We start from the raw sequence: 72,089 nt of genomic DNA, 5'->3' as shown, positions 1-72,089 counted from the left end.
CATTGTAAAAAATGGGAAACTCCACCGGCGGTGGATTCCCATGTCACCCGTTTAACTCGGGGCGCCACCTTACCATTACCGTCGATATCCTCGCTGAAGGATCCCACGGACAGGAAAGTTGAGACTTGCTTAAAGTCTATTTACTCCCTCTCCGGGGCGGTGGCCCGACCGTCCATGGCCATCTCCTGGGTGGCCAAGGCCATTGAGGGGTGGGCCAATGCATTGGAAGATACCTTCCCAGACGACGCTCCGGATGTCCAGCGGGCGTTGTTGGGACAAATGAGGGACGCTGCTTCTTACATTGGTGAAGCTTCTTTAGATGCTAGTCTGCTGACCTCGCGGGTATCAAAAGAAGGGTCTGGAGGCCTTACCTTTCAATGGGGAATTACTATTTGGTCCGGACTTGGACAAAATAGTGGACACCCTGGCTAAATCCAAGTCGGCCTTCCTCCCTTCGGCGGCACTGCCTGCTAAGGTTCGGAGTTCGGCTTTTCGTTCCTTTCGGGTTCAGGGTAAGGCGAAAGGTCAGTCCTTCCCGAGACAGTCTGCGAGTAAGACTGCCTCTAAACCCAAGAAGCAAGCCTGGAGTGCTCGGCGCCCTTCTTCCAAGCAGGAAGATAAACCTGCGGCCTGATGGGACGGGCCTCCCTCTGGGGGACCTCAGAGTGGGAGGCCGACTTCTTCTATTTGCCCAGTGCTGGCACAATACCACCACGGATGCCTGGGTTCGAGAAGTGGTCTCCCAGGGGTACGCCCTGTCTTTTCGGCACAGACCACCCCACCAGTTTTTCTGCACAAGTCCTTCTCAGGACAAGACCAAGGCGTTACAGGTTCAGGAGGCTATAGAGTCCTTGCTGAAAGCAGGGGTCATTGTTCCCGTTCCTCTATCACAACGAGGGACGGGGTATTATTCGTCTCTGTTTCTGGTGCAGAAACCCAATGGTTCTCATCGCCCTATCCTCAACTTGAAGTCTCTGAACAAATTCCTCAGAGTTCCCAAGTTCAGGATGGAAACGTTACGTTCCATCATTCTGGCGATGGAACCGGGGGATTACATGGTGTCCCTGGACATCCAGGACGCCTACCTCCATGTTCCGATAGCATCTTCACACCAGCGGTATCTGAGGTTCGCTATCCTTCAACACCACTATCAGTTCCGGGCGCTACCCTTTGGTCTCTCCACGGCACCGAGGGTGTTCACGAAGATTATGGCGGTCATGGCCGCACATCTTCGGAACCAGAATGTACGGCTGCTGCCGTATCTGGACGACCTCCTGTTGCTGGCGAGCTCCCCGGAGGTACTGCTTCAACATCTCCACGTGACGATCGCTTGCCTGCACGCACACGGGTGGTTGATAAATTGGAAAAAGTCCTCCCTGATTCCATCACAGCGGATGGTTCATTTGGGAGCCCTGCTGGATTCGCGTCAGCAAAGGATCTTTCTGACTCCGGAGAAGGTCGCCTCCCTACAGCTGCGGATACACAGTTGCCTGAGCCGTTGCCGCCTGTCGGTCCATTCGGCTATGAGAGTTCTGGGGTCCGTGGTGTCGACATTCAACATGGTGGAATTTGCCCAGTTCCATTCCCGGCCCCTGCAGGGGCTGATTCTATCAGAATGGAACGGGTTACCTCACCGGATCCGCTCTCAGGTGCTGGTGTTGTCTCCGGACGTTCGGCAATCTTTGGCTTGGTGGCTTCAGACAGCTCATCTGGTCGAGGGGCGCCCATTTTGGATCCCGGACTGGGTCCTGCTCACGATGGATGCCAGTCTCCGGGGTTGGGGGGCAGTGACCGGCTCTTTGTCGCTTCAGGGTCGTTGGTCAGCGGAAGAAGCACTTCTCTCCATCAACATCCTGGAACTGCGGGCAGTATACAGGGCCCTGCAGTCGTCCGGCCCCACTCTTCACGGAAGGGCGGTACAGGTGCAGTCTGACAACGCCACCACGGTGGCGTATATCAACCACCAAGGCGGAACTCGCAGTCAGGCAGCGATGTCGGAGGTGTCTCGTATCCTGACTTGGGCGGAGGGTCACATTCCGGCGATCTCGGCGGTCTTCATCCCCGGAGTCCTCAATTGGAAGGCGGACTTCCTCAGCCGTCACGACGTGCATCCCGGGGAATGGTCGCTTCACCCAGAGGTGTTTCAGCTACTCGTGGACAGGTGGGGACTGCCGGAGCTGGACTTGATGGCCTCCCGTCACAATCACAAGTTGCCCGTTTACGGGTCAAGGACAAGAAACGCAGGCGCAAGTCTGGTGGACGCGCTGTCGGTGAAATGGACGTTTCACCTGGCGTATCTGTTTCCTCCGCTATCCCTGCTTCCTCGGGTTCTGCGGAAATTCTTGCAGGACGGCGGCATGCTCGTGCTGGTAGCTCCGGCGTGGCCCAGACGTCCTTGGTACTCCAATCTCAGGAGCCTCTCTATCAACGCTCCGTACCTTCTTCCTCAGCGTCGGGACCTGTTGTCTCAGGGGCCCTGCCTTTACCCGGATCTGGGTCGGCTGTCTTTGACGGCGTGGCTCTTGAGACAGCCGTCTTGAGGTCTCGGGGCTTCTCCAGTTCGGTTATTGGTACCATGCTCAGGGCACGCAAGCCTGCTTCAGCACGGATTTATCACACAGTGTGGCACACTTACTTTCAGTGGTGTGAGTCCAGACATTATGATCCTCAGGTGTTCCGAGTTTCTAGGATCTTGGAATTTCTTCAGTCAGGATTGGATCTCGGCTTACGCCTTGCATCTCTGAAGGTTCATGTGTCCGCCTTGTCCGTGTGGTTTCAACGGCGGTTTGCAATACTACCAGACGTTCACACCTTTTTCCAGGGTGTTCTCAGGATCCAGCCTCCCTTTGTGCCTCCTGTGGCTCCTTGGGACCTGGCGGTGGTGCTACGGGTCCTGCAGGGTCCTCCGTTTGAGCCTCTTGAGGCGGTGGAGCTCAAGTGGCTGACATTTAAGACGTTTTTTTCTCCTGGCAATTGCTTCGGCCAGGAGGGTGTCTGAATTGGGGGCGCTTTCCTGTCGCCCTCCTTTCCTGATTTTTCACCAGGACAGAGCGGTGCTCCGCACTCGTCCTGAGTTTTTGCCCAAAGTGGTCTCGAAGTTCCACATTAATCAGGAACTTGTTGTGCCAGCTTTTCAGTCCCCTGATCTTTCAGCTGGTGAGACTTCCTTAGATGTGGTCCGGGCGCTTAGAATTTATGTAGACCGGACGGCTTCGGTTAGGAAGTCTGATTCCTTGTTTATCCTCTTTGGTTTTCACAAGAGGGGTTGGCCTGCCAACAAACAAACGTTAGCCCGTTGGCTTCGTTCCGTTATTTGTGAGGCTTATGCACAAGAGGGTTTACCTGTGCCAGCCTCTGTTAAGGCTCATTCCACTCGTTCTGTGGGTCCCTCTTGGGCTACTAGACGTGGCGCTTCTGCTGTTCAGCTGTGTAAGGCAGCCACTTGGTCTTCTATTCAAACGTTTTTGAGGTTCTAAGCGTATGACACCTTCGCCTCTCAGGATGCTTCCTTTGGGCGCCGGGTGCTCCTTTCAGCACAGGAGCGTCCCCGCCCTTAGTTGAACTGCTTTGGGACATCCCCAAGGTCAACCCTGTGGACCCCCTATGGACCCTGAAGTAGAAAACAAGAGATATGGTAAGAACTTACCTTTGTTATCTCTGTTTCTACGAAGTCCATAGGGTCCACAGGGCGCCCGCCCTGACGCACCTGGCTTCAAATGGGCTGTGTGGCTGGTCACCGGTTTTCCGTCTCCTATTGCTGTGAGTATGGTTTCTTGTGTGTTCCAGTCTTCCTTCTCTCTGTTCCATATTCTCCTCCGGCCTAGGCTGCTTACCAACTGAGGTGCCTGTGGCTCGGGGGCGGGGTATAGAGGAGGACCCAAGTGCATCCTGGGAGCTAAAAGCTTAACTGTGTGGTGCCCATGGATCCTGTTCCAGCTATAACCCCAAGGTCAACCCTGTGGACCCTATGGACTTCGTAGAAACAGAGATAACAAAGGTAAGTTCTTACCATATCTCTTGTTATTTCTAAATTTGTATTAGATTCTTATGAGAGCTGTCAGTTTGCCTACACAATTTAATTAAGCAATGCCACCCCTGTGACCATGGAATCACAAAAAGAATGAGATGCATGACGTTACTGTGAAAAGCACTACATTTGACAACGGTAAAGAATCAATGTCAAGAAGATCTCCACAGGTTCTGTATATTATGTCTATATTCATGTCGACACTGATGTTATGTCCACATGGCTGGAATTTCAACAGTTTCTTTTTTAATCATGGCAACATCATGAATGTCGACATTCTGGTGTTCACATTATGAATGTCGCCACCATGAATGCATCCCAATCTCCCAATTACAAATGTGGTACTACTTGAAGACTTTGTGCTAAAGAACACTCTACTTTGCCAGACTCCCTTAGTTTATTTAGAGAACCTGAAATACAAGGGGAAAAAAATGTCTTCTCTCATGACCATAGCTTTAATTCAAAGGAATACAGTCCAGTCAGTCCTTGAAACATTTACTTATTTGCTAATTTATTATACTACACAGTTCTGACGAAATAAAAATAGCTTATATGACTGTTGGAGAAAATCTCCCCACAGTTTTATTAACTTATTTTTGTGAGCTGCAAAACAATTTATTTTTTTTAAACTAAAAAAAATTGATAAAAACCAGCATAGAAGTAAATAATACAAAAAAAAAAAATCTGTGTATTTAGGTCAAAAGCATACAAGTAAAAGGACTAAGAAAACAAAAACTATCCTCTTCTAGAATACTTTTCAACAGTTCTTGAGCTGCAGACCATGTTGAGCACCGGTTTAGAAAACACTCATGGCAGGAATGGTGTTAACATTCAGTAACAAAGCCATTTTTGCCTAGATGGCATAACACTAGTCACAACCATTTGCTTACGCATTCGGCTTGCAGTACTGGGAAAAAAACATTGCTTTGCGCAAGTTCTTATTGCTTACTTAAAAAAAATAATAATAAATAAAGCCGTCTAGATGCCGTAGTGCAGGGGTTCCCAACCACGGTCCTCAAGGCACACTAACAGTCCAGGTTTTAAGGATAACCATAGTTGAGCACAGGTGACTTAATTAGTACCTTAGTTATTTTGATTTAACCATCTGTGCTTAAGCATGGATATCACTAAAACCAGGACTGTTTAGGGGGGTATCCACTAGATGATTAAAGTTGAACGATAACGATCGTTCGTTCAATCGTTTGCAAAAGTGTCTAAAACGACCAGCGATGTGTGTGCCTGCTGGTCGTTTAGACATCTATCATCTTTCAAACATGCTGGTCAACCTGACTATATCGTCAGGTTCAGCATGTTTCCAGATGATTGATGACCCTGCACTGAACGACTGCTCGTTCAGTGCAGGCTCATCACACGACTGACAAACGACTGAACGAATACAATGTCGTAATCGTGCAGTCATTTTAAGATCTTGTAGTGGATACCCCCCTTTAGTGTGCCTAGAGGACTGAGGTTGGGAATCACTGCCGTACTGGATGTAATGGTTGATCAAAACAATATGAGATATGGTAAGAACTTACCCTTGTTATCTCTATTTCTACGAAGTCCATAGGGTATCCACAGGATACCTTGGGTATAGGTGATGACGTCAGGCACGGACACCACAGAGTTAAATTTTCAGCCTCCCAGGATGCACCAGGGTCCCTCTCCTATACCCCACCCCCAAGCCAAGGCAATTCAGTTTCGTAACAAGCCATAGGCCGGAGGAGGAGAACAAAGAGAGAAGAAAGTCTGGAACACACAAGAATCATTCTCACCAGAAGGAGACAGAGAAACCGGTGACCAGATCAAAGCCCATCTGCAGTACAGGTGCGACAGGGCGGGAGTCCTGTGGAACCCTATGGACTTCGTAGAAATAGAGATAACAAGAGTAAGTTCTTACCATATCTCATATTTTCTACTTCAGGGTCCATAGGGTATCCACAGGATACCTTGGGGATGTCCCAAAGCAGTATCCTTTAAGGGTGGGGACGCTCATGTGCTGTAAGGAGAATCCGCCGCCCGCATCCTGAGAGGCGAAGGTATCAAAAGCATAATACCTTACAAAAATATGGACAGATGACCACGTGACTGCCAATCACAGCTGAACCGCTGAGGTGCCACGTCGAGCTGTCCACGAAGGACCCACAGACCTAGTGGAAGAGCTTTAATAGAGGATGGAACAGGAAGACCTGTGAATCCATCCTGCCAAAGTTAGCGTAGTGGCAGGCCAACCCTTTTATGGAAACCAGAAAGGACAAAACCGAGAGTCTGATTTCCTAAATGGACTGGTACGGTCAACTTAAATTCATAGAGCCCGTACCACATCCAAGGAGGCCTCACCAGCAGACAGGACTGGGGAAGTAAAGGCCGGTACTATAATTTCCTCATTGATGTGGAAACTAGACACCACTGTAGGTAAAAAACCAGGGCAAGTGCGAAGCACAGCCCTGTTCCTAGGAAAGATGAGAAAAAGGAAGGTCTACATGACAGAGCCCCCCATTCTGCAATCCTACTGGCCAAATCAATGGCCAGAAGGAATACAGTCCTAGCCATAAGTCATTTGAAATCCACTGAGCCCAGTGGATCAAATGGCGGTCCTCGGAGAGCCCTAAGGACAACAGCCAAATCCCAAGGAGCCACAGGTGAAACAAAGGGATGCTGAATATAATGTACACCTTGCACAAAGGTGCGGACCTCAGGAAGAGTAGCAATCCTACGATGAAGCCATACTAACAGGGCAGAAACCTGCACCTTCAGGTAAGCAAGGCGAAGACCGTTATCTAAGCCCAACTGTAGGAAAGCCAACACTCTGGATATCCGGTATACCCGAGGAGCATAGCCTCTAGGGCGACACAACTGAAAGAAAGTATGCCATACGTGATGGTAAATTCTTGCAGATAAAAGCTTCCGAGCTCATAGCATGGACAGAACCCCTGTTAACTATAGAGCTGGAAAACCCCTAGACCTTAAGAGGGCAGTCTCCACCGCCACACCGTCAAGGACAGACAACCCAGGTCTGGGTATCAGCCAGGATCCTGAGACAACAGGTCCGGGCGTAGAGGCAACAGCTTCGGAGTGTTAACTGAGAGGCTCTGAAGATCTGTGTAATAGTGCCGTTTGGCCCACGCTGGAGCTATCAGCAGGAGCGTGCCTTCTTCTTGCTATTACTGGAGGAAGAAGGGATAATGGAGGGACGAGGTACACAACTTGGAAGGTCCACAGGACCTACATACGTCTACCAGAAGAGTCTCATCTCTGAAAGGCTCCACTTGTTCACCAGAAGATTGAACACCTCCTGATGAAGCGGACATTTCCCTGAATGCACGTCTTGACGGCTTAGAAAGCCTGCTTTCCATCTGAGGATTCCTGAATGAACACTGCCGATGATGGCAGGGATATAGTCTTCCACCCAAGCCAGAATTCGGGACACCACTGTTAGTGTCGCCCGACTTCGGGAACCTCCTAGGTGGTTTACATAAGCCATCATGATGGCGTTGTCAGCCTGTACCTGCACGGTATTTCCGTGGAGGACCTGTCCTGCATGCTGGAGAACCTTGAATACAGCTCAGAGTTCTTAGATGTTTATGGGAAGTGCATAATCTGCTGGTGTCCACCTGCCCTGGAACAAGTGTGGACCCATCACTGCTTCCCAGCCACGGATACTGGCGTCCGTTGTCAGAAGGACCCTGTCCGCAATTCCAAAGGGGGTGCCCCTTGTTTAGGTGAGCTTTCCGCAGCCACCAGGCCAGAGAGAGACAAACCTCCGGGGAAAGCACTATTGACTTTATCCTATGGGGCAACCCATCCCATCCGGAGAGGATCAATTTTTTCTAGAGGTTCAGAGTGAAACTGGGTACTCTCCACCATGTCGAACAGTGACACCCTGGAACCACATTGCCGAATGAATAGACACTCGGCGACTCTGCAGGCAACTGCGTACCTTTGCCTGTAATGCAGAGATCTTTTCCTCAATCACAAAGATCCTCAGATGTTGGGATATGGAGCATCCTCTGTGAGGAATCAGAGAGTACTATTTCCAGTTTATCAGTCAGCCGTAACGAAGCAACACAGATATTGTCCGTTGCAGATGGCACTGAAGTATCTCTGGAGACCCTGGTAACAACAGGAGGTCACCCGGATAGGGTAACAAGCGGACCCCCTGCATCCGCAGGTGGGCTGCCATAACTCTGGTAAACCGTGAGGCACGGAAGCCAGACCAAGGGGCAATGCCAGAAACTGAAATGCTTATCGACCACTGCAAACCTGAGGAAAACACTGGTGTGCTAAGAAAATAGGGATATTCAGGTAGTCACCCTGAATATATCCAACGACACCACAAAATTCCCAGGCTCCATTGAATGATGGAATGCAGGGTCCCCCTCCTGAACCGAGGAACCCTTAAGAATTTGTTGAATGAGTCGAGGTTGAGGATGTCCTGGTAAGACCCATTGGGTTTCTGTACCAGAAAGGGGATGGAGTAATACCCTGTTCCCCTTTGGGGCAACGGAATAGGTACTATAACTCCTGCCTGGAGCATAGAGTGTAACACCCTCAAAAATTACAGGGCCTTGTCTTGAATTGACAGAAGACATGTAACGAAAAACCGTCTGGGAGGCCTTTACCGGGAGGAGAGGACATACCTTCAAGAAAATACTTCTCTTACCCCAGTGTCCATGGTGGTCAGACACTGGAGAAGCCGGCCTCCAACTCTGGGGTCCCCCGAGAGGAGGCCCGTCCCGTGAGGCTGAAGGCTTATAGTCCAACTTGGGAGTAGGACGTCTTGTACTCCAAGCCTGTTCTTATGGCTGAGCAGATTTCCTGGCTACTGACTGTCTTGGAAAGCTGTATTTTAGACTTACCCTGGCCTCACAGGGCCGAAAAGACGAAGCCCCAGACCCCGATGGGACTGTATCCGATGGCAGACACGCAGACGTAGCTGTTGCCTGTGGGGCCACAATTGTGTCCAGATGAGGGCCAAACAGGACCTGTCCCGTAAAAGGCAAAGCATTCCAAATGGAATCTGCGTCCGCTTTCCAAGAGTGCAACCACAGGGAGCGGCGAGCCGCTACTGCTGCCGAGGAGATTCTGGAAAGGAGCAGGCTATATGAAAGACTGTCTCATTATGAACGTGGCTAAGTCTCTGAGAATTGGCACTATCCACCTGCTCTGCTGAGATCCAGTTACCTACCCAGCGCTCCATGGCTCTGGCCCCCCAGTTACCTACCAAGCGCGCTCCATGGCTCTGGCCCCCCAGCTCACGGCCATAGCCGGCCTGGACGCCCCTCCAGCAAGGGAATAATTGGATTTTAGATATATTTGCACCTTGCAATCTGTAACCTCCTTCAAGGAGGACCTGGAGGGCATGGGCAACGTAGCACTCCTCACTAGGCATGTAACATGAGAATCTACCCGTAAAGGTAACTCCCATTCGAAAAAGTAATTATCCGCAAAGGGGTATGCAAAAGGTCAACCGTTTTTGAGGCTGGAACCGCTCACCCGGATTTTCCACGCCTCCTGTAAATGATACACCCTACCAGATAGAGGAATTACAGTGGCAACACCCTTATCCTTAAAGAAGGCATTTTGGATTTAGCCACGGGGGATATGTAATAACCAAAGCCGCACGGACTGCCCGTATAAGGCCAGGTATATAGACTTTAGACCCAGACTACGCCTCCTCTGCACTAAGGGGCTCGTGTCTGAAAAAGTCAATAATGTCACCGTCATCAGACGTCATGTCCTTATTATCCTTAGCCGTTTGAGACCCGAAAGGCCGTTTAGAAGGCCGAAATGGTGTCTCCCCCTGTAAAACGTCAATCAGGTGCTACACTGGGGTACCATCAACTGCCCAGGGACCCCTGCATGTGATCAGACCACCACTCGCTGCGACAATCCCTATGGGGAAACACAGGGAGCGTTGCTCACAAGGACTGTAAGCATCTTAGCTAGCCGAGGGCGGTCCCATTCTGTGCAGGCACAGTGACAGAAATGGGGCGTGATATATAATACAACATGCCCTCCTTAAACCCTCAGCGTCTACATATCCCTCCGCTAACTGCACATTATATCAGTACATTATAGCTGGAGGAGGATATCCTCGTTCACTTTCCGACATGAGGAGTGTGAACGGAGCGTATGTGACTTCCCACACAGAAAAACCACGTTTACTGTGAGGTAATAAACACCCTGCAACACCGCACCGCAAGGGCTGTAGCAGAAGAAGAACAGGGATAGGAAAATGGCTGACAGTCAGAAATGAAAGTACAGGCAAACAGCGCTAGCATTTAAGTCACATACAATGCAAAGATAACATCCTGCATTACAAGCACTGCAATCAACTACACAGACCAGAGCCTGGTAGGAAACAGTGCTGCATACACTGACCTTAATTGAAGGAGAGGTATGCAGGGGACCCGGACCGCAATGGCACCTCTATCAGCTTCCAGCAGCGTTTGCCATCCCCCAGCACATGCAGAGAGAAAATGGCCAGCGAGTAGCAGAGGAGGCGGGCTCGGGGGAGGAGCGCTGACACAGCCCGCTCAGACCGCTGTGGAATGGCACTGTGCAGCGGGGAGACGCCGGCTGTGAGACAGGGAAGGCGTTCTCCCCTGGCCTGCTATTAAACTCTGGGATGCCGCGCTGTACCCCACATGCTGCGGTTCGCTGTCCCTGGTGGTCTAGTGGCAGGCGCAGGATCAGTACCTGGTCCCCCTGGGAGCCCCCCTGCCTGGGGACCAAAAAGGACTGTTACCGGCGGGTGCCCATCGCGGGACCCCGTCGCTTACCTTGTCCCCCCCGTACATCCGGCCACAGTCCAGGTAGCCGGGGTCACCGCTAGCTGTGACCCCAGCTACATGCCAGCATCCCCGGATCGGTACCGGCGTTCTGGTACCGGCGGGTGTAGGAGCGACAGCATGGACGTCAGTACTGACTGTCCATGCTGTAAGGCTCATCTTGTGCAGCCACAGCTGCACTCTGAAGAAATCTTCTGGGGCTATTACAGCCCCCTCTGTGAATGTGATCCGAACTCTGGTCGGACATCCACGAAACTGAATTTCCTTGGCTTGGGGGTGGGGTATAGGAGAGGGACCCTGGTGCATCCTGGGAGGCTGAACATTTAACTCTGTGGTGTCCGTGCCTGACGTCATCACCTATACCCAAGGTATCCTGTGGATACCCTATGGACCCTGAAGTAGAAAAAAATTATATTTAATGATTAGGTGTGTTCCTGGATACGTAAGCTTTCACTGTCACAGTTTGGCAGGATTCTTTCATTCTTTTTTTACTTAATCTCCCAAATATTATTTTGACTCATGTATTTAATATAGACACATAATCCAAAAGCTGGCATAAACAGGATCAGCCCAAACTGAATGTACCAAGTATTATAGAACATAATATAGAGCATAAAATAATTAGAAGTTGCTTCTGGTATACAGTCACTTTTTAATGCCACGTATAAGAGCACAAACTCCAAAAAAATGAAGAAAAATAGAAGCCCTATACACTGACACTTTTCATTCAACACTTTTTAACAAAACTCTCAGGATACCTAAAATGCATTATAAGCTTGCTAACCCCATAAATCTTTCTGCCGTCATTTGATAATGGTATACAAGTTTATTAGCCAACTTTAATATATGTAATAATTGTGGTAAACTTACATTAAAGTGCACCCATTGCCTACACACAGTGGAGACATCCATTTAGTGGGCTAAGCTAATATTCATAAGAATGCTGCATATCAATTCCTTAGGAACTTGAGACATTACTGAGGCACAAAGTAGGCAGCCATTTTGTATGCCAAACCAATATTTATCCACTCTTGGCAGCACTGAGGCAAATTGTTGATGGTTCCCAAGTGAAAACACAGGCTGAATTCTCAGACAGTTTGGTTCAATCCACAAAATGGATGCCCCCCACAGGCCACAAAACAACTGCTTCTATGTGTAGGCGACAGCTGCCCTTTTAATAAAAATAAGCAAGCAAGCTAAAATTAAAAGAAAAACACAAAACACTATAAATGTAAAAAACAAAACACCACAGTCATCCAAGTCCAGCATAAACATTTGATGGGTTACAAAACTATAAGACAGATTTTAGGGTTCTTGCATGGACACTGGCAGGGAGAACACACATTTCATGTTTTACTCTTCGTCTCTCTGTAAAGGAAAATCGCAGTGCAATTTACAACTTGCTCTCACTAGGAATACACTTGGTATACTCAGAAATACTTGGGATATTTTTATATTTCGATAGAATGCAATAGTTTACCTCCCCTCCCTAACTTTCTTCAGCAGCAGTTTCCTTTGCACTCATTCTCCAGAAAGGAAGTTTTACAAAATCAATAGGGAAGGGAGACACGCAATAGAAAATGGTTTCCCCATACCTACACATGTAACATTAAACATTTAATGGTCTGTCAGAGTCAGAAATTTACATATTTATATTTGTGAATGGTGCAATATACTGCTGAAGAAGTAGCTAAACCTGTAGAAACCCATTCTAGACCACAGGGATTTTTTCATAAAACAAACAAAGAACTCTGGTCTATAAACTGGGAGCCTGACCTCGGGAAGGGAGGTTGTGAAACATGGGTCTTTGCATATTAAGCTTAGGAGGTGCTCTTCTCTTTCATCTTCATGTGTCTGTTTTCCTGAAAAGAGCAAGATCACATGATGAGTTTACACAATTAAGACATTCTTTCCTAAGTAAAACAATATATAAGAGATCATTAAGCAATGGGGAACTTCCATGTTCAGCTCAAATGTGGCCAACACTATGGAAGATCACAGTACATTTACATCTGGCTGGAGGCCCCAAGTCTCTGACCAAACATTTATGGACTTGGACTGTTAACAGCAGCTGCGCCCTGCCACCGTTGAACCTGAGCTACCAGTGAAAGACAGCAGTCCCTAGAAGGGACAGGAACAGAGTGATTACGTTCCTTCCACACCCATAGAGAGCACTTTGCATTTGAAAACAAATGCAGAACTTCCATATAAAGCAGTAGAGCATTCCAAGTAATACTCTGTGCGCTCAGGAGCCTGGAAATAATAGTCAGGTCTCCACTGCCACTAGCACTATTAGAGCCAGCATAACTTGGACCTAACAGAACACTACATGTAAGATGTATATGTAAATAAGGAATAATCTGACAGGGTAAGTGTGCATGTGAGAGACATTAGAGCTTCTCACAATTCAGTCTCCCCAGAGTGTGACATATATTATTATTAATAAATAAATTAGAGATGAGCAGCTTGGATTATACTCTGTTCTTCCCCCCAAGTTTGCAACTGAGAAGATTAAACCTAATTTTCCTGAGAGAAGCTTATGTACACAATCCAGTATACGCAAATTTGAGCTTTCTGGGAATGAAGAAACTCTGTGCTAAAAGGTAACAAAACCACACAACTGCACACAAACTAGGTTGTACTGTGCACAAATCCCACTATACTTGCCCCAGCTTTCTGGACAGATGGTTAGTTCACCATGCATTCACACACACAGGTCATTTGAGACACATTATAAAAAGGAAAAATGTACCCACTTACTGTAAAGAGAATATTAGAAGATACCATGGTGTTCCATGACCTGTGTAAAAGCAGGTGGCCTGCAGTTTCAGACATTTATATTGTTTGACTGCTAAAATCCTTGCATCTCACAGATGGGGTATATTACTACCAATATACACTGATCAGCCATAACATTAAAACCAATGACAGGTGACGTGAATAACATTGATTATCTTGTTACAATGGCTGCTCTCAAGGGGTGGGATATATTAGGCAGCAAGTGAACAGTCAGTTCTGTTGGAAGACGGAAAAATGGGCAAGTATAAGGATCTGAGCGACTTGCCAAATTGTGATAGCTAGATGACTGGGTGAAAGCATTTCCAAAACAGCAGGTCTTGTGAGGTGTTCCCAGTATGCAGTGGTGAGTACCAACAAAAAGTGGTCCAAGGAAGGACAACCGGTGAACAGACGATAGGGTCATGGGCGCCCAATGCTCAATGATGAGCGTAGAGCAGGGGTGGGGAAATTTTTTCTGCCGAGGGCCATTTTGAAATATATAACATTATTCGTGGGCCTGGTGCAGACCACGCCCCATCCGTGTTGTGTCACACGGGGGTGGGGGGGGGTCACAATTGCCAGTGATTACAGCAATGCCCGGAGCATCCTAAGGACGCTCTAGGGAGCTGTAAGGACAGTGGTGTGACCATCTGAAGTGTCCTAATGATGCTCCAGACGGCACTGTTGCATAGATTCTGCCTGCAGGGTGCCATTCTAGGCACCCTGATAGCCAGATGATGCTAGCAGAAAAAAACTTTGAGGGCCAGACCAAATGATTTTGGGTGCCTTATACAGCCCCCGTGCCTGAGGTTCCCCATCCCTGGCGTAGAGAGAGAAGGCTAGCTCATCTGGTCCTATCCCACCGAAGAGCTACTCTACCATAAATTGCTGAAAAAAGTTAATCTGGGCTATGATAGAAAGGTGATGGAACACCCTGTGCATTGTAGCTTGTTGCGTATGGGGCTGTATTAACACAGACCAATCAGAGTGCCCATGCTGACTGCTAAACGCACCTACATTGGGCACATGAGTGTCAAAACTGTACCATGGACCAATGAAAGGTGCTGGCCTGGGTCTGAGGAATCACGTTTTCTTTTACATCATGTGTACGGCAAGGTGCATATGCGTTGCTTATCTGAGGAAGAACGCAAATTGACGGAGGCAGTGTGATGTTCTGCTGGGAAACCTTGGGCCTGGCATTCATGTGGCTAGTTACTTGAAACATACCACCTACCTGAACATTGTTGCAGACAAAGTACACCCCCTTAATGGCAACGGTATTCCCTGAAGGCAATGGCCTCTTCCAGCAGGATCATGTGCCATGCAACGCTGCAACAATTGTTCAGGGATGGTTTGAGGAAAATGACAGAGTTCAAGATGATGACTTGGCCTCCAAATTCCCTAGATCTAAATCCAATCGAGCATCTATGTGATGTGCTGGAAAAACAAGTCCAAGCCATGGAGACCCCACCTCGCAATTTACAGTACTTAACTGATATGCTACTAACGTCTTGGTGCCAGATACTACAGAACACCTTCAGAGGTCTCGTGGATTCCATGCCTCGGTGGGTAAGAGCTGTATTGGTAGGACAAGGGGAATCTACACAATATTAATCAGTTGGTGTCAATGTTATGGCTGATCGATATATGAATATACATATCTGTATAAATGCAATAATTTGTTTCCATGTGTTTTGCTGATCATTTAAAAAGAATATATCCCAATTCTAGAACTTATCCGATTATCTGCACCAATTGAAGGAACATTTAAGTGAATAACTAAAAGAGAAGAGGGGTTCAAGCATAATTATATACCTGGCTGCCATCTTACCTCAGGTGGAGGGGGTTTGATAGTGACTGGCTGGGATGTGCGTCGGGGTGGGGAAGGCTTCGGCTGAACTTGCTGTTGTACAGGGTTGTAATAGGTCACCCCTCCATACACCTGGGATTGTGTCTAGGAGGACCAAAAAGTAAGAGGAAAAAAATAAACAAAGAAATCTATCAAATCTTCATTAAATACTGTTTCAACAAATAAAAATCTTAGTTGAAAAAAAAAACAAAAAAAACATTTTATCACTTTTATGGAGCATACACACGGTCAGATTTGTCAGACTTGTCAGATTTGTCAGATGAACGATTAAACGATTTGAACGATTTTACCAAAGTTTTGAACGATTTTTGACTGCATTAAAATGAATGGAATCGTCCAAGTCTGACTGCAAACACATCAGATGTCAGAAATCGTTATCTGACCATCGGGAACGCGCATCGTTGATCGTCCATCGTTCAGGCATGTCAGATATGAACGATTTTCCTTCAGATATGAACGACTGAACGATTTTAAAATCGTTATCGTTCATATCTGAAGGAAAAATCTGACCGTGTGTATGCACCATTAGTGTTTTCATAAGTTCATAGTAATATATTGCTATAGAAATGTATGTTTACTTACCTGTGGATTGGGGTATAAATGAGCTGGTGGTGGAGGGGGAAGTGCTCCAGGTGGATATGGGTAGGTAGGGTTACCAAAATTTATAACACTAGGGGGAGCAGTAAAGTATGGAGGAGGCAACAGCTGCTGGGGTGGAGGTTGTCCTGGGGGTATAGAAACCGGTGCAGGGTAAAGGTTTGGGGTAGTCATGGGAGCTGGAGACTGGTGCGGGTGCAAACCTGAGAAAAAAAAGAAGATCAGATTAATTTAGATAAAAGGGGTATGACACATCCAAGCAGTAGCAATTATATACTTTTTATTCTCCCTGGCTTTCAAAGAATTGAACCAAGAGAGACTTCAGGTATCAGTGCATCACACTAGATCAGTGGTTCTCAAACTCGGTCCTCAGGACCCCACACAGTTCACTTTTTGCAGATCACCCAGCAGGTGCACGGGTGTATTCATTAGTCACTGACACGTTTTAAAAGATCCACAGGTGAGGCTGTTTCACTAGTAATTATGTGAGGAGACCTGCAAAACATGCACTGTTTGGGGTCCTGAGGACAGAGTTTGAGAACCTGTGCACTAGATCAATTACTCTCATCAGATGGAGTGCTTCTCTTACTGGCCCATCAGATGCAGTATACGTTATCGGTATTTCTTCAGCTGGACTGTGGATTGTCTTGACAAAGGTCTCCTAGCAGACCGAAACATGTACCCCTACATGTGAGATGTTTATGCAAGTTAAATACAATTTGTTTCTGAAGTTTAAACCTGGTGAGTGTATTCTTACTTGTTTTGAACTATGTACTTTTGTTGTGAGAAGGTGAATCAAACACAAAACTATCTGAACTACTGAAGCAAAGGTAAATGCTCTGTATGTAAGGTACCTGGATGGGGAAGGTGCATTTCTTGTTGTACAATCATGCCCTGGGGGGGCATAGAGGAAGAACTGTCACCATGAGTGTAAATTGGTCCCTGGAACTGAACTATAAAATAGAGATAGTAAGAAAAGATTGTGGTTATTAAACAAAGTGACATATACACACACAGCACATCAGGCTTCATTTGTGCACTCACGTGGGTCATAGTAATGCCCCTCCATAAGGCTAATGTGCATGGGAGCAGGGTCCGGAACTGGCCTCTGACGTTGAGAGGAGTACCTCTTAACACGCCCACTCTGAACGGCCTGTAAAACATGGAAGATCAGACAAATCAGCTCTCCTCAGTCACTGTAACCTTAGGGGTTATAAATAGCTTTTAAAGGGTTGCAAATGTGGAATGTTGTGTAAAGCTTGCCCATAAGTGTTCCAATGTACAAATGTGGGTTCCAGAAATCAGGCAGGAAATAGGACATGCACAACAAGGTCAGGCAACAGAATCCCAGGTTCAAATAGTTGACAAACATGCAACATTCGAATTGAGACGGTCAGATAGTCAGTCCTCAGATGGATGCAACCAGAAGCAGACTATGGGCCTGATTCAGAGCCGGACGCAATTAGCGCTCGCCCGTTCAGAAAATAGGGGTGGCTATTCAAATGAACCGTTCGCTCTTTGCGGTCTGTTCACGCCTCTTGGTCTGAACGAGCGAACAAAACTTGCGGTCGTTTTTTGGGAAACTACGCCCCCTGGCTGCTCGCATCCTACGTCATGTCCGCTATTTATTAGATTAATCGAGTACATCGACCAGGGTATGAACTGCTCGCTATTCTTGTGGTTGGTTTTTGCTACCACAATTTTGCAAGCAGTTCTGGCTATTAAATAACCCAGTGACGTGGTCAATGACGCTGCTGTTTTAATTATGCACACCCATAAAATGCCCGTTTTGACCTTAAAGCACGCCTGCGATCGGATCTCCACTCCCCGTTTTCAAGCACCTTCCCCTGTTACCACCCACATACGCCTCATTCTGTCACTCAAATTATCAGGCATTCGCTATTTTGCGAGCACATGAATTTCGGCCGCACTGACTGGTTCGCGTATGCGTATAACGATCCGTACGCATGCGCAGTTGGGCAAACATCGCTCGGAGCGAACGAGCGGCCGCTTACGAGTGGCTCTGAATCAGGCCCTATGTGCATACTTGGACAGTCTAAGAAAACTGAGATTAATCTGGGTTATTTTAGCCATGAGAATCGTATGTAAGAGGAGGAAGATAGATATTGATACAACACTAAAATTCAGAATAGAAAAGAAAAACCATTGTCAACAATTGGTCCTGTTTTATTTTATTTGCCGAGAATTTTCAACCGCTCCGATTGGTTAATGCTGGTCTCAGCCATGCAATGTGTTATGTGGGACTACTTTTGTGACTCCCCTAGACAAAAAGATAACTTACATGATCTAAAATATGTTTATTTATTTATTTATTTATTTATTTATATATATATATATATATATATATATATATATATATATATATATATATATATATATATATATATATATATATATATATATATATATATATATATACATACATATACATACATATACATATACATACATATATATACATACATACATACACACACACACACATACACATATATATATACATACATACACATATATATATATATATATATATATATATATAACAGGATTTTGGTACTTACCGATAGATCCCTTTCTCCGATTCCACAGGGGACACTGGAGCTCAAGACAGTGGGGTATAGACGGTGGTAGAGTAGAGCTTGGCACTTTAAATAATTAAGAAGTGTGACTGGCTCCTCCCCCTCTATGCCCCATCAGCCCCAGTTTAAGAAACTGAGCCCGAGAGGAGACGGAGGACAACAGGAAAAAGAGGAGAAGGAGAAGACCACAGAACGGACAAAACCGGCTGAAGGAGAATAGAAGAACCCACTGCAGGGAACACATGCAGTCACACAACCATATAATGAGCCAACAAAACGGCAGGAACACAACACTGGGCGGGCGTCCAGTGTCCCCTGTGGAATCGGAGAAAGGGATTTATCGGTAAGTACCAAAATCCTGTTTTCTCCTTCATCCACTAGGGGACACTGGAGCTCAAGACAGTGGGGACGTCCCAAAGCCAACCTCCTGGGTGGGAAGTGCTGAGAACTTGCCGTAACCCGCGGCCAACCGTAACAGGGACCGCCAAGAACCTTAGGCCCAATTGAAAGGCAAAAGCTGTATCTAGTGGACAACAAAGATTAGAATCGTCAGAACACCGTAATCACAGCTGAAAACAAACCGACCCAGACCCTTGGGAGCAGTGAGTCCCAACATGAGTCCATAGGAAAAAGGGGCGGTAATCCAAGAATAAAACTCCACAAAACTGTAGTAGAGTTTAAAACAGGAAGGTGCAACAGTCGCAGACTGTAGAATACCAGCACTGCTGAACATTATATCGATATATGTAGAATTATACAGATAACTGATGCAGATCCCGTCCACAAACTTCTTTAACAAAGAGTATATCTGAAGGCCAGAGGCATATATCGAACTGTCGTCCAGGACCAGTCCTGAGGTCTAACTAATTAGGTGGATTTCAACCAGCGGAAGGGCTAAAACGTAGAAGTCACCAACAAGTGGAGATTCCACTGGCAAGTGGCAGGGATGGCATAGAGAAGATTGAGACAACAATTCTTTACAGAGGGTCAGGCAACAGGACAACCCAGTCTGGAACAGAGGGATAAAACCGCAACTGGAACCCTTCCATGTATTCAGGCGAAGACCAGCTTCCCCTTCACCTGGAAAAAAAAACAAAAAACAAAACAATCAACCTCCGCCAACAGCGGAAGAGAAAACCACAAATGGACGACTTCCAACGTAATGGAAGCGTGTAGACAGTAGCAGCTTCTGGCCCGTAACAGTATGAAAACAACTAGGATACCATAGCTGCTGAAAATCATGGATGCAACAGCCACCCCGGGAAAGCGAGACACCAAATAGGGAAGCATCCTATATAGTGAGGCTAGAGCCCTAGGTCAACATGAAAGTACCTGTCAGTGTAATAAAAGTATCAACAGATACTGAACAGAAAAAACCAAACAAGGCCTCTTGTGTATAATATTTCTGTTATAGGAACAGGACCTGTGACTGACGTACGTAATGTAAACCTGTGCACTAGCCTGAAAATGCACCGCAACCCAGAAAATAGCATATCACTAATCTCTATGCTGGTGGACCCACACACCAGGAAGGCTCTAAGGTGTAGAGCCAACTAACGTGAACCATAAGGGGGCGAATGTCTGCCAGGACAGCAGCTAGGGTGCAGAAGGGAGGATAACTGATGTGTAATGTCAGGTTGCAGTATCAGGAGCCTCTTCCGGAGGATTAGGGGGTGAGCCTGCTCACCTGTGAGTGACCAGAAGCCCTCTGGATGCTACGTAGAATGTCACAACAACCCATCCGGTATAAAGAGTAACATCGGTGGTCAAAGACCCAATGCTCTATAGCTTGGACTTCAGTCTGGAGATATTGTCGTAGAAAATACTGTAGAAACTAGCAGAATTGTTAGTGGAGACATGTAGGTCATACAACAGGACTACATTCAATGACTTTATCTGAGAGTGTTCCAGTAGAGATGTGTATTCATATAGAGAATGCACATATACCCCAAACACCCTGCTAGTGTAAGTATCATTACACTAACACTTATAATGGGGAAGTGCATATAGCCAAAGAGGCAGAATCACCAGATAGCGTAAGATATTAACGAAGACCCTCTGCATGTATACATAGAATTTCCATGGATCCCCACAAGTGACCCTTGACATTGAAAGTGGTCACATACCAATATAAAATACAATACTTATATTGCTGAGTAGGAACCTCTTGGTGGATATTTAGACTGCGACAAGTCAATATTATGGAGTACCTGAATATACTGTATATACACTGAGAAGATACACAAATATAGAATGTTAGTTATCCCAATTAAAGAAGGAAGGGATATACTTTTATTCATAACCCCAATTAGGGCTGTAAGCAGGTTTTCCCAAATATTATAAATTTGCATATGAAGAGTGGGATACACAGCCTTACATACAGACATATAAGACATACTGACTCTTCTCAGAGATTGACTTCTTATGCAACTATGTATAAGTACCAGGCGCAGACCAAGTGCGCCACTAGAGATATTTACTGCAGTTTTAAATAATAATAGGCCCCTTGCAGAGAGGCGCTGCAATATTGCAGAGCGCTAGATACAGCGGCTTATGTGCCAAGTATTAACGGATGGGGACAGAACTACACTAGCGTCCAAGGATGCTAGGCGATAGCCCAGACCTAAGAGTCATGAACAGCCTGAGCTGGACCTAGACATGAGTGCCCCGGGAGCACCTATGTACAACTTTATATACATGTGTGGACATACAAGACCACCACATGTATGTGGTACTTGTAGTGGTGTTGGGGAATTGTGTCTGTCACAATGTAAGCTGCAGAATATGACTATTCCATAGAGCCACCTAATCTATTGTACTCTGGACATAAAACCCAGCTTACAAATTAGTTTACATGCTGCCGAAGCTTGCACTATATTATATATATAACAAGAGATATGGTAAGAACTTACCTTTGTTATCTCTGTTTCTACGAAGTCCATAGGGTCCACAGGGTTGACCTTGGGGTATAGGTTGGGAACCAAATCCGGGCACCACGCAGTTAAAGCTTTTAGCTCCCAGGATGCACTTGGGTCCACTCTCCCTATAACCCCGCCCCCCAGCCAGAGGCACCTCAGATTGTAAGTAGCCAAAGGCCGGAGGAGGAGAGAAAAAGAGAGAGAAAACTGGAACACTCTAGAACCATACTCACAGAAAAGGAGACGGGAAGCCGGTGACCAGTAACACAGCCCATATGAAGCCAGGTGCGTCAGGGCGGGCGCCCTGTGGACCCTATGGACTTCGTAGAAACAGAGATAACAAAGGTAAGTTCTTACCATATCTCTTGTTTTCTACTTCAGGGTCCATAGGGGGTCCACAGGGTTGACCTTGGGGATGTCCCAAAGCAGTTCAACCAAGGGTGGGGACGCTCCTGTGCTGAGAGGAGAATCCGTCGCCAAAAAGGAAGCATCCTGAGAGGCAAAGGAAACCAATGCCTAGAACCTTAAAAAGGTGTGGACAGAAGACCACGTGGCCACCTAGTAAGGCAAAACAGCCGAGGCGCCACAGCGAGCCGCACACGAGGGTCACATGGCCCGAGAAAAAACAAGCATCAACAACAGGAAGGCCTACCCATGGGTAGGCCCCTGAGGAAGACCTACGAGGCCATCCAAGCCAACATTTGGTTATAGGCCGGCCATCCTTTCCTGTGAAAACCAGAAATCTCAGACCACCAATAAGGAGTCCGATTTCCGTAAGGAACCTGAACGGATCACATAAATCCAAAGAGGCCAGACCACAGTCAATGAGGCCACACCAGCCGAGAGGACTGGGGACAGAATGGCCGTACCATAAGTTCCAGAATAATATGGAACCTGAAAACCACTAAGAAGAAACACAGGGCGAGAGCAACTCACACCCTGACATGATGCCCTCCAGAAGAGGGAGCCACATGAGAACGCTCCCCATTCAGACACTCTCCTGGTTGATTTAAACACCCTGAGAGAGAGAGAGAGAGAGCTTAAACAATAGACCATGTAATGGCTATCACAACCAGCGGTTCCATTGACTGACCCCGGAGGGAACAAAGAACCACTACTAACTCCCCAGGAGTCCCTAGGGAGGACAAGTGGAGACATAATCCAGAAAACACTCCAAAGGATGAACTGGATACCAGAGCGGAGCAATTCCATATCTTAACCATACCGACAGTGTAGAGATCCGCACTGTCAGGAAGGCCAGGCCAAGGGTGAAACCCAAGCCAGCTGGAAGGAATGCCAGAATATCTGGAAATCCTGGACACCGGAGGATCGTATCGACAGGTACGATACCATAAGAATTATGTATGCCACAGTCCGTGGCAGATCCCAGCAAAGTCTGGCCTATCTGCTCTAAACATCTCAATGAAGACAGAGCCAGGGAAGCCCGAGGACCACAGTAGGGGCGCAGTTAAAGACAAGCGATCCAGATCCAGGGAAAAACAAGGACCCTGAGACAACAGGTCCAGATAGTGAAGCAGTAGGAACGGAGCATCGAGGAGGAGACTCCGAAAATCTTAGTACCAGTGATGTCTGGGACGACCTGGAGCCCCCAGAAGGAAAGCCCCTCCGTCTCGAATTAAACTTCCGAAGACCTCGAGGAAGAAGGGAGACCGGAGGACACAGGTACACAAAGTGGAAGGACCACTTCACTGACAAAGAGTCACTGAAGGTAGCTTCAGTACTCCTAGAGCTGGACTGTAACACCGGTAATGTGTGATCGAGTCAGAAGGCCATGGGGATCAATCCCCTCAGGGAGGCCCCCTCTGCTCACCAGGAGTTGAAACCTCTCTTGGAGAAGAGACTAGTCCCCGGGATGCACGCCGTGACGGCTGAGGAAGCCCGCTTCCCAATGGAGAGCTCCGGGAATAAACACCGCAGAGTTGGCCAGGAGAAGACCCTTGGACTATGTCAGAATGGGTGACATTCCTAACATTGCCACCCAACTACCAGTGTTGCCTAGATGGAAGCCACTGTTGTGACACTGTCGGACTGAACCTATTCAGGTTTACCGTGACAAATGGGTTAGGCCAGAGTGAAAGTCCAAGACAGCTTAAAGTATCAACAAGGTAAGTGGCAGGGCAGAAGCGACAGACGTCCAACTGCCCCGAAATGAATGCGGACCAGACACTGTCTTTAGCAAAGAACACCCTGGACGAGATGGCCATAGCCACCCGGACAGAGACCAACTCGCCTCCGTAGAAAGTATCATCGTTCGAACAGCGATCCGATGGAAAAAACTCGATCCATCTGGAGGGGAGTCAATTATGGCAAGGCCTGGAATGGAACTGAGCACATTCCACCCTACCAAAAGGTAGACACTCTGGTAGACCGCGCATCACAAAGAGTAATGACATATGTCGACTGCGTAGATATCCGCACACTCGAAGTTGAAGAGTGGAGATCTTGTCTTACGCCAGAAAAATTCTCAGATTCTGAGAATCCAGCGTGCTCCCAGATGAAGAAAACCCTGTGAGGGATGCAGGGAGGACTTTTCTGTGACGAGAAGAAGCCCCGGTTATCCTGACCTGGCGGTAAAGTACCTTGGTGATCCTGCTAAAAGTAGGAGACCGTCCAGAGAAAGGAGCATTCGGATACACTGAACAGGTGAACTGTCAGAAAATCCATAAAGCTGGTAAACCCCGGTGGAGTTGAGGACAGCCCCAAAAGGCAGAGCCGAAACTTACAAGTGTTGCTGTGGCACAGCAAACCTGAACCCATGCTGATGAGAGGGCTCTGTATGCACCCGTAGGTACGTATCCTGAATACTCGGATATACCATAAAATCCCCAGGTTCCAAACATCGGATGATGGAGCATGGACGATTCCACCTGAGTCAAGGCACCGTTGGAATCTGATTCAGGGATTTGAGACAGAGTATAGGCAAAGGAGGACCAGTCGGTCACCGCCCCAAAAAGAAAGTAGAACAACCAGTCCCTCACTGAGATAGTGAGGTTGGCCGAAATAGCTCTGCTTACCACAAAGACTGTATAGCTTTCTGGGATTGTAAGGCCCTGATCAGTTCTGAAGAAGGGCCCGTGTAACAATGCCTGTGAGGAGGCTGCATGAGCAATGAGAGGCCGTTGAGAATCAGTACCTCACTCTGGAAATTCCCCAGATGTAGACCTGTCCCGTCAGGCTGAGGGTATATCCTCAGGTGTAGAAACAGGGTCGTCCGGAAGTCCAGGACTGCTCGGTACTGGATAAGGTGGCCCCCGTGGAGGCCGACAGCCTAGGTTAAAACAGGCCTTTAGGCTGACCCTGAGGACAAAAAGACTTAACAGAGTTAGTCCGAATGTAGTGGGAGTAGCTAAAGACGGTATCTCCCCATTAGTGATACTGCCAATGATGCAACGATCTTGTCAAGGTCAGGACCAAACAAGAACTTCCCCCTGGAAGGAGTGTGCACCTCTGCTTTCCCATAACGCAGCCATAGGGTACTGCGGCGGATACAGACGCCGCCGAAACCCTGAAAGTTAGAAGACCGGCATCCCATGAGGTAATCCCACATATGACCACTGCATATTTTGTGAGCGGCAAAAAGATATTTGAACCTCAGACGTGTTGGAGGGGAAAAACGTCACAAAAGCATCACCATGCGATGGCCATGGTAGGACGGGCAACAGGCCCTGAAAACGAGTACATTGATTTCAGGCAAAGTTACCACCTACGGATCCGTAAAATTCGTCCAGGCCGGGATGGGAGGCGTATTAATGCCTGTAACCCGATGATTAACATACAAATCCATCCCAGAAGGGGATTTCCATTACTTGTGAGGACCCTCAGGGAATGGGAAACAGGAGGCCTTTGTGACTCCTCGTATCTGGGGACAGCCAGACTCCCGCTATGAGATCCACCCGCTGGGCAGAAAACGGGAGATGTATGATACTGGTGCAGGATCGACATTCTCTATATCCAGAATGAGCCTGGCTACCAGCCCCAAAGCAGGGATAATAATACTTGAGATCGGCTCCCCCCCATGTGAGAGGGAAAGAGCCGAATATACCATCCAGTTCACGGCAGAGCCACTGGTCAGTAACCACAGGGCGTATATCACGCCAATTAGTATTTCGTATAAAACGACATCCACCAGGGTGGCCGTTGTGGTAATCCCTGCAAGGGGAATGACAGACCGATGTGGTATCGGAGGTAATTCATGTACTGTGAAAAACCCCGGCAGGGAGCGATAGTCTGTGACACAGGGGTAAATTGCAAGAAATTGCGAGATACCCCGAGTTCAAAAGGGCAGTATGGTGAAGTAACTCCAAGCGAGTGACGACAATGGGGCCCGCCCGGCGATCCTCAAAGGAGAGGATCCTGAGAAACAACGCCCTTTAAGGGGGTCGTGCAAGGGGCCCGGCACCAGATGGTGCCGCATACGAAAACCTTTCTGAGTTAAAATCCTCCGCACTAATTCCTGCAGGCTATGACTTGCAGGATAGCAATAATGGGTGCAGTATCGTGTGCAATCTCCTGGTCAGATATATCTGACTATCTTGACGGAAATATTAAGCAGCGCCATACCGGTCCTGACTGACGCTAAGATTAGCTGCAGGAACCCATTATCAGCGTACGCAACTCACAGTTCCATCTAAAATATGGCAACGTGCAGCACGCAACAGTATGTGACAAACCTCACAGATATTAACAAATATATATATGTGAGGTCTCAGAACCACCCCAGGTACACCTGTATTAGGGCAGATAAAGAAAAGGGATAGATATACACTGACAGGTGAGAGAAAAAGCAGACAGTCAGCACTAGCATAAGTCACATACAATGCAGAAAAATATATATACATACATAAGCATGACATATAATATACTGCACAATGTCGCTACATTCAACTGCCCAGATTCAGTGTCTGGGAAGGCTATAGCGCTGTGTACACTCACCCAAAATGGCCAGGTACGCAGGGGGACTGGGCTCACTGACATCCTAAGAGTTCTGCAGCACCACAGAGAGAAAATGGCCGCTGGAGACCTCAGAAGAAGCGTGGCCCGCGGAGGAAGCAGCTCAGCGACGCCAGACTATTATTGAAAGGCGCGCTGAGCTGAGGGGAGGAGCCGCTAGACAGGGAAGGCTTCCTCCCCTGGCTAGCAATTAACCCCCCGGGATGCCGGCTCCCGCTGCCGCTATAATCCCTGGTGGGCTGTGGACACGCGGGGTATGCCTCCATGGAGGGGGAGCCCGCCGCCACCGCTAGCGCCTCCGGTCTGTCCCCAGAGACCGGAGGCATAAGGCTGCATGTACACGCGGGTCACCGCAAGCGGTGACCACGCGACTTACCTGTCCCCGTCGATCCGGCAGCAGCCCAGGGATTCCTCCAGAGCCCGGCTAGTACAGACTCTGGGGTCCCGCTGCGATCCCCAGATCTGTACTGGCGTCGCAGCGCCGGCGGGGTGTAGGAGCGGCAGCTCAGACGTCCATTGGACAGTCTGATGCTGCCACTCTGAAGAGTAGTAAAAAAAAATAATAAAATAAAACTCTTTTAAGCTTAGGGGCTGCTAAGCAGCCCCCCTGCAGTAACGGTGACCCGACTCCGGCCGGGCACCAACTTAAACTGAGGTGCCTCTGGCTGGGGGGCGGGGTTATAGGGAGAGTGGACCCAAGTGCATCCTGGGAGCTAAAAGCTTTAACTGCGTGGTGCCCGGATTTGGTTCCCAACCTATACCCCAAGGTCAACCCTGTGGACCCCCTATGGACCCTGAAGTAGAAATATATATATATATATATATATATATATATATATATATGTAATGCAGAAGTGTGTAACCTAATCCACACACTAATTTGTACTATCCCTTAAAGTGAGCTATGTATATAGCTTAGTAGTAGAAAATGGCGGACTGTTGCGAGTACTCTCCTTGGGAAAAAACACCCCCAGCCCCCTCAGAAAATATCAGCTTAGGGAGCGGTGCTTCAGTGAAATAAATGTGCAAGTGGGGCGCACTGCACAACACTCTGTTCTTCCGAGATAAGAAAATGGGCTTGTTCATGGTGAGTCCGTAGGCTACCTGTTTACTGACAGAGCCCTCATATTAAACTATAAAACTGTGCAGTGGGTAGCGCTGCAGCGCAAGACCCCAACCCACTCTGGTTATAGGAGAAGTCAGTTAGCACAACGCTAGAGATGTGGGTGTCCCAGCATTTAATTCTGGGCAACAGGGATGGCCAGCACATTTGGGGAGCTCTCATTCCCGAATAGGGTAGATCCGGGAGTACCGTCACAATTATTGTATGTGCTGCCGAAGCGAGCACATAAGATATAATTACCTACACATAGATATGCGTACTCCCAATGCAATTTACTCCCAAGGTAAATTTAAATTATTGGAAGTTAACTCCGTATCTGGATATTTTTGAGATATGGATTATTGGCACAACTGCACTAAAAACAAAACCAGTGCAGGCCAGAGCGACCAGCTCTGTATAGCAGGTCACTAATATGCTATGGAAGAGATGTAACCCTAACCCAGCTAACCTCCTTTCAACGCTGGAGGCATTAAGTTATGGAAGAGTATAAAACCCCTTCCGTTGCCGTACCTGGAAGTGACGTGAGTGAAGGCGGAAGTGGAGGTTTCTGCCCACACTTTCCAGGAAGTAAAAAGACGGCCCCTTGCGGGCTCGCTCCGCACGCCACGCTTCAGGCACAGTGACTCGCCACAAGATTATATTGCCCATTCAATGGTAGGGAATGATGTTGGACACTGGCTGATGACGTCATCATACAGAAATGGAAGGGATCTCTCTCATTCCATTTAGGAAGTAGTCATCAGCTAGAGGGAAGTCAGCGAGCCCTACACTGCCCGCTGACTCCAATAGTGGGTGTGCATTATCTGTCAACCTTGCGCTAAGCTGTGTACTGTATTACTTAATGTAGGAGACAGAACACCAGACACACATAATGCTAACTTGCCCCGCCTAACGAAAGCTCAGCGCTCACAAGCAGAGCGCAACAGGTCCGCTGGGGACTAAGGAGGATCCGCTACAGCCAAGATCCTTCCCGACTACACAGCTGGGAAATTCCGGCTAATGTGCCTGAGCGCACACCCGCACGCCTGCGGACTGGGCGCTATGGTGAGGAACTCCGCCCGATTCCGTGAGGGGTTATGCTGGAAAGAGCCCCCAAGCTTACTGCAAAGACAGCAGGAGGCCACCGAGGGAAAATTGCCCGGGCCCGCCGTTAAGCTCCGCCCCCATCGCCACATTAGTGGCGGTAAACCTCTGGGGGGGGGGGGGGGCACGCTGTGAAAATCACCCCCACACATGCTTAAAGGGGACGGGGACTCTCCTAGCGCGATGTAGGTACTGCCTGACATGACCCCCGACGCGCCACTGCTGTGCAGTAGGACGGGGTGGGGAGATAGCCTCAAGCTAAACATGCATTTCCATCCCTCATTAATTAGGACGGGGAAACTGCCAGGGAGGACGCCTGATTGGGGAGTGGGATTGTAAGAGCTAACGCCGGTGCTTCCTTCATACACGCACCGGCGCAGCAACCCACAGCGCTGTGAATAACAGCCGCGCTCTCATGCGGCTCTATGCATAAGCCGGCGCTGGTGCTTCGCTCATACAAGCACCAGCGCGGCAACGAGCAGCCGCGCTGAGCGGCTTCTTGTGCCCCGCCCCAGCCCCGTTATGCACTTATAAAATAGCGGGGCTTATGGTAGTAGCGGGACGTGGCATTCTCCCTCCCTGCATAGAGGAGGGAGGAGCAGGCAGTCTCAGTGACAGCCACGGCAGCATCGCGCTATCACCAACGCTGCCCTCTGTATAACACGCACTGTAGAGGGGCTAGGGATAAGCCGAGACCCCGACGCTGACTGCAGCGGCGGGTCTCATCAGCAGCTCCGACACTGCCAGGTTTACTGGCAGGGGGAAGGAGGCTGTATAACAGCCGCGCAGCACGCGCTGTCCCTGAGCCCAGCATTTTGGCCCACCACTCCAGCTAGTGAGGAGTGGTGGGATATACTTACGAACTGCTGCGGCCGGGTTGCTGGGCTGGGGGGCAAATGAGGAAACCCGGACACGAACCAGTTTCAGTTGTGGCGGGTCCTCATGGAGTCCGATGACTCTGTTTAAGGTCCCCCCTCAGGGTCACCGGACACAGGCTGCAGTAGCCGTGTGGTGCCCTCCCGGCGGCTCCCACGTAGCAGGCAGACTGCCACAGTAAGCAGTCTGCCTGTCCTCACGTGTAAATATAAATTTAAAATAAACAAAATACTAAAGGGCTGGAGACAGCCCACAGTGCTACCGACTCTCTCGGGCACAATTTCTAAACTGGGGCTGATGGGGCATAGAGGGGGAGGAGCCAGTCACACTTCTTAATTATTAGTGCCAGGCTCTACTCTACCACCGTCTATACCCCACTGTCTTGAGCTCCAGTGTGCCCTAGTGGATGAAGGAGAAATAAATATTATATATATAAATATTATATATATATATATATATATATATATATATATATATATACACACACACACACACACACACACACACACTGCAGGCTTAATCCACGGCACTCAACCATCTGGGGTGCCCTTGGCATGTGACCACACCATCTACATAAAAAATATCATACAAACTCGGCACTCACTGCTTTTCAAACTGCAACTTCTTTGAACATAGGGAATGTTGGTTCCAAAATATTGCAATAATTTGTTAAGCTGACCACCGCTTCACGGTCATTCCCATCTGGCCAGTCCCTACACTGATTCTCAGATAAATGAACTTGATCTGCCACCTTTGGCTCAAGCTACATACATTTTAAACATGAATCTATACATATATTACATACACACACACACACACACAAGCTAATAAAACGGTAAACTTAATGTTGGTCACTTTAGTGGTAAAACGATCACTACTCCTTTGAATAGTCACACTAGTAAATTCTGATTCGTGGCTAAGTGGTGGGTGCTAGCGTATGCCTGTAGTCTCCAAGAAAACCTATATGCCCAGAGTGAATGTGGGGTATACTTAAACTGCATGTTTTTGAAATCAGAAGAGATGGGATTTTTTCCTTAAACTTGAGCGGACTCACCATTCCTTCCATGCGGCTGAACTGGGGAGGCCCTCCTGCCATGTGAATGTGATTTGGAATACCTAGAAGAGTTACACCACAGTTATTAATGAACATGTGACTAACACACCATTGACAACAAGATGAAAAATAAAGGGTTTTTGTCTTTGTCTAATTGAGCAAATGAGTAATTTACAATGTTTACTACCATTTTCTCCAATGCTATGATCCACACAGCGCAGACAGAAGATCACATCCGCTCCCTGATCCATCAAAATAAATAAAAAAGTTCATGCCTCTCAAATGCAAGGATTTGAGAACGGACCTGGAGCTTGATTACAGTGCATAACCCTTACGTCAGAATAACTACTCACAAAATCTGTTTCCGTTCAAGAGAAAAAGTTTATTTGACTCTTACAAAGAGATACTTGAAATCAGGGAAACCATATTCTAGTAGTATCAGCAGACACTGTCAGGAACCAATGTTACCATACACCGCAGATTTTTTACAGTGTATTAGTGTTTGTGAGTAGCATTGTCTTTATAAAGGAACATGTTACTAAGGTATTGTTCAGACCATTTCTACTATCGTATTACAATAAAATAGGCACTCGCCCTGTAGCTGTCAATCTCCAGTGCCAGTATCACTACAGAAGGAAAAATAGACCAAAAAATAAACCTGAACAAAAATCCACAGAGGGCACTCCAAAAATATAACACAATGAAGGAGCGTTTCCAGACGTACTATTCCTTTTATCATTTTTATTTTTAACAAACTGGCTTCCCGAGATGACAATTTGTAGAGCTAGGTAGAGTGACACCTACACGCACTGCCCCATCCTCAGGTCTTTGGGTTTATGCATCTACATTTAAAATCGTATTCACAGCAGTAACCAGGCTTGTTCTTTAAAATGTAGTTTACTGAGAGAAAAGACATAACTAAATGACTGTGTGTAAGGGGGCATCCTGGGTGGACAACTGGTTTCTTCTGAGTCTCTCTAGCACAAGAGCAGGGGTTCTTAGCGGAGTAACCACCAATATACAGGGCATGGGACTGAAGTTTAAATAGTTTGGCGTTTGCGCTTTAATGAAAGGAGAGAAAAAAAAAAACAGATGAAACAGAAAAGGAGAGATAAAATAAGTCTATTACTAGTATCTGCAGAGATGCAAAACAGTCATTGACTTTTAGTTTCTTAAAGCATATTTGATACGCTGTATAAATTTTATCTATAATTGATGACACGTGACTCATTCCATTCATTGATCACAATTTTTGAGAGGCCATCTTGTTGGGCATACAGGATACACTGATAAACCTGTACTATGTATTTAAAAATAAACAAAAACACACCATAGAGAATGAGTGCAGAAAACACCCTTACCACGAGCAGCAATGTATGGAGGTTGTCCTGGGCTCCAGTTCTGATCTGAAATGTTGACTTGTGACATGTCCTGCTCTAATCCAGTCACACCACCCTCTACAGGAGGTTCCCAACTACCAGGTTTCACCACCGGTATTGGAGGGGAAGGCTCTGGGACAACTTCAGCTTGTATTTGAGGGAGAGGGGGAGGTGGTAAGTCAGGGAATGTAGTGTCTTCTGTGCTCTTTCCCACATCACCGCCTTTTATCCGAGTCCTTCTGGCTCTGGAATAGGACTTTTTCTCTATTGGTCGGTCTGGAGGAGGCGGAGAAGGATCTACTGCTTGTTTCTCAACTGTTGGGTCAGCTTTGCTTGATGCATCTAAGGAGCTCTCGCTTGGTGGTGGTACAGCTTGCTCCATGCTTCGACCCCTATAACTCACATAATCATGTCTTCTCTCAGAAATAGGATGGGTGATAACACTGTCCTCTGGTGGGTAACTGTCAGGACGGTTCTCTTTGTATCCACCTGGACGTGAGTATGTCCTGATCGGGTTAGTTCTGCCGTTTCCAGTAGCACTGCGATTGCTGTAGGTTCGGGGCAGAGGAGCAGAACTAGAATCCGGATAACGCTTTGAGGATCTGATTGGCTTCTCGTCTTGGTCTTCCCTCCTGGGAGGGCTGCTATACCTGAAAAGAGGAAATAGTAACAGCTAGAAGGATATCTGCATCCTCATTAATTTGGACTATTTAAATATAGTAATGTTAATATAGGGAACATTTTGTATGATTTTGTATAATTGATTATCTTCCCAAAACTGTGAACTCACTGTTGAACAGTGCTATTTTTTTGTTTTGTTTTGCTGTAGTGTAAGCCGAGGCACTTATAATATGCAATGTTTACCAGCATATGACCAAATACCTTTTTTTTATATTGTGAATGCATTCACAACAGAGTATTATCTGTAATTTAAATCCAGGGCACTGCTAGATTTCCATCTTTGTATTTAAAATCATACCTACATTCCACACTTGATGCCCTGTATTACAGTGTCCACTGAGGCATCAATGAAGTATGTGTTATGTTAGCAAGAATAATATCTAGGGGCCTATGTATCAAGCTTGTTTTCTTTTATAAAATTATGTAGAAACTGCAGTTTCTGCATAATTGTATTAATTGTATTAATTGTATTAATTGTATTAATTGTAGCTATGTACTAATAGCACAATGCAGGAGATTTCACAGAAATCTCCGGCAGAGCGCTAATTAGTACTGCAGATCGCAGTCCCCATTATCATCAATGCGGACTACGATCTCAGCCCTATGTACCCAACTCCAAAAAGCTTTTCGGAGTTTGGCCCTGTTAGTTTACACCATCTTCAAATGGTGTAAACTAGAATAGGTCCTATGGAGGCTCGTTCGATCTCCAGCAGCCTCCGGCAGAAATGGACACTGTGGGCATGCACAAAAAGGATTTCTACAATATGACAGGCTTATAACTCACAGGGACAGCAGTTATCACAACCATTGTCCCTGCGAGTTTTCCATCGTACATAACGGGGATATTTTCAATAAAAATGAAAAATATCCGCCGCAATATCAAACCTTAAAAATCGCAGCAGTTTCGCGCTTATTAATGCATAGTCACCTAGTATTTATTTAATAACTGAACACATTTTTCAGCATAGTATTGCCTTCAGTGTAGCATCAAACTGATCACAGGTGAGATAGTGCTCCAATTGTCACCCGATATATAAGCATAACAATTCAGCCGTGTTTACACTCTCAGGTGAGTGTCTTGCACAGCCTTCTATCAGTAGAGCAGGCATACACATAAACAGATAGTAACAACCGGTTATTTGTTACAGTTACAACTGGGAATTTTTGTATATTTACTAACTGACAGAGCACCTCTGGTCTGAAGTGGGACTCTGTTCTCTTACATCTATATTCTCTATGGTTTTCCATTGAACTGAAATAGAATATATGCAAAAATCAACTGCAGATTATGTTTACATCGAATATATTGATGCAAATATTTGATTGCTGTATCATTAGTGATATTTCAGAGTATTTAATTAGGATTCCTCCTGAGAACAAAAACTCAAAGATCTCTCTAAGAGCAGGTTTTAGGATTATTATTATTTCAGTTACATTATACGAATAGGAAACAATGAAAGCTGGCAAACAAATTGGCAATTAACTATTACAGATGAGCCTATGTAATAAATTCTAGACATTTTAGTCTGATTTACTGTATGTAGTATTAAGCTGTAAATTATTATTTATTGATAACCCTCAATATAGTCAATACCTCTGGACATTTTTTGTCTATGATCTGTTGCTCACAGCATTTAGCCCTCTATATAGTGAATATGTGTGTTTATTCATATTTTATGCTCACCCCCAGTTAGAATTAACTAAATGTTATGTTACTCTCTTAAATCTACCTATTTTGAGCTTTGGAGTATCCTTTTTCAAGTGTGCTTCCCTCAAAGATTCCTTTCCTTTTCTCTCTTGTGTAATACATTATTAGCGGATCTCTGCAATCCAAGCTAGGGGACTGATGATCAGTCCCCCTGTGACCCGATCCTTTGCGATCTACATGAGGAGTGGGGGAGGGGTATCCAAAGCCATGTAGTGCCAGTGGCTGGTTAACCTTAAGAGAATTGTTCCTAAATAGCAGAATAAAAAATATTTTATTAAAGGAATGCTTTCTTTGATAAACAAAATAAAGTTGTTTTAGATAAAAAGGCTGATGCTCAAGTGGGTCCTTCCTATCAACGTAGTTAATACAGAAATATTTGGAGACGTATCCAAGTGGATTCCATAGCTGTTTCTCTGGCAGCTCATGTTTTGTTGATTTCATGGAATCTAATACAGACTACTGTATTTTACTGTTGCCTACAAAGACTAAAATAGCTTTTGTGTTTTTTTGATAATGATTTTGATTATAAATTGCTATCTAGGAAGCATTCCTTCCCTTTTATTTTATACCAGTATCCTGTACCCAGCATTCTAGTCTCCCTCAAACATCTCCAGCTACTGGCCTAACCCCTTTCCCTTCTTGGGCTATCAGCTTCACAAGGTCCCTGTGGCGTCATGACCTTTGTGAATACTCTTGGAGCACTACCTGACCGAATAGAAATGCCCAGAAGATGTAATGCTGGTCATGAACTGCATACATCAGGCCTCTTCATGTGAAAAAAATGGTCAAAAATCTGATACACACTGTGTGGAGGACTGATCCACTTTAAAAACAAAGTGGAGAGACAAAACTAAGCGGGGAGGTCCGTCAGAGACTGGTTTATCTGTGCATGTGACCACAATAAGCCGTACACTCCATAGAGCGGGGCTTTATGGAAGAGTGGCCAGAAAAAAAGCCATTACTTATTTTTATCACTAAGACGACACGATTTGAGTTTGCCAAAAGGCATGTGGGCGACTCCCCAAATGTATGGAGGAAGGTGCTCTGGTCAGATGAGACTAAAATTTAACTTTTCGGCCACCAAGGAATACGCTATGTCTGGCGCAAACCCAACACATCCCATCACCCCAAGAACACCATCCCCACAGTGAAACATGGTGGTGGCAGCATCATGCTGTGGGAATGTTTTTCAGCAGCAGGGACTGGGAAACTGATTCGAGTCGAAGGAAAGATGGATGGTGCTAAATACAGGGATATTCTTGAGCAAAACCTGTTTCAGTCTGCCTGTGATTTGAGACTGGGACGGAAGTTCACCTTCCAGCAGGACAATGACCTGAAGCATACTGCTAAAGCAACACTCAAGTGGTTTAAGAGGAAACATTTAAATATGTTGGAATGGCCTAGTCAAAGCCCAGATGTCAATCCAATTGAGAATCTGTGGTCAGACTTGAAGATTGCTGTTCACAAGCAGAAACCATCCAACATGAAGGAGCTGGAGCAGTTTTGCCTTGATGAATGGGCAAAAATCCGAGGGGAAAGATGTGGCAAGCTCATAGAGACTTATCCAAAGCGACTTGCAGCTGTAATTGCCGCAAAAGGTGGCTAGATAAAGTACTGACTTTAGGGGGGTGTATAGTTAGTTATGCACGCTGAAGTTTTCTGTTATGTTGTCCTAAATGTTGTTTGATTCGCAAAATATAAAAAAAAAAAAACACAACTTCACAGTTGTAGGCATGTTCTGTGAATGAAATGATGCACACCTTCAAACAATCCATTTTAATTCCAGGTTGTGAGGCAACAAAACATGAAAAATGCAAAGGGGGGTGAATGCATATGCAAGGCACTGTATGTTTTACTATGTGGTAGATTTGTTATACCTCATGTGTGTCAAAATAGCTAACTTTGAAAATGTATATTAAATTTGTTATAATTTTACAGAGAAGCTTAGTCTAAATATTTTGTTTCAAAGTCAAGTGGTTATTATATTGCAGTAATTTTTAATAAGCTTCACTCTGAAGCGCAATCCAACAATCTTTTGGGTTTTTTTGGTTTGGAGAATTAACTAGCCAGCTGGTACTGGCTGATTGGATTAGCAGCTGTGAGTGGGAAAACTAAATGATTTAATTTATTTATACTAGCGCAAGGATGTCAGCGGTTGGGAAACAGTCAAGCTGTAACATAATTTGTTCGAATGGAGGTTCCTGAAGTGCTTGGAGCACCACTGACAAATCCCATGGAGCCACAGGAGGGTCAAAGGGAGGCTGTATACGTAGAACACCTTGCAGGAAGGTGTGAACATACGGTATAAGAGCAAGTCTGTGCTGGAACCAGATGGTCAAAGCAGAGACCTGTACTTTCAGAGATGCTAGGCGAAGACCTAGATCCAATTCAGCCTGAAGAAAGGCAAGAATTCTAGACAACTTAAAAACTTGAGGGTCATAGTTTCTGGGAGCACACCATTGGAAATATATATGCCATATTCTGTGATAAATCCTGGCTGAGGCCGCTTTACGGGATCTAAGCATGGTCTGGACCACAGAGCTGAAAAATCCCTTAGCCCTTAGGAGGGATGTCTCAAGAGCCAAGCCGTTAAAGACAGACGAGCTAGGTCGAGATGCAGACATGGACCCTGAGACAATAGTTTTACTCGTAGAGGAAATTGAAGAGGAAAGTCTATGGAAAGTCTTTGAAGATCAGAGTACCAATAGCGTCGGGATCAAGCAGGAGATATCAACAGGACTGCCCCCTTCCCGCTTGAACTTTCGAAGAACTCAAGGAAGCAGGGATATTGGGGGAAAGAGATGCCAAATGGAAGGTCCATTTCACTGACAATGCGTCCACGAAGGCTGAGTCGGGGTTCCTTGTCCTTATACTGGAAGTTTGTTGTTGTGTCTTGAGGCCATGAGATCCACATCTGGCAGACCCCATTTGTCCACCAGGAGCTGAAAGACTTCTGGATGTAGAGACCACTCTCCTGCATGCACGTCGTGACGGCTGAGGAAACCCGCTTCCCAATTGAGAACTCCCGGGATGAATACTGCAGAGATGGCGTTCGGTCCATGTGAGAATGTGGGACACTTCTGCCATTGCTGGCCGACTTAAGAGTGCCTTCTTGGTGCTTGAAGTAGGCCACTGCCGTGGCGTTGTCGGACTGTACTTGTACTGGCATGCCCTGAATAATATCATGAGCCAGAGTGATTGCTCTGTAGATGGCTCGAAGTTCCAAGACATTGATTGGTAACCCTGCGTCGACTGGAGTCCAGCGGCCCTGGAAGGAGTGCTAGCCGGTCACTGCGCCCCACCCTCGGAGGCTTGCGTCAGTGGTGAGGAGAGCCCAGTCCGGGATCCAAAAGGGGCGTCCCTTGTCTAAATGGAGTATCTGTAGCCACCAGGCTAGGGACAGGCGAACCTCCGGGGAGGGGGGAGGCCCATCGTCTGGGATCGAAGTAGATGGGGTAGCCCGTTCCACTTGGAGGATCAGGTGTTGTAAGGGCCTAGAATTAATCTGAGCTAACTCCATTTATCCCAATGTCTGCATTGCAGCATGAATTGACACTCGGCAACTGCGGAGCAGTCTGCGCTCTTGGTGTTGAATTAATGAGATCTTGTCTGTTAGGAAGATTCTCTGTACCTGAGAGTCCAAGAGGGCTCCTAAATGTACCATTCTTTGAGGAGGTGTTTGGGAAGACACTTTCCAGTTGATCAGTGTGTTTGTAGGAAGGCAATTGTTACCTGCAGATGGCGGTGAAGAATCTCTGGGGAGCAGGCCAACAGCAAGAGGTTGCCTAAGTACGTGGGTAGTCTGATCCCTTGACGATGAAGGTAGGCCGCCATAACTGCCCTGATTTTGGTAAAGACCAGAGGGGCCATTGAGAGGCCAAACAGTAGAGCCTGATATTGGTAATGCTGCTGCCGGATAGCAACCGGAGATATTGTTGATGAGAAGGTGCTATAGGTACATGTAGGTAAGCGTCCTGAATGTCCAGAGACACCATAAAATCCCCAAGCACCATAGCTAGGATAATAGAGCAGAGGGTTTCCATACGAAACCTGGTCAGAGATTTGACGTTGAGCATTGGCCGATGAGACCAGTTGGGCTTCTGAGCCAGGGAAAGGGTAGAATAGCCCTTGCTTTGTTGTGAGGAGTGGACCGGCATTATTACTGCTGAATTCAGTAAGGACTGAATGGCTTTTAGAGCAGCAGGGCCTTTCTTGGGTCCGATGGAGGTCCTGTGCAAAAGAACTGCTGGGGGGGTTGCCTTAGGAAGGATATGGCATATCCGTGGGAGACCACTTCTCTTACCCAAGCGTCTGATGTGGTCTGACGCCAAAACTGGGTGAATTGTAGTTGGGCTCTCACTCCGGAAGCCCCCAGGGAGAGGCCCGCCCCGTCAGGCTATAGGCTTGTCCTCAGACTTGGCAGGTGGACGTCTAGTAGCTCAGGCTTTTTTGAACCTAGGCTTGGAGGCCTTGGCTGATGCCTGCTGCCGTGGAATGGACTGACCCTTAGCTTTTCCTTGAGGGCGAAAGGACCGAAAGAATGACGTCCGAGGCTTTGTATTATATGCAGAGGGCAGGAATGCAGTCTTTGAAGCTGCCAAAGTAGTCACAATTTTATCTAACTCTGAACCAAATAGGATATCTCCATTATAAGGAAGAGACTCCAGAGCCCTTTTTGAGTCTGAGGACCGTATTTAAATACTTTTTTGCATGCCAGACTTTTCACCGACATCACCAGTTTTGCATGCGAAAAAGTATTGCGCGCGCTCCCATTAGCCGTATTAAATTCGAAATTAACAGGCGAAAAGTCTTGGCAGAATTGGAGAAAAGATGCACTTTCATTGGGGATCAATGTAGATGTCCCAGATTAGCCCTACTGAGGCTATTTGGGGTACTTAAGTGCTGTCAATTGCTCCATAATAGCGGCTTTGCAGAAGTGGTGAAGAATAGCATTAAGCTGTTGTTTTTGGGTGAAAATAAGTAGTCATGTCAAATTTGGGGTACTTGAAAATGGGTGCAAACATAGTTAAAAATTGCTGAAGTCCAGTTTTAAGTGCTACAAAAAATGCACATTCAGCAAACACCTGCAATTAAAAAAACACATCCCCCATACTATCAGACCCCCAAAAGCTTATTTTGCTAGTTTTTGCCTTTGTACCCCCACTTTGGTCTTTTTTCACCCCCATTTTCAAAGTGCTTTTTTGGGGTGTTCCTCTTTTTTTTCTGACGCAGTTATCCTTGGGGGATGTGCAAAGGGTGCAGAGTGGTTTCCGAACCTTTGACCCCCAAATTCGCAATTCTGCACTTTTTATCTGCCGGGTATTCATAGGCGAAACTTTTTCGCCCATTACATTGCACTGACTTTCCGTGTACGAGAAAAGTCTTTGCAATTGAATACGGCGAATAGTTTCCACCTGGCGTAAAGCCGCAATCGGCGATATTTTTGCTGATCACAGCTTTTCGCACCTAATTGAATACGGCCCAGAGTCTGTTTTCCAGAAATGGAGCCAAACAATATGGCGGGCCACTACCAAAGTGACAGATATCCTGGAGGCCAGGAGAGCCGTATCCATAGCTGCTTCTCCCAAGTAGGAGGCTGCATCTCTAATGTGAGATATGTAGAATAGTTGTTCCCTTGAAGCATCAGGGGGAAATGTCTCTTCTAGGGCCTCTGCCTAACTCTCAATGGCTTTTGCCACCCAGGCCACAGCCCTAGCAGGACGAGTAATAGCTCCTGTAAAAGAGTATATGGATTTGTGACAAGCTTCTGTAAGTCTATCTGTAGTCTCCTTCAAGGAGGTTGCAGTATGAATGGGTAAGGTGGCATTCTTAACCAGACGTGTTACATGAGAATCCACTGCTTGGGGAATTTCCCATTTAGTGCAATCAGTAGCTGGAAGAGGGTAAAGGGAACTTAAACGTTTTGGGATTTGAAACCTTTTACCGGGCATATTCCATGCTTCACTCATGTAAACAGATAGCTGGTCAGAGTGAAGTAACTCTGGTAAAACTACCTTTAGTCATTTAAAAAGTGGTTGTTTTTTTTCTTAGGAGCGGGTTCTTCCTCTTTTATTGGCAAAATAGATTTTACAGCTCTCACAAGAGCAGAAAATGGCTGCTGCGTGTCTCTGAGGGGGCAGAGAGTGAGGGAGGAGCAGCTCAAGGAATGGCTAGACCACAGAGGAATGGAGCACTGAGCTGGAGGAGGGGCTGCAGGGAGAGCGCCTTCTACCCGTGTGGACGTTAACCACCGGGTGCCCTGGCCTCTAAATATGTTCTGCGCCAGTATATTAATGCCCCGTTGGTCTAGTGGTCGGGGGCGCACCAGTGTCCACATCAGCGCCTCCGGTTTGTCTCCTGAGACTGGAGGCTAGACTACGTAAAGACACGGAACCCTGCAAGTGGGGGTATGCCTTACTTGTCCTTTGGGTTCTGTGCTGCAGTCTTAGGTCCGGGGATCCTGCTAGCTAGTCCCCCTTAGGGCCCCGCCGTGAGTACTTAGCCAAGCTTGGTGTCACGGCGCCACAGAGGGGTGAAGGAGCAGCAGTGCAGACGTCCAAGGGACAGTCTTTTGCTGCTGCTCAGTAGTCAAAATACTAGAAATAAAAATAAATCAGAAAAATAAGCTTGGGCTCCTTGAAGCAGCCCCATTGTTAAAAATGGTGATCCAGCTCCTGCCGGACACCAAGGAAACGGAGTTGTCTACAGGCTGTGGGCGGGGGTATAGGGGGTAGAACCGGAGCATCCTGGGATTGAAAAGCTTTGCTGTTTGTGTTCGGCCCTCCAGGTCCCACCTACACCCTATTGTATCCCTGTGGAACCCTATGGACCCTGAAGAAACTATATTCTTTAAACTAAAATCAGATAAGCTGATTGATCTACTGCAGCACAAGGATCACTAGGAATATCCTGAGTGCTAACAGGTGCATTGCTGCTTGAATCAGGAGATTTTAGCTTTCAACAAACACTTGGATATAAAGTACTACATTTACTAAGCTCTATAGCACAAGTATTTATTTTGGAAGATTGTTGCAATTTTTATAAGATTTACTGCACTAATTCACAAGTTACCCACATTAGATAGTTCTATATATTTTATAGTATAGTTCTATATATATACACATATATATATATACACATATATATATACACATATATATATATACACATATATATATACACATATATATATACACATATATATATATATATATATATATATATATATATATATATGGGATGTGCAGGCTCGGATAGGTTCGAGTTTGCACGTGGAGTTCGGATTTTTCCCTCCAAAAAAACGGAACTCAGAAAGAGGCAAAACGTCATCTTACATGGACGAACATCATCATTCCTGGACTTTTGTCCAGGAATGATGATGTTCGTCCATGTAAGATGACGTTTTGCCTCTTTCTGAGTTCCGTTTTTTTGGAGGGAAAAATCCGAACTCCACGTGCAAACTCGAACCTATCCGAGCCTGCACATCCCTAATATATATATATATATATATATATATATATATATATATATATATATATATATATATATATATATATATACATACACACACACTAGTAGCCACAAGAAGGCTGGCAGATGATCACAACAGATGTTAAATTAAAAACCCAAACATAGTTTCATTATATACACCAACACACACTTACCTTGGTTTTCTAGGCCTGTATGGACGAATCTCTTCTGGATTTTTACAAGACCGGATGTCGTAACCATACATGGCAATTAATTCATCACGAGATTTAGGGGCTTGCTCATCTTCCCGAAACCGGTCATGTGCCCACCGTCCCTCATCTTTCCACAGCTTGCGTGGGTGACGACCTTTTGGCCTGAAGGTAGAATACTTTTAGTGTGAACTTTACATTTTAAGCATTTAAAAATACAAAACCATCTTAATTGCAGGCTTACCAGCCTCAACTCATCAAGTCAAGTATTTACAGGATGGGAAAAGTACATTATTAATGCAATCATTTATAATAATAATTTTCCCTATCTCACCTGACTTCCTCGTCATTTGTGTGACCACGCAGGTCGTGCTCAAAGAACAGCCCCTTGCGAGGAATATAAGCTGGATTCTTTCTGTCCTCGTCATCATCCAGCTGCTTTTGAGATTTCTTGGAGGTCTTGATCTCATCTGGCTCTGTGCTCTCCTGGGAACAAGACATGATAACCCATACTGTCACTATAGCAATCCTGAAAGGTAAACACTCATGAAGATACATTAAACACCGGGCCAAATGTCTGCACAGTTAGTTAGGTGATCAGGGATCACTCGTTAATTTGTAAGGTGGGATAATTACGTACTTAAAATAAATTAACTCCTCTGTGCATAATTTAAGAAATTCCCAAAACATGACCTGTTTGTGGTACTTAAGGACTGAAGTTGAGAACCCCTGATCTACAAAAACATGGACGTTCTATTTTACGTCTAATTTAGTTTCACTTTCTTCTTTCTTGCTTACCTGTCCATCTCCGCTCTGACGTTCCCCTGTCACTGCTCCCTTTGTTTTCGGCTTTTCCTCTTTTGTTGCCGGGGTTTCACTGGCATTGGTTTCTGGTTTCAGAGTGGCTTTTAGGGACTCATCCTCACTGTAATGAGCAGCCTCTTCTTCCTGGATAGAAATAAAGTGGGTACACAAAGTGTAAGTGGGTAGATTGGGAATAACCACAGTCACTTCTCTCCCTTTCACATCCTGGATTGAGCAAAGAAATTCCTTTTAGTTTACTAATGTAGCCCTAGTTTAATTAAAGGTTATCTCAAAAAATGTTCAGCACACAAATAAATCGAATATATATATTCACATCTGCCATTTGAGACATTGTGTTTGTTCTTGTCTGCCTCCTGCGGCTGCACCTGCAAGAGTGCTTCTCCCGGCTGTACCTAAGGTGTTTGCTTACCTGCAATATTCTGGATTCACTGTGACTAAGGTACCTTACCCTCCTTGCTTGCTGCTCCAGTATATATACTCTCCTGTTCAGTTCTACCCTGTGGAATACTACTGTTTTCTCTTACCTCCTGCTGATTTGCTCCTGTACCAGATCCTGTGTCAGCTGTTGCCTCAGCTCCCTTTTGCTCTAGTCTCCTATTCAGTGCTACCCTCTGAACTGTTCTTAGGCTGCTGAGGGTGGCAGCTCAGGTAATGGAACTGCATGCTTAACTGTCTTTTACGTCAAGTTCTGCCACAAAAGTGTGTTGGGATTGCTAAAGCTGAGAATTCTGGGTCTCATTCAGACCCGGTCGCGAGCGCAGGACGCTCGCAAGCGGGTCGATGGTACCCAAATGCGCATGACGGAGGGAGCTCCGTCGTGCAAATGTGCGAAACCCGGCGAGCAAAGAGGAAGCAGTCGCTCGGGGTCTCGCACCAAAGGGGGCGTGCTGTCGATGGTGACAGCACACCCCCTTTGGTGGGCGTGCCAGGGGTGTGGCTGCCGGACGGAGGCATTCCCATGGGAACGCCTACCGTCTGGGTCCGGCCCCACTGACATCACTAGTGATGTCAGTGGGAGTGATTTTGGCTCTGATAAGAGCCAAAATCACTCCAGGGCTTGCGGCCACGAGACCCTACCGCAGGGTCTCGTCGCAAGCCCGATGGTCGCGATGGTCTTGACCATCACCATGGACGCTCGCATAAGCTGTGGGTGGTAACCCACAGCTATGCGAGCGTCCAAGGGGCCGCTCCAATTTTAGGTAGCCCGGCCCTGATTCAGAGCGAGCACTCTGTTCAGAGCGTTCGGCTCTGAATCAGGCCCTCTGTTCCTACCCTTGCGGACTGTTGTGCTCCTGGTATTCACTGGCTGTAGCCCTTGGTATTACATTGGGTGATGTGCATGGTACAGTCTGACATTATTGCAAGATGTTTTGTCACAAGGTTATTTTCTCCTCAGTTTGCTGTTGCACGGACTTGCAGTATATCTCCGCAGCCTCCTTTGTTAGATCGCCTCCTGAAAACATTCAGTGCACAATGTTTCCATTATACAGTTCCTGATGCTGCTCTTCGCCTTCACGGAATTGCCAGCTTGTTGAAGTTTGAAGAAAAATTCTGGAAAACCTCTTACCACCCGATCGTCAGATGCCTGGAGTAGTTTGGCATGGGTCCACTCACATGCGTTGGGTTGGTCTGGCCCTCCTTAACGGATTTCTGTGCACTTGCTATCCTGTTTTTTTGTTTTATTTAAGTTCATTTGACTTATTGCCATTATTTTTCTTTAATCTGTTTAGTCATGGCTCTGTACTTTATATTTTTGAATTCATACGCATTTTATTCCTCCGTTAGTACGTAATTGCCTCCAGGGTTTGATCAGTAATGTTATCCTTTTAGTTTTCCTGGTTAGGTCTTATATTTGTTTAAGCTATTTTGCTTATTATTTTTGAGAGTCTCTTGTTGTCCCTTTGATCCAGGGCTGGATACACCATGGCCTTAGGGAAGCGGCTCCCAAAATGTGCACCGTGGCACCCTGGGGTGCCTCGAGACACTTGCAGGGGTGCCTCAGGTTGGTGGTCCAGCACCAAATCAAATTATTTATGGTCAATGTAATGTAAATGTGGACAAACTGAAGCACAAACCTGTCCCCATCACATAACTGAGCCTAAGGATGACAGGTAAGCACAATTTACTTCACTTAACTAAATTTTTTTCTGAATCTCTCAATAACAAACAAACTTAGGGGCCCCTGTGAAAACAAGGCTGATACACTAGGGCACAGTGATTCAAAAAAGTTTGGTAACCACTGCCTTAGGGTACACGGGAATAATTGGCCCATGTTTAGGGATCGAGGTATGCCTTAAGTTGGTGATAGTGTCATACAGGATTGGGGGGAACTGGGGGGTGGTTGTTTTTGTTATATTTTGTTGTCCATGTTTTTGAGATAATGGCAAGTGTATATTTTGTTAGTTTATCTGTAATGATCTACTATTTGTCTGCTACATACCCACCTTATGTAGGTAGGTTACCAACCCAGCCAAATCAGTCTGGTGTTGGGTGTTGTGGTATAGATTGCATTGATCCTTTTCATAGAGCCAAGCTTATATTTGTTACACTGATACTCTCTATTCTCCTGTTTACTTACTGCGTGTGCCTGATTGGCACCTTCAGTTACCCGCTTTACATCTACTATATTGTAACAAGGTTTTGTGTGGGATACTATTCGCCTGCTTTAATTTAATAGGGGCGTAAATATCCCAGTCTTTTTACCCTTAATCTTGCGCTCCGTCCTTACCAATGACCCGCTTGATTTGTGCTATATTCATTTCCTTTTCCTGGTAGGCTACATTTATTATCCTCTTTTTACTTGTTTCTCTTTATAAGCATCAGCATGATGCGCGTTACTCCAATTGTTACTGCACACAGGTCATGTCTCATGCTTATACTGCTCAATTATTTCTGTGTGTGCAAACGTTAAAACTCTATAAACGCAATATAAAAAAAAACAAAATGAAAACAAGTTAAATATCCCTCTTCACCTACATATAGATTTTAAAATCTTACAGCCAGTATTCTTTAATAATCTTCATATTTAGAAAACCAGGTGTGGATGTAGGAGTCAATTTACATGACTATGAAAAAGGGACTGTCCTATTCCATGTTCTGTTCACTCACATGATTTGACTTCTCTGCTCTCACACCAGGAAGTTTGAGAGCAGAGAGAAGTCTCTTTTCTTCCATTCCCTATCACCAGTGAATGCTGCGTAACAGACAACCACAATGATCAGTATAACATCAAACACATGAGGATAATACAAAGCGCATGAGGATTACAAAACCAGGAATGGCACAAATAGACACTAGGCAGGAGGACACATGTAGCCAAGATGACACACAGGACATCGGACACACAAAGGCAGAGTTAACTTGGAAAAGATAAGAAAGAACAGAAGTGTGACAAGTATGACAGCACACACATACAAAAACATTAACTATAACTATGCATAGAGTAGTGTAGACCTTTCTAAATGTATGCTGTATTTACCTTGCATAAGACTATTCTTATGTTATTCAAGAGCTGTATTGTAACACTATAAAGATATTGTACATAGACATTTGCATTGTGTGGTTAGAAGTATTTGTGTGCATGGTCTAAACAGCACAATGTGGATCATGTGCAAACAAGAAAGGTGTTCTCCTAGTCAGAGTAGAGCAAGTGAATAGGACCTTTTTTTTATTCTTTAAACTTCCCCTACTTTTAAAAGGCATGCATATATCTTGCATGGTTATTAGTAGTGATGATTATGACTATGCCAGATCATCCAATTAAAGGCTGCTAGGCCTGGAGACTGGTGTCTGTGGTTATGACTGAGCAGCCCAAAGTGAACAACATGTTTTCCCACAATTAAGTTAGACAAATCTGAGCTGCAAATAAAACTGCACATACTGGACCACTACCAAGGGCGTACCCATGGTTGTCCTATCACTTGCATGTAGTATCGAATGGTCATAAAGGAACTGAATTAACAGAAGAGTAAACAGTTTAAAGCAATATTGTTCTGGAGAAGAAAAAAACAAAACAAAGACACTTGCTTCCACTACATGTAAAATGTAAGAATACAAGAACACTGTAGACATCATTGGAACTAGTGATGACTTCAACCTGTTAAGTAATCCAGCCATATGTTACAGGGTCTACAGTATTTCCCAACTTCAGTCCTCAGGGACCCTAAAAGTGAATGTTTTGCAGATCTCTTAGTTGGTATTCATTACTGACTGACACAATTAAAAGATCAATGGGTGGTGTTAATTATTTCACTTGTGATAATGAAATCTGTAAAACATGCACTGTTGCGGTTATCTGAAGAAGATCATAGTGAAGGCCAAAGAGATTGAAATTAAATTTAGCTACCTGGTATGCAAACTGAAGGAAGCACTTATTGACGTAGCCTATTGGGTGGTGGTTACAATAGGTCTCAGACGAAATGTGAAAATTGACTGTTAGTCTTTAACCAGGAAGCTACACTTATTCATATCAACAATGCAAAAGTGGCATCAACGTTAAGCAGAATAGTGGTACTGCAGGGGTTAACAGCGGTATTTAGGTGTCTCACCTCAGAAGATAAGTAAATACTGTGCATCCGCACAGTACTGCGACACTCTACACTAGGCCTGGTCAACCTGTGGCTCTCCAGCTGTTGCGAAACTACATACCCCGGCATGCCCTGCCACAGTTTTAGCATTCCCTAATAGCAAAACTGTGACAGGGCATGGTGCAACTTATAGTTTCACAACAGCTGGAGAGCCACAGGTTGACTGGGCCTGCTCTACACAGTAAAGATGGCTCCCACTGCACATGAGCAGTAGCCCAGCAGTGACATAAGGTCGGAGGACGCGCTTTCCACTGACTCTAGGTCCTAGTACCCAGCATGTATAGTAGAGAAAAGACAACGGTGGAGCACAATGCTCTCACAATGCTCTCTAACACGGATGCTTTTCCTGAATGGCAATATAAAACTTTGCACCTAAACACTATGAGATGATTGACATCTGGCTTGCTTTTAAACCAAGCCTCCATCTGTGTTTTGCCTTTTACAGCAGCTGTAGGTGCACAATTCTTTTAAGTGTACTGCATAGACACTGCCCAAGAACACTTTTCCCAGGCCTGCATCACTCTGCACAGTCTGTGCTCTCTCTACAATTGTGTGGTTTGCACGCTTGCTGACACCATTTTGTTCTGCCATGTACGCAATTGTTAACTGGTGCTTGATGCCATTTTTTTTTTTTTAGGAAGACTTTTACATTCTCGTTTACAGATTCCTCGCCATTGTCAGATCTCAAGATTTTGAATTTCTGACCCATTTGAGACTTTTGTATTTTGTAGTCTGCCATTTTCTTGACAACTTCACTCTTGGCTTCGATGAAATGTATGTCATTCTCATACAATCATCGATGAACGTGAGGTAATACCGGTATCCACTTATTGATTTTAATTCCATCGAGCCCAGTGCCAGATAAAGGTCCACATGGGCCTGGAGCTGACATTTATGAAGGGCCTGTTATGTGCTATATATATATATATATATATATATATATATATATATATATATATATTATATATATATATATATATATATATATATATATATACACACACACATATACACATATACACAAACACCCATTACATACATATGCAGTGGGGCAAAAAAGTATTTGGACAGCCACAGATTGTGCAAGTTGATGAGAGAGGTATGTAATGTCCATCATAGGTACACTTCAACTGTGAGAGACAATCAGAAGCAAAAATTCCGGAAATCACATTGTATGATTTTTAAACAATTTGTATATTCATGCGGAAAATACATATTTGGTCAATCAAAAAATTGAACTCAATACTTTGTAAAGTAACCTTGGTTGGCAATTACAGAGGTCAAACGTTTCCTGTAGATCTTGACCAGGTTTGCACACACTGCAGCATGTATTTTGGCCCACTCTTCAATGCATATCTTCTCTAGATGTGTCATGTTTTGTGGCTGTCGCCAGGCAACACGGACTTTCAACTCCCTCCACAGATTTTCTATTGGGTTGAGGTCTGGAGACTGGCTAGGCCAATCCAGGACCTTGAAATTCTTCTTACGGTGCCACTCCTTAGTTGCCCATGCGGTGTGTTTGGGGTCATTGTCATGCTGGAAGACCCAGCCACATTGCATCTTCAATGCTCTTACTGAGGGAAGGAGGTTTTTCCCCAAAATGTCACGATACATGTCCCCATTCATCCTCTCCGTAATACAGATCAGTCGTCCGGTCCCCTTTGCAGAAAAGCATCTCCAAAGCATGATGTTTCCACCCCCATACTTCACAGTGGGTATGGTGTTTTTGGGATGCCACTCATCATTCTTCTCCCTTCAAACACGGTGTGGAGTTTATACCAAAAAGTTCTATTTTGGTCTCATCTGATCACATGACATTCTCCCAAACCTCCTCTGGATCATCCAGATGGTCACGAGCAAACTTTAGACGGGCCTGGACATGTGCTGGCTTAAGCAGGGGGACCTTTCGGGCGCTGCAGGATTTGAATCCATGAAGACGTAGTGTGTTACTAATGGTAACCTTTGTGACTGTGGTCATTGACCAGGTCCCCCCGTGTAGTTCTGGGCTGATCCCTCACCGAGGTGAGAACCTGCATGGAACCCCTGGTCGAGGGAGATCGTCAGTGATTTAGTTTTTCTTCCATTTTTTAATAATTGCGCCAACAGTTGATCTCTTCTCACAAAGCTGCTTGCCTATTGTCAAGTAGCTCATCTCAGCCTTGTGCAGGTCTACAATTTTGTCCTTGGTGTCCTTAGACAGCTCTCTGGTCTTGGCAATGGTGGAGAGGTTGCAGACTGACTGTTTGTACTGGTTAACTATATTAAAGACACCTGTCCACACCCTCAAACAGGTGCCATTAATACAGATAACGAGTGGAGGATAGATGAGCTTCCTAAAGAAGAAGTAACAGGTCTGTGAAAGACAGAATTCTTGCACGTTGGTAGGTGTCCAAATATTTATTTTCCGCAAGAATATACAGATAAATTGTTTAAAAATCATACAATGTGATTTCCGGAATTTTTTGTTCTGATTCTGTCTCTCACAGTTGAAGTGTACCTATGATGGAAATTACAGACCTCTCTCTCATCTTTTTAACAACTTGCACAATCGGGGGCTGTCCAAATACTTTTTTGCATATATATATATATATATATATATATATATATATATATATATATATATACATATACACACACATATACATATATATATATACATACATACATATACATACACACAGCCTTCACGGGGCCAGGCACAGTGGTGTGGCGGCACCTGCATGACGTCACACAGTGCCGACCTGAGACACTAGGTAACAGGGCCGAATCTACTTTTAGATAATACTTTTAAACAGAAATGATTTCACAAAAGAGAAAAAAAAAAAAATGCATCGGTCCCCTAGGATTGCCTGTCTCATATTTACCCCAAAAGTCATGCGCCAGGCCATTATCCACAGTAGTACCATATACATACAGTATCATATGCCCCCACTACAGGAGTGCTCCATATGCCCCACTGATGCGTGGAAGTGTCTATGTGTGGCTGTTAGTATCAGGATGACAAGGGGACTCTGCAAGCTAAGATTGAGCATTTCAAATACAGTGACTCTTGTGTTCCGTCACTCACCTGCAGTATGAGGTGGCTCCATTAGCAGGTGTAGAGGGGCTCAGCCACCAGGAGCATGTATAGACTGCAGGGCTGCGGTTCAATGGGCAGAAGCCTCTGCTTTTATCTCCTTCTGTCTGCGGAGTGCTGGTCGCGTTCCAAACACCTGGACTTCTGGGTACTGGCTGTGCCTGCTGATGCTTGAGCATTTGAAAGGAAATGCGGGCTTCAGTTTAAAAAAAGGTAGCGCTGGCCGTCCGGAGCCTGTGCAGAGGCAGGCCACTCCATGACAAATGTTCCCCGGGGGCCTGTAGTCAACAGTCAGTTCCATGATGCGCCCCTGCATGGCTTGAGGTACAGGGAGGGTTAGGAAGCCTTCACCCGGTCATGTGTGAGTCACACACAGTGTGTGACAGTATGCCTGGCATTTGAACTGCGGGAAGGCGGCCATGGATGTTAGGGGCCACCGGGGTTTCAGTGGACGGGGCTTTTGGCAGGACGTACTGACAGGCTGCTGTAGCAGGAATTTTTTTCCTGTCTACAGTAGCACAGCAGATATTGTGGGCCTATTTTGATGGGTGGGCCTGGAGCTGCGGCTCCTTCCGGCCCTGATTGAGCCACACACATCTGCATGCACCAAAGCTAATGGTGCCTCAGCTCTTAAACATAGGAATGTAGAATTTGATGGCAGATAAAAACCATTTGGCCCATCTAGTCTGCCCATTAACCTTGTTGCTGGTCTTGGGAAAATACATTGTGTCTGCTTACCCATTATACAGCTCTCACACGCCAGTATTACAGCTATTCCAGTCAACATTCCCTCAACAAGCTTTTGGATGTTGCCATACCCCAGGTGGCCTAGCCACCTGTGCCACAGTTCCATAGACTGACTTGTCTCAGAGGCAGTCATCGCATAACACTCTTCTGTGTATAGGACATATAGTTTCTGACACAGTGTTGCTGTTACTATCACAGTCTCTTATTTTGAACAACACACTTGCCCTCTGCAATCTTGACCTTGAAGCCTTTATTTTCTATGATGCTTATTACAATGAGGTTTGTCCCCAAACCTGGTACAAATAACACATCTTGGATGTCTGACTATGGTTCACCTTTTATTTTCAGGCATAACGTGATGGTCACGACTTTTGTGGCTGTAAGGACTTTGTCTCCAATCCCTCTGACTGGTATAGGATCACACGTGTTCAGTGATGTAAACCATTCTTGACTGCAACTGAAATACCTTGTGGCTCCCGTGTCCATGTACCAACAATCCTTCCTTCGACTGCCTGTTACATTTAAAGCCGACTTGTTTCTTTTGCCACGCTTCTCTTACTGCTCACCACTTGCATCCCTCAGTCTACATTCAGCAGAGGCTTTATGTCCTACCTTGCGACATACAAAACACTTGTACTTAGTCTTTTTAAACTTAGGAGTATATTTACTAAAGTGCAGGTTTTTAGAAATGGAGTCATTGCCTATAGCAACCAGATTCTAGCTATCATCTTCTAGAAGGTGATTGATGAGAAATAGAATCTGACTGGTTGCTATGGGCAACAACCCCACTTAAAAAAAAAAACGGTCAGAATCTTGACGCCGGCATTCAGACAGGGTTAGGATACAGACACCTGTCAGCAGATATCCTAACCCTTGCCCCCCTGGTGCCTAAACCTAACCTCCCCCCTAGTGCAACCATCCCATTAACCCCCACTACTGACAGATGTTGGGCTTTCGGCACCGGTACTCTAAACGCCAGCATCCTGACTGTCGGAATTGTGGCCAGATCCCCATGTAGAACTCTCAGCATTGGTCTGAACCAGTATGCTTTCTTGGAATTGCAATAGTTTAACCCTAACGATCTCTGTTGATAGCTTAATCGTAGGGGATTCTAAAGCCACCACCAAGAAGTCAAATTCATGAGTTAAGATTCCACAGTATTGTCATCGCAACCTCCTCGTCATCCACCTGGACTTCTACAGATGTCAATTGCTGAGATATGGATAAAATCTTATCAAAGTACCCATTCATATTGCTGCATGTACTTAGTTTGGTACCATACAGTGGGCCCGATTCAGAGGTGGATACTAATGCAATTTTCATGCAGACCGAGCGATTGTTTGCCATTGCGCATGCACCACACTGCGCGTGCACTGCGGTTACGCATGCACAGAGGAATCCATCGCTATGCGAATGACAGACTGCCAGCGTTTGGGAGTGGTCACAAAACGCAGGTGTGCCTGTCTATTTAAACGCTGTTACATGGGGGTGCATAAATTAGCCACTGCGATTGAATACGCAGCTCTGCGTGTCAGAAGAGCACCCAAGGCTACATCATCGCATGCAGGTAAGAAGGCAGCAGTGGGCGTCTTTATGCTCAGGTCATCTTTGCTAACATTAGCATATTTCCGCAGCTGCGTTGCGTATAAAAAACACAGTTTCGATCACATTAGCGTCCGTCTCTGAATCAGGCCCAGTGTATGCCTCAGGCTTATCTACATATATTGATAGCCCTGCAGGCAGTGTGTCATGTGCTGACACTTTCCAATGAATTATGGAATACACTTGCTGCTCCACATCTATGCCTCGGGTTCCCTTTACCCTATCCACTTCATTTCGACTTAGATTGCCACCTGGATCATTTGTGATTTGCCACAGCTTCTCCTGCATCTCCATAGCGAACTTCCAAGTAGTGTAGTGAACCTCTTCGTTTAAGGTCATGCTTGCCGCTGCACTGTGCATCTGTAGATGTTGATTCAACTACAGGAACTTTCTGTTTACTTGTCTGGGCCCATAAACTATTGATATAGCCTACTGGGGTGGTGGTCACAATAGATGTCAGGTAGAATGTGAAAGTGCCTGTTTGGCCACACAGAGTCTATAACCAGGATGCAGAGTTTATTGATATCAATTGGGTAACAGGTAATAGCGGGAAGCAGAAAAGCGATATTGCAGGGGTTAACAGCAGTATTTAGGCGTCTCTCCTCAGGAGCTTAGTAATGAGCACAGTACTGTGACACTCAACATAGCAAATATGGGGCCCGCTGTATGAGCAGTAGCCCAACGGTGACGTCATCAGGTTGGAGGTTGTGCCTCCCTCTGACTGGGTCCCAGGACCCAGCATGTATAGCAGAGCGTCCAGGGATGTGAGATACTTAACCCTCTCACTTCTTGAATCACTCCCAGGAAATTAAATTAAAGGCTGTTAAATGAAGGACTGGGAAAAACTATTCCTCTTGTGAACCTGAAAGATATAGTAGGGCACAAGGCTATGTGCAAATATATTATGCACAGCACTTGAAAAATCAGAAGAGTTAAGAGAAACAGGGAGGTATGGTAGTTTGTTTTTTCCCCAGTGCTTTGCCACCTAGTGGTGGAACATAATCTGTTTAGTTTGCCCATATGCTCCAAAAAGAAATGTGAAGTCCCTTATCAGGAAGTTCCAATCTATGGTCATTTCACCTCCATTGTTTTATGAAATTGTGAAAGTTACCCCTCCCCCAAGCTGGAGCTCCGGGAGCTGTTTGTAGCATCCAAGTTCTGTATGCAAAGAAATATTTTAAAAAAGTGGAAGATCTTATTTGAAAACATTACGACAAATCAGTATGTTAGCAAAATCCTGACATGGGAACATACTTATGTGATACTCACTTCAGATTCCTCAGCACTCTCGTAGTCCGACAGCACAGCTGGAAGTTAAGAATACAAAAAAGGGATAAATAATGCAAACAGAAACAGAAAAGAGCATGTAAACTACTAAAGGAGCTGAGGCAGTGTAGCACAAATATGAGCCATGACCCAGCAAGATCATGAGAGATGCAGCTGCAGGACTGGCTGGCGGCAATGACAGATCTGTCCCCACTTGCACACAAAGGGGCAAGAACACAAACTAAATGAGCTCTTGTTTATTCATGCAATCACTGTCTGATTCTGGTGTTGGGCCAGTCAAAAGGATGCAGTAGAAGACACAGTGAGGTAATGCAGAGTGACCAGTAAACGCTGGCCTTGTTACATTCTAAACTATCTGCTGGAACTCCATTCATGCGATACAAGTATGAGTTTGTATGGGAATTACATAGTTTACATCAGGCTTAGCTGATACTTTCTACTACATATGTAAGTGAATGCTTTAGTTCATGAAAATGATAATTAAACTAGTTGTACATTTCTGATTTATATGCCAACTACGGTTCTTGATGTCAAATAACTATTTACATTTTTTGGAACTGAGAAACAGAATGTATGTAATGTGGGAAAAATTAAACAATTACACAAAACAATTATGATATTTTTATATGAACTTGGTGTGTGTTATTCACCAAATGCACAGTAACTGACAACTAATAAGTAATTAGCTATGATCAGACTAGATCAAGTTAATAAATTATATACTTGATCGTTAGTAACAGTAAAGGTGCATACACACACGATTTTGTTACCAATGATTTTATGAACGATTTACTGTCAGATTTTTTTTAAAGTGTAATGAACGATTTTTTTGAACTACAAATTTTGTAACTTCCCTTAATGAAAATCGTTCAGTTCGTCAGTCAGAATGAACTACAAATGGGAACGCGCATGAACGATAATTGATCATTATAACTCAAAAACGGAACGATTTTTTTCAACGATTGAACGATAACAACGTCGTTATAGTTAAATCGTTCAAAAAATTGTTACGCGTGTATGCACCTTTACTGTTCAAATATACTCAGGTTAATTACCTCTACACACTACCTCTTCTCTGTAAAATAAAAGGTTTTAATAATTTTGTTGCTCTCAAAGTAGTTATCAGAAAACTTACAAATAGCAACAATATAATAGACTGTACCTGCCTATTGCGTGTATTAATGAAAATGTCAGCAACGTTGAACTTTATTATTGCTAAAATATACATTATCTGGCACAACCCTTATCCACTAATCCTAAAAGTATTGGCAAGACGGATCTTCCTCCCTCTCCACATCTCCAAATTCAAAATTGAATCCCCACATCCTCCATAATACCTCCAAATCACTGACTCACCTACTAGGCTTGTAATATCTTAAACCTTATAACTTCTTAAGCTGGGTACACACTTATCAATGTGTGTACCCAACATTTCGCCCGATATGACGGGCACTGGCTCCATTCACCTGCCTGGCGTCGTTCACCACATTGACAAGATTGGGCACCTTGTACTGCAAATCTATCGATGTGATGAACAACCCCGCAAGAGTGAGCAAGGTCCGACATAGTGGGTACACCATTGCCAATGTAGATAATATGTCGCCCCAATCCGCCTGACATTTCCCGCAGCCTGGCCGCTGCCTAGTCACACAAGAGGCCAGAAACCTGCGCCCGCCAACTCTGGCGTCGCCCCTCCGGGGAAGCATTGGCCACCCCCCCTTCGTTTCCGGGAACAGCCATCTGCCACGCCCCCGATCCCCAAACCCCACAGCATGTCAATCATACTGCAGCTTGGGGGGGGGGTCTGCAGGACCCATTCTGCACATGTGCAGAACAGGCCCTGCACAGGTGCAGACCCCTAACCATCAGAGATGTACATTTAGCCGAGGATGAACGTACATCTCTGAATCAGGCACTATATGCAGAGTGGGTGTGCAATTGGCCCAATCAACCTTTAATAAAGAGCATTTTGGTTACCGATTGGACACCCCCACCCACCACCCTAAAGCCATTTTGAAGTGGCAAGCTTATATGTTCAGTCATTTCGTTGGTTGAGCAGATTTAACATACGGTAATAATATGTAATGCATTTTTATATAAACAAAACTAAGACAAAAAGCAAAAATGAGACACTCACCATCGCCTTCAATACCGTCCTCGCTTTCCTAACAATGAAAATAAAAAACGAAAATAAATTTTATGCTTTCACTTCTACACACAACCAATTTACTGAGAATATGTTTATTTGCTAACCTATTATTTCCCCTCCACCACCCCACAAAAAAAAGGCATTGCTCACTCACACTCTCCATGCTGTAACACATACCAATTTTTTTCCAAGCATCCACAGACATCTCTACTCTACACAAATATCTGTTTAAAGGTTGCAGGAACATGTAAACAATGATTACTGTATTTTATTAAGATAAAAAAAAAAAAAAAATTGACCATAGCATTTTACATTTAAAACAAACCCTATACTATTTACTGCCTCCTAGCATTATTACATTTAGGTTGCGAGGAAAAATAGATTTGCAACAAAAAAAAAAAAAAAGCATGAAACAATCAATATTAACAGACGTGTTTAAATATAATGTAGTCAGGATCCCAACCGTCAGAATGCACTATCCCTACAGATTCTGATAGTAAACATTAGGGTTAGGCACTAGGGGGAGGGTTGGGATTAGGCTGTGGGAGGGATGGGTTAGGGTTAAGATTTGTGTTTTAATACTTACTAAAATCAGTCTAACATGACAGGCTCACTGTTTGCTGGTCACCATAGTTATTTTAGCTATGTCGACATTGTTCGCCATTAGCATCCAGGCCAGCTGTTCACCACCCTAATCAACAGCACAGTCCAAAAGTCAAATAGTGGAGCCACACCAAGTGCCATTGGTGTGGTTCCACTATTTGAATTTTGGACTGTGCTGCAGCCCCACCTCTGGAGCAGTCACTGTTAAGCTGCCTACACACGTAAAGATTTTCTGTCCAAATATCCAACTAGTTGATTGGTTGGAATGAAAATCTGGTAACGTATGGGAGGGAGTAAATGATGATCAGCAATTTGCTCCAAAATGGCAGAAAACAGATGAAAATGGTCGTTAGACAAGTTTGTTAAATGTTTGATCTAAACAATTTGTTCAAACAACAGTTTTTGTCCATTTTCCGGCGTTTGGGAGCAAATTGCTGATTGTCATTTGCTTTCATACCTAACCAGATTTTCATTCCAACCAATAAACTAGTCGGATGGTTGGACAGAAAATCTTTACGTGTGTATGCAGCTTAAGTCAGTAGGTATTTCTGCTTCTGACACTTATGTTGTGTACTGAGGCTCCCACATTCATTGTGTGTGTTACGTGCCAATATGAACCTTTGGGCTGTTTTAGCGGGGCCGTCTCCACCCGCGGGCCGCCGTGTCCTGCGGGTGGGGAAAATTGCGGTATAGCGATTACCGCTGGTGAATGAGGCAGCCCGTTATGTCCGTAAGTGGCGGGCACACCCACCAGAGTGCCCTACCACTAGGTCCGGTGAGTGAACACTACAGCTGTGTACCGGTTTATATCAGCACGTAACACACAGACACAAGTTGGGGCTGTGACAAATTTCAATAAATTAGGTCAATTACTTTAAAAGTTATAAGAATAACTTTGGGGCCAATAGCAAGTGAGTATATACCCCAAAGCATTATGGTCCAAGAATAAGCAAAGCATTGTGAGGCAGGTTCTTAGGCTAATATCATGTAATGCAGAGGGATGCTAGTCACCAGACAGTTACAATCTGCAGTTTTTGCACCAAGCAATAAATATTCCTATTCTAAATTTGTCCAAGAATGTTAAAGTCAAGAATCTCTCTCTGCTAAGTATCTTAAATGTGTTAAGACAGTATGACATAAGTGAGTTTTAACAGAAGCTCTTTGGGAACATTTTTTTTCCATTCTTGTTGATTAAGACAACATAATACAACTTTGGAGCCACCTTAGACCCAAGGAGGATTAGAATGGAATCAGGCCAACCCTGTATAAGTTGAAGGATCAAGACTGGCAAATCAGCCACCAGGACTACACTGGCTGCCAACGTATCCAAAGCTTCTATTTTTCAAAAATGTATTTCCAGTTCAAAGTACTGCCATTTTGGAGTAACAAAAATGGAAGTATTCATATACTCGCCTAAATGGTCAACATTCTGCATAAGACCTGACTCAACGATGCTGTTCCATTATGCCCTAGTGCACAGTTGTCAACTCACAACAATTTGCAAGGCATTGCAGCTACGAAGAATGGAGTATAGTGAAGAATTCAGTAGAACGCTCAACCATGAAAAAAAAAGTACATAACATATATTCACTGAAGTGGCAAAAGTCATGGGATCTAATATTGTGTAGGACCTCCTCTGGCCCAGTGAAGTACAGCAACTCAATGTGGCATTTATTCCACAAGTGGACAGAAGACATCTAGAGAGATGTTTACCCCTGCCATCTAGATAGGTTCCCACAGTTCTGATATTTGTAGGTGCAGGATCTTTGGTGCGAATGGACCTCTCCCCATGTTCCATAAATGCTCGAGTGGATTCATGTCGAGCAATTGTGCTGGCCACACTATTTGTCGGAACTCAATAGATTGCTCCTCTAACCAATACTGGACAATTTGGGACTGATGACAACTTGCATTATCCTACTGGAATCGTTGTGGGGGTACATGAAGTCCATGAAGGGCTGCAAATGGTCATTAAGCAATGCAATAACGTGTTCAACCCACGCCACATGAACGCACCAATACGGAACCACCACCAGCCTGCACGGTGCCTTGTTGACAACTGGTGTCCATGGCCTCGTGGGGTCTGTGCGTCTTAAAGACATGCCCCCTTTTCAGGCACGCGCCTTCGACAAGTGCCCATTTCTAGGTCCAGCTCCCTGCCCGGCGTAGGACCTAGCATGAACACTAGGGGGTAAATTTACTAAGATTCCAGTATGGTCGAGCTAGCGTTCTCTGTAGAGTTTGGGCATTTTTTTCCACTCACAAATTTACTAATGACAAACGGGAGAGAAATCTCCTTTGCTACGGAAAAATTCTGGAGAGTTAGCAAACTCTCTTCACTTCACCATCGAACAAATTCGAGTAACTTTTCACTAAACTCTCATGAGAATTGACAATACTCCTGTAATTTGTTAAAAAAATAAATAAAATGACATAGGGTCCGGTCCCCCCCCCCCCCCCCAAAGAAAAAGCATAAACAGCCCCAGACTGCACAGCCAGTCCTGGTTTCTAAAATTAAGGGGAACAAAACATGTAGGGTTCCCCCGTAATTTAGGAACTAGTACCTGGCTGCGGGGCGGTTTGGGCCCAGTGATAGTTTTAAATATAGGGGGACCCTTACGCATTTTTCCCCCCTATATTTAAAACCAGGACTTTAAAGCCAGGTGCTGGTTCCTAAACTACAGGGGAACCCTACACGGTTTTCCCCCTGTAATTTTAGGAACCAGGACTGGCTGAGAAGTCCGGGGCTGGATATGTCTTTTGGGGGGGACCTTACGTCATTTTTTTTTTTATCTACAGGTGTAACACAAGCAGCCTTCACATATCTCACTGATATGTGCAGGCTGCTTGTTGGGGAGAGTTAGGCACAGAGAAGACACTGCAATCACGGGTGAGTAATCTCCTTCAAAACTTGATACTTGGGGGAGAAATCTCGATATGCTTCACCATCGGCCAACTCACTCTCAGCTAAACTCATTTCTTAGTAAATTTGTGAGTTTCAGGAGCCTTAAATCACCTAAGTTTCGGTGATGCTAATCGAGTTGAAGAAAAAAAAACAAACACAAAAAAAAACACTCGACCCTTAGTAAATTTATCCCAAGATGTGCTATAGCGCGTTAGTGCAAATACTGTAAATATATAAAACAACTTACCACAGATGTAATAGATATCTGCACCTATTTATTAACAGTAATTTTAAAAACAACATTTATATAAAAAGTACTGGTATATGTAAAAAGTGCAACAATATACAGTCAGGTGCATAAATATTGGAACATTGACAGAATTTTCATATTTTGGCCTCTATTCACCACCACAATGGCTTTGAAATTAAACAAACAAGATGTGCTTTAACTGCAGACTTTCAGATTTAATTTGAGGGTAATTACATCCAAATTAGGTGAACGGTGTAGGAATTACAACGGTTTCTATATGTGCCTCCCACTTTTTAAGGGGCCAAAAGTAATGGGACAAACTAAACAATCCTAAATCTAACTTTCACTTTTTAATACTTTGTTGCAAATCCTTTGCAGGCAATTACAGCCTGAAGTCTGGAACGCATAGACATCACCAGATGCTGGGTTTCATCCCTGGTGATGCTCTGCCAGGCCTCTACTGCAAATGTCTTCAGTTCCTGCTTGTTCTTGGGGCATTTTCCCTTCAGTTTTGGCTTCATCAAGTGAAATGCATGCTCAATCGGATTCAGGTCAGGGGATTGACTTGGCCATTACATAACATTCCACTTTTTAGCCTTAAAAAACTCTTTGGTTGCTTTTGCAGTATGCTTCGGGTCATTGTCCATCTGCACTGTGAAGCGCTGTCCAATGAGTTCTGAAGCATTTGACTGAATATGAGCATATAATATTGCCCGAAACACTTCAGAATTCATTCTGCTGCTTTTGTCAGCAGTCACATCATCAATAAATACAAGGGAACCAGTTCCATTGGCAGCCATACATGCCATGACACTACCACCACCATGCTTCACTGATGAGGTGGTATGCTTTGGATCATGAGCAGTTCCTTTCCTTCTCCATACTCTTCTCTTCCCATCACTCTGGTACAAGTTGATCTTTGTCTCATCTGTCCATATGATGTTGTTCCAGAACTGTAATGGCTTTTTTAGATGTTGTTTGGCAAACTCTAATCTGGTCTTCCTGTTTTTGAGGCTCACCAATGGTTTACATCTTGTGGTGAACACTCTATATTCACTCTTGTGAAGTCTTCTCTTGATTGTTGACTTTGACACATATAAACCTACCTCCTGGAGAGTGTTCTTGATTTGGCCAACTGTTGTGAAGGGGTTTTTCTTCACCAGGGAAATAATTCTTCTGTCATCCACCACAATTGTTTTCCGTGGTCTTCCGGGTCTTTGGTGTTGCTGAGATCTCCGATGCATTCTTTCTTTTTAAGAATGTTCCATACAGTTGATTTGGCCACACCTAATGTTTTTCCTATCTCTCTGATGGGTTTGTTTTGATTTTTCAGCCTAATGATGGCTTGCTTCACTGATAGTGACAGCTCTTTGGATCTCATATTGAGAGTTGACAGCAACTGATTCCAAATGCAAATGTCACACCTAGAATCAACTCCAGACGTTTTACCTGCTTAATTGATAATTAAATAACGAGGGAATAGCCCACACCTGTCCATGAAATAGCTTTTGAGTTGATAGTCCCATTACTTTTGGCCCCTTAAAAAGTGGGCGGCACATATAGAAACCGTTGTAATTCCTACACCGTTCACCTAATTTGGATGTAATTACCCTCAAATTAAAACTGAAAGTCTGCAGTTAAAGCACATCTTGTTTGTTTCATTTCAAAGTCATTGTGGTGATGAATAGAGGCCAAAATATGAATATTCTGTCAATGTCCCAATATTTATGCACCCGACTGTAAATTAGCATTGGGAGTGCAGAAATTTGCCACTCACATTTGTTGTTTACCTGTATGGGTCATGTAGTGGCAGGCGAATAAATTACAGTTCTTTTTTATTTTGTTCATTATGTTTTTAATGATTTGCTCACATAGCACTAGACAGCATATATTGTATTTGCATTTACTCCTCCACCGGTGATGCTGTTTTCCCTAAATATAAGACAGTGCTAATAATTGCAAAACCAACATAAGTGAAACTGCGCTAATCAGTATAGAATATTCATATGAATACTTGGATCTTGTATTAAATCTGTATATTACTTTGAATTGGTGTGTCTTGACCATTACTTATTCTGCCATACTAGTATTTCATGATTTTTCATATGGATATTCTGTATTGATTAGCGTAGTTTCACTGGGTTGGGTATGATATGCCAGTGCATGAGAAGAAATACCGATGCCGGAATCCAGATCGTGCAGAATCCCGACAGGGTCCGGTAAGTATCCTAACCCTCCCCCTCCTTTGGTGGTGCCTAACTCTAACCTCCCCCCTCCCCCCTTCCCACACCCTAAACCTAACTGTCCCCGGGTGGTGCCTAAGCCTAACCCCCCCCCCCAGGCTAACTAATACTTACCCGCATCAGTACGTTCGGGATGCCGGACATCGGTATTGTGATGTATTCGGCATAGCGGCGTCAGTATTTTGCAGGGGGTCGGGATTACGGCATTGGTATATAGACGTGGGGGATCCCCTCCACCGGCATTTAACGTATACCATTTAACTTGTTTGTGTTGGTTCTGCGTATTAGGTTTTCTCAATAATGACTTTGAAACTAGCTGCTGCTATCAATTTTTTATGTATACTTTTGAATACACCAAAAATTCTCATGTATATAATCACAATTTCGTTTAATTAGTGCCAAGGATACTGTTTTTTTCTAATATTTGCAAAACAGCACCCTTTGCGAACATGCAAAAGATGTTTGATTTCTCCCAACTAGTTGGGTAACAACTGTTTCAGGACATGGGAAAAGTTTTGTCACTTTCACCCAACTGAACGATTATACTGATAAACACTTATTTAATTGCCAAGCGTACTAGAGCGATTTTGCGGTAACTCTGTGGTGCCGATACCAAATATGACATCTGTTTAGATTAGACTGGCTCTAATTTTTGAGAAACACAAATGAGAAACAAGAAAAACAATAGACAACGGTCAACTGCTGTAGTGTGGCAGATCACTTATATATACGGATGGGGGAAATTCTAGAATGATTGCAGAGTGAACACCTAGAATATTTGCTTGTCTCACCATCTAGAATGTTCCGATTGCCATAATCACGCGTTATGGTTAAATTCTAGATTACATGAGGTTATCCATTATCTCAAGAGATAAAGCCAATTAAAAAAACTACTTTCATTTTTTTAATTCAGCAACCCCAAAATACCAAGGATGTTTGAACAAATTTAAGGTAACTAAACAAAAACATTTTTTTGTTGGGTTGTGTTATCCTGGCAGAAGTAGGCGGATTGTAAAATTATTATTATTTTTAAAGGGTCTGGTGACCATGGTGCCTGCTAACAGCGGCAGCTTCTCCTCAGCATAAGCTGCCAGACAACTGCACCAAGGGAGGTTCACATATCGACGCCCGGCAGCCTCCCCTAATGGCCAAATTAGCAAGTGGATATATGGCCCTGATCATCAGGACCCAGGGACAGTGGTGAAGATGGCAGTGATGTGGCTGTGAACCCTGACAGGCCTGCTGCTCACTACGGGGCTACACAGTGTCCACCTGTGGTGAGTAGGGGCTATATATGCATAAAGGATTTGTCATTGATGAAGACAATGTAAATATTTGAAAAAAGTTCTGCAACACATTCTGCAAGGCTGAATGTTAAGATATACGTTACAGAGACAAGTGCTAATGGCGAGATACCTACATAGCAGATCTAAATGATGTAGGTGACCCCATTTGTTCTGATGTAGACGAGTGACTGTTCCTGTATAAATTAGTTTGGAACATATCAGTGCACCGACCAGGGGGATTACACTTTGTAGAGTAGTATTGTTGATGAAGGTTGGAATGGGGTAAAAGCACCTTCTAAAATCTGCCCAACCCATCACACACTTAAGGGGGGGGGGGGGGTACTCATATGCAGATGATGGTTGTTCATACACACTGAAAAACCATCATCTGACAGGGGGCGCTTCACGCTACCCCTCCATGAGGCCTCTGTAGCAAGCATACAGACGGTCGGCTGACCGCCCGTACACAGCGCGATGAGCAGATATATCTGCCATCGGCTGTGCTGCACAGCCGACGGGATGTGTTTGTGAACGACGTTGTTCAGACACATCATCTGTAGACTCTGGCTGACGCACCCACAATATATGGGGTGTTCAATTGAACAGCCGATATATCGGACAGTGTGTACCAAACATTACAGTCTACAGCCAGCCATGCTGCTAGGGATATGATTTGCATCCATTCTAACAGTCTTGATAGCAATCCCGTGTGTTGCAGAAGCATTATGTGGAGCAGCACGCCTAGTGTAAAACACAGAAGGATGTAGTTTCTCAGCAAGTCTGATCAATGGGGGAACTGTAGTGTCTAAAATGTAATGGTCTATCCACCCCAAACCATAATGTACCGGCTGTAGTAGGTAATACCGCCGGCCGCATTCAAATCCCGACAGCGGAAGCCCGGCAGAGGTGAAGATCCCGATCGCTTAATAAGGTAAGTATACTAACCTTATTTTACCCCCCAACCTTCCCTTAGGGGTGCCTAGACCTACCCCCCCCCCCCCCCCCCAAACACGTCCCCTAAACCTAAGTCTCCCGGGGGGGGGATTTAGGCGCCCGGCTTACCTTTGTTCGGTATGCCGGGCGTCATTCTCCCGACGTAGGTCTAATGACAGGCGTTGGGTTTTCGACGCCTGTCTTTAGTACTTTGCCGGGATTAGACAGACGGGAAGTCAGCGGTCGGCATTTAGACCATCGGCTTCCTGACTACATCCTAATGTACCCTATTCTCCACAGGTGTAGAGTGATTATAATAAAGGAGGACACTTTGGAGTCACTAATGTTAACGAGACCAAGCCTCCTGTTTTTCAAAGAATTTAGATCCAACAGATATTAAGATTTTGACAACATAACATTATGTACAAATTTCCAAAGATATTTAAATGCTCAGATTGTGATCGTTCGCATTAAAATATGAGACGGCATATGCAATTACATTTTTTAGAGACAAGCTGAGCACATACTCACACAGCTCATACAAACACACAGCTAATATACATGCATGCATCTGATCTATAATACAGCTCTCACATGATACATCATCCTCAGCAGCCAGCCCTATCCCGTACCCCTAGGGGTTCTCTCCCCCTTGACCGGCCTGCTATACTCACACATTCAGACTCCTTCCCATCCCTGGCCACCACCTCCCCTCTCCTGGTCGGTGGCTCCCGGTTCTCAACTCTGCCAGGAGGGGCTGGCTGCTCCACTGAGCCGGTGCCCTCACTCCCGGACTCCTCTTCTTCCTCTTCGCTATCCTGGGACGCACGTCTCCTACGCCGCCTCCTGTCCGCCATGTCGCTTAGTGGAGAGTCCGTGGGGCTCCTCTGGGAACTACATTTCCCGGCGTACATCGCGCTATACGGAATGCTCCTACTTGCGGCGTGGAGGATGAGAAGAGCGCAGCTTCCGGACAGCAGAGCTCGTAGCGGGAATCTCACTGGCGCTGCGCACAACGCGATAACCGGGGAAAGGGGGCGGGGCCTAAATCTGTTCTGTGTGTTGGTTTGTGCAACGGAAATTTCACCTATGGAGAGAAGTGTAAGCTCGGCGTCTGTGTGGCCCATAGTAACATAGAATGCAGAAGGTCGTTTTATTGTTATTCTTTATATAACACGAATATATTAAGGGTACTTGTGTACTTTACAGACTCATTGCAGAGAGAAACCAATGAATGTTTTAAATGCTACTTGTGTATTTTACGTGCACAAGTACTGAAAGTTGTCTCCTAGCTGCGCTCGCCACACATCGGGCTCAGTGGCCTGCTACGCTCGCCACAAGGTTATATTCCCCCTCTATGCCCTCTTGGATGGTAAGGAATGACGTCCCTCACTTTGCAATGTCAGGAAACGATTGTGGTGCCACCCCTTCCCCAACACTTCTCTTCTGCCTGTACCTCCTACTGTAAAATCGGCAGTTATACTTAGCATACTATGGCGTGTCTTTTACACAACAAGACAACGGGGAGCTTAGAAATAAATGTCCAAATGTCTTGCATGTCACGCTGGTCCAATAAGCAATGTTGTCTGCAACTGCTATTTGGATGCTGCTAACATATGCTTGCAGTGCTGGCCATTGAATTAGAGGAAGATGAGCAGAGACTGTAGATTGTGCTCACCTGTCTTTCCTTCCACTTTACAAGTTCCAGTCAGTGCAGGGTGGGCTCCTGCATGCCCTGTGTTCCCGAACTGCTGAGCTGTCCCTAGTGCCCCACCAACCTTTGCCCCCTGCGAGATACTGCAGTCCATGAGTGGGACAGCAGCACAGTGCCCGAAAAGCAGGACTGTCCCCCCAAAATTGGGATGGTTGGATAGTGCACAATGACAGCTTTACTGCTATGTGAGATTGAGAGCATCAGGTTGCCATAAACGGTTTTTGAAGGGACGTGAGGAGGTCTATACTGAAGTGCCAAAATTCATGGTATAGCAGTATGTAAATGTAATACATGGCGTCACCGTACTGTGACGTTTGGAATTACCCAAACCTGCATCAGTTGTAATCTGACCAGTGCTTAGGCTGCTCATGGCAAGACATGAAATATTGGGGTTCGAACACTACAAGACCGGACACAGCGCCTCACCTGGGCTTGTGACATTGCTAATTGGACACTGGAGGACTGGTTGTGACGTTGCTAATTCGACCCTGGAGGACTGGCAACATGTGACGTGGTCCGATGAGTCACGGTTCTAGTTGTTTTTGGCTAATAGTAAGGTTTGGGTGTGGCGCAGACCCCATGGGGCCATGGACCCCAGTTACCAACAAGACACTGTGCATGCTGGTGGTGGTTCCATAATGGTGTGGGGTGTGTTTACGTAGCATGGGTTGGATCAGCTGATCTGCCTGAACACGTCATTGACCTTAACAGCTACGTTGTATTGCTTGATAACCATTTGCAGCCCTTCATGGATCTCATTTAACCCCGCGATGGAATATTCCAGCAGGATAATGCACCCCGTTCGTTATATGTACCAAGTTGTCCATAATTGGTATGAGGAGCATTCTAGTGAGTTCCGACGAATGGTGTCGCCTGACATTAACCCAATTAAGCATATCTGGGTTGTGGTGGAGAGGTCCATTTGCACCCAAGATCATGCATCTACAAATATCAGGGAGTTGTGGGAAGCTATCCAGACAGTATGGAGGGAGCTGTGGGAAGCTATCCAGACAGCATGGGTCAATATCTCTCCAGAGGCCTTCCATCCACTTGTGGAATCGATGTTGAGTTGATGCACTTCACCAGGGTAGAGGGAGTCATACACGATACTAGGCTTCTGTCCCATGACCTTTAACACTTCAGTGTATATGTGTTGTGATAACTTGGATAATTTAGCTCGGTAGATGGGTCAGTGGTGCAGTGCCTAGGTGCATAATAAGGGTTCACACGTAGCTTTTCAGGTTTAAATAAAATAAATGGAGCTTTACTTTCAGCATTCAGGAACAAAAAATAACACTTAGACCTCATTCAGGGCACTAACTCATTTCTTGAACCCTGACTATCATGGGAAGCTAGTCTGCAAATGTAACACAGTCTCTCAAAAGTCTCAGTCCTGTCTCTCACAGGAATAAATGTAGCCTGGCTTCTCTTCCACATAGTCACACAATCTCTTAAGTGGTCCACCCTGCCTGGCTTGCAGGTCTGGACACCGGCCGCTTGGCTTGGCTAATTGGACACTGAATCACATGTGGTGCTTTCAGACAGAGAATCATTTACCCCCATCACTTGGGGTAATTTAGCTCGGTAGATGGATCAGTGGTGCAGTGCCTAGGTGCATAATGAGGGTCCACATGCAGCTTTTCAGGTCTAAATGAAATTAATGGAACTTTACTTTCAGCATTCAGGAACAAAAAATAACAAACACCTAATCCCCATTCAGGACACAACTTCACACAAACAGTCTTAGAGATTTGTGGACCTCCCTGCCTGACTGCAGGTCTGGACACTGGCCTCTAGGCCCACTTGAACTTTCTCCTCCAGCAGCCTGACTGGTCTGCCTTGTTAGCCTCACCTGAGCTCTGTATATAAGGTCTGGACAATGACCTCCTGTCCTGGCTTGCCTGCCACATCTTCACACAGTCTTAGAGATTTGTGGTCCTCCCTGCCTGACTGCAGGTCTGGACTCTGGCCTCCAAGCACACTTGACTCTATAGCTGCCACAGTCCCACTTGGACAGTCTCCTCCAGCAGCCAGAATGGTCTGCCTTGTTAGCCTCACCTGAGCTCTATAAAGAAGGTAGCCTCTAGGGGCTCTGTAAACAAGACAGCCTCTAGGTGTGGTCACATTTTCTATTTGTACCCTGTGAGGGTGGATCCCTCCAGCCCAACACAGAATCCATGGCTCACTATCCTCCTAGCTTGTTATTGCCACACATCCTCCTCCCCAGCTCATAACCCCTGGGTTGAGCGACATGGGATGAGGCATTCTTATGGTGAATTCCCTCTTCACTTTTCTCATGAAGGCCATCCACCGCATCCAAAATCATCCAGACTCTTGGGTTTCCTTTTTTCCTCACTTGAACTCCTCTCTAACTTTCAGTCTTGAAGCACTGTATTTGCTACTAGCATGCTTGTCTGGTAACTCATCCTCTCTCAAGGAGCCACCATCATCCTGAGAATCACCAGCATCATGATTTTCAGACCTTGGCATTATATCTGAGGACGTACTGGCACTGCCACTCTCTTGTCCACGTAACATACTTGAATGTTTCCATTGATCCACAAACTTTATCTCATGGGTTTGAAAGCTATCTGCCACTTTCTACAATGCTCATATCTTTCGTATATTTTTGGGCATCGAAAATATGGTGAACAACTTCAACATGTTCCATCAGCACATATTCCGAATAACCCTCCACAGAGGTCTTTAATTTCAGTTTCTGTTTAGCTGTTTTACATGCTTCAAGCCCTGTAGTGTGATACAACTTCCCTTCATCACAGACAAATTCAGCTGCATTGCAAGTTCCATCGTGGTTGCATAAAGACACTCACATGCAATAGTATTACTTTTCATACGACTGTCAACATTAACTTTATATAAGATTGCTTTCTACTGAAAAATTGTGTGACCTGGTCACATTCACATCACTCAGATTATATGGCGACATGACGGTCTCATCGTTGGGAGCCATCAATATCTCTGTAGGCTTTTGTATTTTCGGTACCTTTTCCTCAAGGGACAAATGATCATTATTTGCATTTGTCAGCTCCTCAGCACCAATTTTAGATACTGCTTTATTATCTGTAACTATAACCCTTTGGGTGTACTGAACGCTTTCAGACATAGTGTAAAGCTGAATGTCCCTGCAAGGTATCTCATCCACTTTTGAAACACCATCTTTTAGGGAGTTTTCCAACTTTGATATTTCGGTGCCATCTTGCACATGGGTACATTTAATGAGGACATCTCCATTGTCCCACTGCTGCAGAAAGATATTATCCTTCTGGAGCATCCTACTTTGTTCAAGCAATTCACTGTTTGCTGTTCGTTATACAAGTCACTTTGCATCTCTAGCATATCACTCTTCATGCCAGCCTTTTCACGATCAACCAGTAGTAACTTCTTGAGGTTCTCTATTTCTGTCCCACTAGATTCTGTAAAAGACATCAGATGCCATTTTGGGACCAGAATCCAAATTCAGCGTGTTATACAACTTCTGATTTTCCAATTTCCAAGTGGCATTTTTCTTTAGTTGCAGAAAGCTGCTCTTCCAGCTTGGTAATTTTATCCATAGCGCTTTCAAACTTGTTCTCAGACTGTAGAAGATTGCTATCTATATCTTTAAATTCAATCAGTCTCAACTTTTCTAAAGCTATTTCAGCTTCTGTTTAACTTACACTGAAACTCCAGTTCTCTGGCATACATTTCCACTTGGAGTTTTTGTAACTGGTTCTGTGTACTTGACAGGCATTTCTCATGGTTCTCCTTCTCTCTTTGCAATTTTTCAATCTCAACTTGTGCACGGTACAGTTCTTTTAAAAAAACAAAACATTGTTTTGCTGAGTCATGCAGTTTCTTCCAAACTTGCTTGAAGACAAACAATCTCCATGTCCTTTTCTCTTAACACCAGAGTTAAATCAGCCACTTTACCTTGTGTGCATGCTGCATCACTCTGATGTCCATTTACACATTCTTTTAATTCTTCCACTTCCCTCTGAAGTTCCAAACACCTCTGACACAGTTCAACAATGTCTTGCTCTTATTGTGCAAAAAGCACCTCATTTTCATGCTCTTTTCCCAAGAACACCATTCTTTGAGAGCAGCACATCATTTTCACACTTTATCATAGACTTTAATGCTTCAGCCTCCTCAAGGCGTTCAAACATAACTGCTAATTTAAGGTTTGTCTCTTTAAGAGCTTTAAGTCCTTTCTTCCTCTTGTTCAAATGCTATTTCCAAAGAGAATTAACTCTATAACGTCTTTTCAATTTGCGCATGCAAAAGCGTCTCTTTCGTAGACTTTTCTTCTAAGTAACTTATTTAGATACAATAGTGTAAAAGTGTTTTACGCCAAACTTCACACAGAGAGTCAAATTTTTCTATGCTGATATAGTCCTCTCCTGGTGGATCTTGCACCATGCATTAACCACACACACTGCCAGTTTTACTCTGCTTTGGCAGTTTAAATGTCTTTTTCTCTGGAACAGTACTTGGAGCCCCAGCATTTTGGAAAGAGTTACAACATAAGATTTCAAATAACTTTAAATTACTGCAACACATTTGCTTTACTTTAAGACACTACACTCCAGTCCTGGATTTGCATCTCTCCTGCTTCAACATTTGTAGACAGTCTGCCTTTTTTAAGAGCTTGCTTCTTTTTCCCCATATTTATTGGTACACAACATAAACACAGGAACAGCTTTTGTTTTCACTGTATCACACTTTGCCTTCCAAATTTTTCTCTGAACAGCAAAACATTTCCCTTGATGTGGCACTACAATTACCAGCATGTATAAAGCACTGTCTCTTTAACAGCCTTTGCCAGAGGTATCTTTGCTCTGTCAGTTGCACAGTCTAATACCCCTTTTACACCGGAGCTAAAACCCGGGTTTTTGAAGGGATAACCCGGGCAGCTCCCAGGTGTAAAAGGGGAGAGAGTTGGATCGCCGGGTCGAGTGACCCGGCAATCCAACCCAGGTAACTAGCAGGGTTTAACACGGGCGTGCCCGTGAAACCCTGCTGTGAGAACAGCGCACTCCGGGTCACGATGGAGTGCGCTGGTAGCCGGCCGATTGGTCCGGCTTCAGTGGCGCTTGGAGATGACGTCATCTCCAAGTGACCACTTTCACTCCGCAAAAGCCGGGTCTATGCAGACCCGACTGCGGTGTGAGCAGCGCTGACTCGGGAATATCCCGGGTCGGCGCCAGCAAAATTCCGGGTCTGATCCGGATAGGAACTTTGTTCCAACTCCGGGTCAGACCCGGAATTTAGGTGGAAAAGGGGTATAATTTGATGATGCACATTTAAAACACTTTTTTCCTCTTCAGCAAAAAGAACCTCACACCTTGACATAATGAGCCAGAGAATCACATGTGGTGCTTTCAGACAGACACAATTTTTTTACTTTTAACAGTTTCTTATACACTGCTGCAACATGTCATGACCACTTGCATTTCTTTGCAATAACACTTCAGCAGCTTTGCAAACAATTTTCCTCTCCAAAGGAAAAGTGACTTTGCACTCTTGTGGTTCTACACACACTTGTGCATCACCATTTTCACAAATGCAGACAACTTTCTGTTCACACCACATTTCATTGCAGGCCTTCATCACTCACCCCCTTCTTTGGGTTTCACACAGGTGAGTCCTTTCTTGTCTTTTCCATTATGCTGTGTATCCATTATTTCTGCATAGATCAGTTGCGTAGATCCAATTATGTATAGATCCTTATGCTGCTTCTATAAT

At 45.1% G+C, this 72,089-nt stretch overlaps 1 protein-coding gene across 1 annotated transcript; it reads right to left on the bottom strand.

Moving 5' to 3' along the window:
* Nucleotides 1-11,453: 11,453 nt before the first annotated feature.
* Nucleotides 11,454-65,568, bottom strand: CASC3 (CASC3 exon junction complex subunit). The gene is made up of 13 exons (XM_088474640.1): nucleotides 65,305-65,568; nucleotides 56,399-56,426; nucleotides 54,244-54,281; nucleotides 42,937-43,086; nucleotides 42,473-42,624; nucleotides 42,124-42,303; nucleotides 32,053-32,720; nucleotides 30,692-30,753; nucleotides 17,111-17,219; nucleotides 16,921-17,019; nucleotides 16,052-16,269; nucleotides 15,431-15,553; nucleotides 11,454-12,683 (listed from the first exon to the last, which is right to left on the bottom strand). The coding sequence occupies exons 1-13, from the start codon at nucleotides 65,542-65,544 to the stop codon at nucleotides 12,642-12,644; spliced, it is 2,109 nt and encodes a 702-aa protein (XP_088330766.1). The 5' UTR covers nucleotides 65,545-65,568; the 3' UTR covers nucleotides 11,454-12,641.
* Nucleotides 65,569-72,089: the final 6,521 nt, after the last annotated feature.

The sequence above is a fragment of the Taudactylus pleione genome, unplaced genomic scaffold, assembly GCF_031769625.1.
Source record: "Taudactylus pleione unplaced genomic scaffold, aTauple2 ptg000155l, whole genome shotgun sequence".
Lineage (NCBI taxonomy): Eukaryota > Metazoa > Chordata > Amphibia > Anura > Myobatrachidae > Taudactylus > Taudactylus pleione.
This window is presented reverse-complemented; position numbering and strand designations above follow the sequence as displayed.

Bases quoted from the DNA above. Each gene is read 5' to 3' on its own strand.
- CASC3 (XM_088474640.1), bottom strand. From the start codon at position 65,544: ATGTACGCCGGGAAATGTAGTTCCCAGAGGAGCCCCACGGACTCTCCA. The intron at 42,625-42,936 runs GTAAGCAAGAAA...TCTTGTTCCCAG, and splicing joins GTCAGAGCGGAGATGGACAG to GAGAGCACAGAGCCAGATGA. The intron at 12,684-15,430 runs GTAAGATGGCAG...TGCTCTTTTCAG, and splicing joins TCAAACCCCCTCCACCTGAG to GAAAACAGACACATGAAGAT.